We start from the raw sequence: 72,089 nt of genomic DNA on the forward strand, positions 1-72,089 counted from the left end.
CAGCGTGAGTTATTGATGGTGCATCAATGCTTCTCCTATAGATGCTGCCTGGCCTGCTGTGTTCCACCAGCATTTTTTGTGTGTTGTTGTTTGAATTTCCAGCATCTGCAGATTTCCTCCTGTTTGCTCTTTAAATATAAGTAATGACTTAGTCTCTACAGCTGTCTGTGGCAATGAATTCCATAGATCCACCAACCACTGGCTGAAGAAATTCCTCCTCATCTCTGTTTTAAAAGGACATACTTCTATACTGAGGCTTTGACCTCTGGTTCAAGACTCCCTCACTATAGGAAGCATCTTCTCCACATCCATTCTATCCAATATTTGATAAGTGAGTTTTGTGTTTGTCTTTGTTTTGTTATGATGGATGTTATAAATAATTTATATTAATTTAAACATCTGCAAATTATATTTGTCATGTTTGCAATTTATGGTACTGGTGTTGATGAAAGCTAATTTCCATGGTATTTATACCCTGTCACAGGCTTGTTGTTTCCATACCAATTCATGATGCAACCAGTCAGGATATTCTCCACTGAGCAGTTATAAAAGTTTGAAGAAGTTTTAGATGACATGCTGAACCTACGTAATCTTCTAAGAAAGTAGAGATACTGTTGTGCCTTTTTTTTGTGATGGCACTTACATACTGGTCCCAGGACAGATCGTCTTATATGATACGCCAAGGAGCTTAAAGGTCCTAACGTTCTCCATCTCCAATCCCCTACAGAGGACTGGTGCATAGACTCCAGCTTTTTCCTCCTATAGCTGATAATCAGCTCTTTGGTTTTGCTGATTTGAGTGAGAGGCTGTTGTTGTGGCATAAGTCAGCCATATTTTCAGTCTTCCTTCAGTATGCCAGTTGTTTTACAGGTGTAATTTCATGGCAGATCATAACAGAACTGGACGAGGAAATTCATATTAATTTTCCCCTAGGTGGGTGCTGCAAAGATTAGTGACCTCAGTACTTGATTTCAATTCATTCAGAAGCGTGCTCCATTCAGGTTATCCCAATAGTGAATTAGTTCCTTCATCCCTAGCTGTGGGCTTGCACTAAATCACTTCACTTGCATTCTAACACATGGTATCTTAGCAACATATCACAGCCAGTGTAACCTGAAATGTAAATTTAGTGAGCTGAATGAAAAGCAGTTACTTGCAATCTGATAACTCCCAACCTTAAGGCTGATGTCATAAATAAATTTATTTTATTGGCCTCTGCAGGTAACCACAATTACAATTGATCTCTTAAATAAAACTCTTGGCTTCCGATTTCAAATTTCAGATTTTACAGAACCTAGAACAATATAGCACAATACAAGCTCTTTGGCCCACGATGTTATGCCAAACTTTTAACCAACTCAAAGATCAAAACAACCCTTCTCTCTTACATAGTCCTCCATTTCTCTGTCATCCATGTGCATACATAAGAGTTACTTAGATACTTAAAGTATCTAGTTACTTAGAGCCCCTAATGTATCTGCCTCTGACACCAACCCTGGCAGCGCATTCCATACACCAAACACTTTCTGTGTAGAAAACCTACTACCTCTGACATCCTCCCCCCGCCCTATCCAAACTTTCTTCCAATCACCTTAAAATTATGCTCTCTCATATTGGATAAAAGTCCCTGGCTATCCACTTGACCTATACCTCCTTTCATCTCCTGCATCTCTGTCAAATATCCTCTCATCCTCCTTTGTTCCAGAGAGGAAAAACTCTATCTCTTTCCTATCCGGAGATTCAGATTCATTTATTTTTGACATAAAATGAAATGCATCATTTGTGTTAACAGTCAACACACCCAAACCAAGAATGTTGCGGGGCAGCCCACAAGCACTGCCATTCATTCTGGTGCAAACATAGCAAACGCACACTGTCTCCTGTAGACTCCGTGTTTTTGAGAGAGTTGGGACAGAGAAATACAATATGATGCAAAGATATAACATTTCTAAAAGTTATAATAAATAAGTAAATAAATAAATATTACTAAAAACAACAGGAATAATGAGGTAGTGTTCATGGATCATTCAGAAATGGTCGTTCGGAAATGATCCGGCAGAGGTGAAGAAGCAGTTCCTAAATCAAGAGGGCAAGTGTCAGTCCTGAGTGATAGTTGCCACCTTCTTGAGGCAACTCCTCGTGATGTTATTCTTGATGGTGTGGGGGTTTGTGCCTGTAATGGAGCTGGCTGAGTCTACAACCCTCCACAGACTCTTGTGATTTATGGATCTGTGCCATTTGTGGAAACACTATTGAAATATAATAAAAGGTTTATGATATAAGCCACACATAGGTGAATGGGGGCCTGCTCAGTTAGACAACTTGATCAGCATGGAACAGTTGGGCAGAAGGGCCTGCTTCTTGCCCGTTGGTGCCGGAGGAAGGTGTCTGCATGTGACAGTCTCTCTCTCCCTCTCGCTGCTCCCAGACAAGGATCCCTGTGTTCAAATGTTCTCTCTCTCTCCCTCAATGTTGTCAGAGGATGGTGCCATAGTCCTGGGTCTTGGGCAAGGTTTAATCAAAGTAATTTGTGGATTAGACTTTGTTGTTCATGTTTGGTGTGTTTTTGGTTTCTGGTCACTGCTTTTTTGTTGCTATTTTGGTCAACTTAGAACTGGGGCAGCCTGCAGATAATGAACACCGAGCTGAACTGAATATGCCTGGACTCTTTCATTTTTGTGCTTTATACTCTTATGCTTTTTACTTGTTTCTTCTTTTGCCGTTTGCATGATTATTTTTATGAGTGGCGGGGGAGTTTTGATCTTTTTCTTTGAATAGTTTTCCTTTGTTTTGTGGCTGTCTGAGGGCCAGATAAAACACAGGCTATATTGCATATAGACTTTGATAAAAAATGTACTTTGAATCTTGAATCTATGTTTTTTTGTTTATTATCTACCTCATTAAGAGTGAGAAGTGGGAGGGAGGTCCAGGGTATTGTCATCTGTTTGAGTGTGCAAAGTAGTGTACTGGGGGGGGGGTAGGTGCTTTGTTCAGAATTATACATGAGTGTATGTGTAGGGGGGTTAAGGAGAAGGAGCTGAGAGTCAGGCGGTGGTACTTAGGGTCAGGGGGCGTTTAGGTTAATGTGGGCCTTGTTTATGGTTAAGGGGTATTGCTTAGGGTTAGTGGCGTTGCATCGGTTTAGGGGTATGCTTAGGGTTTGTGTTTAGGGTTATGAGTCTGTTTATGATTAAGGGATATTTAGAGTTAGAGGCTATTTAGTGTAAATAGTCTGCTTAGGGTTAGTGGCTGGTTAGTATTAGTAGTCTGTTTGAGGTTGGTGGCTTTTTAATATTAGTAGTCTGTTTAGGGTTTGGGGTGTTTAGTGGTAGTATTCTGTTTAGGGTTAGTGGCTGTTTAGTGATAGTAGTCTGTTTAGGGTTAGTGGCTGGTTAGTATTAGTAGTCTGTTTGAGGTTGGTGGCTTTTTAATATCAGTAGTCTGTTTAGGGTTTGGGGTGTTTAGTATTAGTATTCTGTTTAGGGTTAGTGGCTGGTTTATGTTAGAAGTCTGTTTAAGACGAAGGGATGTTTGGTTTTAGGTGTGCATTTAGGTTTTGGCGTATGCTTAGCTTTAGGAGTATGTTTTGGGTTTCCAGTTAGGGGATGTTGCTTTGGCTGTAAAAACACACAGAGAGACGTTGTTGGGACTGGACGGTTTAAGTTATAAGGAGTAGTCTGATAGGCAGTGGCTCTTTTCCCCAGAGTGCAAAAGGCTATGGGATTACTTCACATAGATATATAAAATTAAGTGAGTATAGATAAATTGAATGTTTACAATATTTTCCCCAGGTGAAGATAGTCTAAAACTAGGTTTAATGTGAGAGGAATAGAGAACCTGAGGGGCATCTTCTTTACATAAGGTGATGAGTTTCTGCAATGAACTACCAGAGGAAGAGGTGGTGGTAGGGTCAGTTACAACATTTCAAAGACATTTGGACTGGTACATGGATAGGAAAGGTTTAGAGAGGTATGGGAAAACACAGGCAATTGGGCAGCACAGTAGTGTAGTAATATGTATAATGCTTTACAGTGCCAGTAACCCAGGTTCAGTTCCCACCACCGTCTGTGAGGAGTCTGTACATTCTCCTGTGAATGTATGTTTTTCCTGCAGGTGCTCTAGTTTCCTCCCATGTTCCAAAAGACATACTGGTTAAGTTTACGAAGTTGGCACCGGAAGCATATTGTCACTTATGAGCTGCCTTCGGCTCATCCTCGGACTGTGTTGAATGTTGACACAAACTCACGTCATTGTATGTTTCAATGGTTTGATGTACATGTGACAAATAAAGCTAATCTTTAAAATGGGACTAGCTGAGGTAGACAACCTGGTCAGCATGGATAAGTCGGGCTGAAGGGTCTGTTTTCACTGCTGTATAACTCTTTGACTCTACAAGTTTACATTAAAGGTGATTGATGGTAAACAATTTATTTGAATGTTAAACGCTGATACTTACCTAAGTTAATGCAGTCTATTGGAACATATCCACTTTACAAAAAAGGAAACGAGATGTCATGGCATCTCAGAACACTACAGCACAGAAACGGGCCCTCAGGTGCATTCATTTCATACTGAACTATTATTCTGTGTAGTCCCATTGACCTGCACCTGGACAACAGCTCTCCATATCGCTCCCATCCATGTACTTACCCAAACTTTTCTTAAATGTTAGAATCAAACCCACATCTACTACTTCTGCCGGCAGCTCTTTCCACACTTTCATCACCCTCTGAGTAAAGAAAATCCCCCTCAGGCTCCTTGTAAGTTTTCTCTGTACTCATCCAATCCTATTGGTACCTTTCCTATGGCAGATGTCCAAAACTGCACCCAGTACTCAAATTTACTCTCACCAATATCTTATACAACTTCAACAGAACATCCCAACTTGTTTACTCAATACTTAATTTATGAACACCAATAAGCCATAAGCTTTCTTTATCACATTGATAGAGCCAGTAACCCAGCTTCAATTCCAGCCATTGTTTGAGAGGAGCTTATGTGTTCTCCCATGACTGTATCGGTTTTCTCCAGGTGCTCTGTTTCCTCCCACTTGTGACATCACTTTCAGGGTATTATGGTACTGACAATCTTAAAGCTCCTTAAGACAGAAAAAAACCCCAGGGACTGTCCAAGGGTATCCTAGCATTGCGGCAGCTCAGGAAAGGAATTGTAGGCGCCCTGGGAAGGATAGTCACCATGGTGAGATGCCAGAGGAGTGGACGAGTCTCAAATGTTGCTCATGTCATTTTAAAAAGGCAGCCAGGACAAGCCAGGGAACGACAGGTCATGATCTAACATCGGTAGTGGGACAGGTGCAGAGCAGATGATGAAAGACAAGATCCATCAGCATGAGTGGAGAAAAGTTAATGGGAGATGCATCAGGGACTTATAAGAAACTCTTAGATAGATACATGGATGATAGAAAAATGCACGGCTATATGAGAGTGAAGGGCTAAATTGATTTTAGAGTAGGGTAGAAAGTCGACAACATTGTGGGCCTAACAGCCTGTACTGTGCTGTTAAATTGTATGTTTTATATCATAGGAAGATTTTTTACACCGAGTTGCGGGTGCCTGGAACACACTGCCTGGTGGTGGTAAAGACTAATTCATTAGGGACATTTAATACATTCTTGGGCAATATGGAGGGTTGTTGAGGGAAGGGTTAGATTGATAGTGGAGTATGTTTATATGGAGGGTTGTTGACTGTGTAGGAGGGAAGGGTTAGATTGATGGTGGAGTAGGTTTATATAGGTCGGCACAACATCACGGGCTGAATGGCTCACACTGTGCTGTACTGTTCTATGTTCTAGTTCTAAAAATTGGGCTATGCAAATTGTTAGAGATTGTGTAGAATTTTGAGATGCAAAGGGATCTGGGTTGCTTGTGCATAATATGCAAAATGCTGGTTTTTAAATACCAGCTACGAGAAAGGCAGACATTCATGTTGTCCTTTATTGCAGGTGGAATAAAATGGCAATAAATACAAGAGATTCTGCAGGTGCTGGATATCCAGAGCAACACACACAAAATGGTGAAGGAGCTCAGCAGGTCAGGGAGCATCCATGGAAATGAATAGATGGTCAATGTTTTGGTCTGAGACCCTTCATCAGGAGTGGAAAGGAAGAGGGAAGATGCCAGAATAAGAAGGTGAGAGGAGGGGAAGGAGGACAAGCTAGAAGGTGATAGATGAAGCCAAATTTGTGGGAGGGGGGCGTGGAAATGAAGTAAGAAGCAGGGAAGTGATGGGTGGAACAGGCAAAGGGCTGGAGAAGAAAGATCCAGATAGGAGAGGAAGTTGGATCATGGAAGGAAGGGAAGGAGAAGAGATACCGGTGGGAGTTGGCAGGTGAGGAGCATATCTCATCTGTCTCAAATAATAATGCCTTGGTCAGACTGCACTTGGAGTACTATGAGCAGTTGTGGGCTCCTTATCTGAGAAAAGATGATCCAGAAGAGGCTCACAAGAATATCTTGATAATGAAAGGATTAACATATGGGAATGGCTCTGGGTCTGTGCTCACTAGAGTTTAGAAGAATAAAGAGGGATCTCATTGAAACCTATCAAATATTGAAAGGCCAATATAGTGTGGATGTTTCCAATAGTGGGGAGTCTGGGACCAGATGGCACAGAATACAAGGATGTACCTTTAGAACAGAGGAGGAATTCACTTAGCCAGAGGTGGTGAATCTATGGAATTCATTGTAACAGATGATTGTGGAGGCTAAGTCATTGGGTATATTTAAAGCAGAGGATGATAGTTTCCTGATTAGTAAGGGTATCAAGTTTTATGGGGAGAAGACAGGAGAATGGGGATGAGAGGAATAATACATCAGCCATGATTGACTGGCAGAGCAGACTCGATGAGCTGAATGACCTAATTCTACTCTTATGTCTTATGGTCTGTAAGTAGGAAGGTGAGTTACAAAAATGCATTGATGAGATCAGCTCTGGAATGCCGTGTAAATTATGGAGTCATACAGCAGGAAATCAGGTGACTTGGCCCATCAGGTTCATGCTGACCAAAATGCTCCATGTATGCTGGTTCTATTTGCCAGTATTTGACCCATAACCTTCTAAACTTTTCCAACCCACGTGGTGTACCTGTCCATCTGTATTTTCAAAGCTGTTAATGCACCTACCTCAACCACTTCCTCTGTCAGCTCATTCCACATACAAACCACCCTTTGTATGAAAAAGTTTATCCTCAAGGTCCTATTACATCTTTCCCCTCTTAAACATCTGCCCTTCAGTTCTTGACTCCCCAACCCTATGAGAAAAACTGAGTCCATTCACCCTATCTACCCTCTTATGACTTTATATATGTCTATAAGATCACTTCTCAGTTGCTTATGCCCCAAAGACTAATGTCCAACCTCTCCCTATAGTTCAGTCCCTCAAGTCCCAGTAACATCCTTGTAAACAACACACACAAAATGCTGGTGGAACGCAGCAGGCCAGGCAGCATCTATAGGGAGAAGCACTCTCGGCCCGATACGTCGACAATGCTTCTCCCTATAGATGCTGTCTGACCTGCTGCGTTCCACCAGTATTTTGTGTGTGTTGCTATTATTTCCAGCATCTGCAGATTTCCTCGTGTTTGCTTTTAAAACATCTTTGTAAATACTTTTTGCCCTCTATCCAGATTAATAATGTATTTCCTATAGCAGGGTGACCAATACTGAATACAATATTTCAACAGTAGACTCACCCTCATCCTGCACCATAAACTCTCAACTTCTATATCTAGTGCCCTGACTGATGAAGACCAGCATGACAAATGTTTTATGCATCACCCTGTTGATCTGTAACTGCACTTTCAGGGAGCTAAAAACTCCCAGTTCCTCAGTTCTACAACACTCCCTAAAGCCCAACAATTCACTGTGAAAGTCCTTGCAGGATATGACTTTCTGAATGCAATAGCTCACACTTACCAAATTAAACTCCATTTATCATTCCTTGGTACACTTTCTCCGCTGATCAAGAACCCCCTGTAATTTTTGGTAAGTTTCTTCATTGCCCACTACACCACCATATTTTGTATATTCTTATCCAAATCATTGGTATGCCATTGAAATGAGTACTGCTCTCAATTTTTAAGGAAGCTATTAATGTAGTGGAAGCATCAATATTCAAGTTCCTGGGTGTCAACATCTCTGAAGATCTATCCTAAGCCCAACATATTGATGCAATTATGCAGATGTCACGGCAATGGCAATATTCCATTAGGGGTTTGAAGAGACTTGGTATGTTATCAAAGACTCTAGCAAATCTCTACAAATTTACTGTGGAGATCATTCTAACTGGTTGCATCATTGTCTGGTATGGAGGGGCCATTGCACAGGATTGGAAAATGCTGCAGAGGGTTATAAACTCAGCCTACTCCATCATGAGCACTAACCTCCTCACTATTGAGAATGCCCTCAAGAGGTGATGACTCAAAAATGCATTAATGACCCTCACCACCCAGCATGCAGTGAAGAGGTACAGGAGTCTGAAGACACACGCTCAACATTTTAAGAACAGCTCCTCCCTCTCTGTAATCATATTTCTGAACAGACAATGAATTAATCAAAGTTCAAAGTACAGTTATTATCAAAGTATGCATACTATATATGACCTTGAGATTTGTTTCCTTACAGGCAGACACAAAAGAAAGAAATCCAAAGGAACCCATTAAAATAAGACCGTGAACACAAACTCACAATTTTTGTTCTCTTTTTGAATTACCTATTTCTTAAAATATATATATTTTTATTGTAATTTATAGTACACTGTATGCATTGCTCTGCACTGCTGCCACAAAGTAACAAATTTCACGACATATGTCAGTGATAATAACCCTGATTTTGATTTAGTTTGGAGAAGGTTTATTCAAATCATATTTGGAATGGGTTGTCAATGTGCGATGGCTGGGCTTTACCCACTGGAGTTGAGGAGAGTGAGAGGAAATATTGAAATAGTAAGATTCAAAGGACCCTTGACAGGGTGGATGCAGAGAGGAATTTACCTTCAAAATCTAGAACTAAGGGACAACCATTTAATAATAATGAAGAGTTGATCGTGATGAGGTGAAAATGTAATTTTTATTTTAGAGTTGTGAATCTTTGGAACTCTACCACAACAGAAGCCAGACTTCAGCCAAATTGATCCGTTCAACAGCTGAGCACAACAAAAGCCATGTGCTCAGGCAACCAACTGGCTGAAATCCTATTCTCAGTGGCCACTTTATTAGGTACGCCGTGTACGTTTGTGGTCTTCTGCTGCTATAGCCCATCCACTTTCTGCCAAAAGGTCTCAGCCCGAAACGTTGACTGTACTTTTTCCAAAGATGCTGCCTGCCCTGCTGAGCTCTACCAGCATTTTGTGTGTGTCACTTTAAGGTACGTCATGTTGTGAGTTCAGAGATGCTCTTCTGTACTCCACTGCTGCTATGCATGGCTATTTGAGTTGCTGTTGTCTCCTGTCAACTTGAACCAGTCTGACCATTCTCATTAAAAAGGTGTTTTCACCCACAGAAATGCTACTCACGGGACTTCTTTTTTGCACCATTCTCTGTAAACTCTAGAGACTGTTGTGTGTGAAAATCCTAGGAGATCAGCAGTTTCTGAAATACTCAAGCCTCCCTGTCTGACAACAATAATCATTCCACAGCCAAAGTCACTTAGATCAAACTTTTCCCCATTCTAATGTTTGGTCTAAACAACAACTGAACCTCTTGACCATGTCTGTATGCTTTTATGCACTGAGTTGCTGTCTCATGATTGACTGATTAGAAATTTAAATTATCGAGCAGGCGTACCTAATAAAGTAGCCACTGAGTGTATATGACCTCTTTCTTTCCAGTGCTGATGAAAGGACTCATCCCGAAATACTTGTAGTTATTTCTTTCCATAGGTGCTGCCTGACTGAGTTCCTCCAAATTTTTTTGACTATCATTCCAGAACTAATGGGATCTCCAGCCAAGATGTTCCAGCACATTAACACTGGGGGTAACTCAATAATGTGAGAAAATTTACCACTACTTCCTGCCTAGCAAAATCAGGAGAAATATGGTCCATCTAATTGTATCCAATCCTTCATAGAACCATAGAGCACTACAGCACAGAAACAAGCCCTTCCGCCCATATAGTCCATACTGAACTGTCATTGTGCACCTCAGTTCCTCTTTAGATCATTCTCACTCTCACCTTATACCTGTGCCTCTGGATTTAGACTCACCTAACCTGGGGAAAATATTGTGACAACCCAACTTATCTATGCCCCTCATGATTTTACATAAACCTCCACAAGTATACCCCTCAGACTCTATCACTCCAGGGAAAACAGTCGTAGCCAATCCAACACCCTCAAAGTCTTGGAGGAACTCAGCAAGTCAGGCAGCATCTATGGAGAGGAATAAACAGTCAATGTTTCAGGCCAAGCCTCTTCACTAGGACTGAAAAGGAAGGGGGAAGAGCTTCTCCCTATACCTCAAGTTCTGCATTGCTGGCAACATCTCTGTGGGCTACTATCTCCTTTCTGGAATTTAACTAGCTTTGAACACTTTCAACTAACGGGTCCATTCTCGCTGTCATTTCCTTTAATACCTCTGGGTACAAACCATTGTGTCCTGGTGAATTATCTGGCTTAAGAGTCATAGAATCACAGAGCACTATAGCTTAAAAACAGGTCCTTTGGCCCAGCTAGTCCATGCTGAACTATTATTCTGTCTAGTCCCATCAACCTTCACCTGAACCATGGGCCTCCATACCCCTCCCTCCCATTCAAACTTCTCTTAAATGTTGAAATAGAACCCACAAACACCGCTTCCTCTGACAGCTCATTCCACACTCTCACCACCCTCTGAGAGAAGATCCCCCTCATGGTTTCCACTAGGCTTATACTCACTGGAATTTAGAAGATTGAGGGGGTATCTTATTGAAACGTATAGAATTCTAAAGGGATTGGACAGGCTAGATGCAGGAAGATTGTTTCCGATGTTGGGGAAGTCCAGAACAAGGGGTCACAGTTTAAGGATAAAGGGGAAGCCTTTTAGGACCGAGATGAGGAAAAACTTCTTCACACAGAGAGTGGTGAATCTGTGTAATTCTCTGCCACAGGAAACAGTTGAGGCCAGTTCATTTGCTATATTTAAGAGGAAGTTAGATATTGCCCTTGTGGCTAAAGGGATCAGGGGGTATGGAGAGAAAGCAGGTACAGGGTTCTGAGTTGGATGATCAGCCATGATCATACTGAATGGCGGTGCAGGCTCGAAGGGCTGAATGGCCTACTCCTGCACCTATTTTCTATGTTTCTATGTTTCCTTAAACATTTCACCCTTAATCCATGTCCTCAAATTCTAGTCCCACCAACCTCAGTGGAAAATGCCAGCTTGCATTAACACTATCTATACCCTCCATAATTTTGTATACCTCTATAGAATCTTCCCTCATTCTCCTACTCTCCAGGGAATAAAGTACTAACCTATTCAACCTTTCCCTGCAACCCAGGTCTTCAAGTCCTGACAACATCCTTGAAAATTTTAGCCATAGTAGTTTCTCTAATACTATATCCCTTGTGATTGGCATTTTTACAAGTTCCTCCCTGTGAAATGAATCAAGCCCATCTTTTACCTTTAGATATTTGCCATGTTCCTGATAGAGAAAACTGTTGCAAAATATTTAAATCGAAATGAGAGGCATTACCATTTGCATTAACTGACACCAAGATGTGCAGTTTTCAATAAAAATCTTAAAAGTTTAATAAATCAACTTGTTTTTACAAACCCCACTGTACAAAATTTGCAACAGACAGTAGCTGTAATTTTTAAAAAATCTACATCTATACCTTGTATATACTACAGGAAACAAGGCAGCAACACTTTTACAATGACATCAAAGTTCAAAGTAAGTTAATTATCAAAGTACATATATGTCACCATATATTACTTTGAGATTCCAAAGCTATCCAAAGCTTCGTTGTTCCCTGTGAAAATTCCAGGTTAATCGTTTCCCAGGAATGATGATGCTCAGTTTCTAAAGAATACCTTAAAGTTAACTTGAGGGTTGAGTTGATGGTAAGGAAGGCAAATGCAATGTTAGCATTATTTCAAGAGGACTAGAGTGTTAAATATAAAAGAATATAACACTAAGCTTTATAAGGCATTGGTCAGATCGTACTAGAGTATTGTGAGCAGTTTTAGGCCCCTTATCTAAGAAGTGATATGCTGACATTGGTCAGAGTCCTGACAAGGCTCACTAGAATAATCCTGGAAATGAAATAGTTAATGTCTGAGGAGCGTTTGATGATTCTGGACTTGTACTCGCTAGAGCTTAAAAAAAAAAGATGGGGTAATCTCATTGAAACCTATTGAATATCTTAAAGGCTGAGATAGAGTAGCTGTGGAGAGTATGTTTCCTATGGTGGGGGAGTCTAGGACCAGTAGGGCACAGCCTCAGAATAGAAAGGCATCCCTTTAAAACAGAAATGCAGAGGAATTTCTTTAGCCAGAGGGTGGTGAATCTATGGAAGTCATTGCCACAGGTAGCCGTGGACAAGTCATTGGGTATATTTAAAGGGCTGTCCAGTTTCTCTGGTAATTGCTGATTGTAACTTGTTAACATGCATTAAATAGGTTCTCAAACTTTCTGTGTAGAATGATAGCTGCATGTACAACGTGTAATAAAGCAGTGTAACCAACACTCTACTTTCAAATGTTGGCTCATTCACATGAGGCACATTTTGGAAGGAAAGCAAATATAATCTGACTGAATACTGAGAACTATCGACCACAGCAGAATTTCTAACTAAGTTAGTGTTACAAAGAGTGGTTAAATACAGTTTCTAAGTTCAAATTACACTGGCAGCACAAGTTGGAACTGTTCTCAGTGTCTGTCTGAGGTAGGAGATGCAGATGGTAATTGTGGCGATGGGCGAGGAGAAAGGAGGGCCTGTGTATGTAGGAGTCAGCCTCACCTCCTCTTATCCCCAACCCCTACACCCCTAGTTCCTCAGTGCATTCCTACCATTCCTCACCACATTAAATATCATCCCCAGAAGATGCCATCTCTCACAATAAATCAGCCTGGAGAGGATCCACACTTGTATTCCTTAGCTGGTCCTTAGGTGGTATTTTCTCCAATGAATGCTGTTCTAATGGTTGTTGAGACCTTGACAGAAGTGATCTGGTGACCTTAAACCTTCTGCAGTCTGTTTAGACCCAGGTTCTGCTTCCAATTACAATGAATGTGAGACAGTGAATGCCCAAATATTAAAAATTAACTTTGTTTGTCAGATTTACATTGAAACATACTGTCAAATGTGTCATTTGCGTCAAATCAAATCAGCGAGGATTGCGCTGGCAGCCCACAAGTGTTGCTATGCTTCAGGCACCAGCATAACATGTCCACAACTCACTAACCCTACGTGTACATCTCTGGAATGTGGGAGGAAACCAGAGCACCTGGAGGAAATCTATACAATCACAGGGAGAACATACAGACTCCTCAGAGGCAATGGTGGAAATTGAACCCCAAATGGTGGATCGTTGATGTTCTAATTATGTTATGATAACTGTTACCATGCTGCCCAACCCTCCTCCCCATGCTCCATACTGTCCCTGCCTGAAATCAACATCAATGGCCTGATAAGAAGGCTCCAATGCACCAATCAAGAGCTGCAGAGGGTTGCAGACTCAGCCAGCTCAATCACATGGACAATGCTCCCCACCATCAAGAATAATTTCAATAGGTGGTGCTTCAAGGCATTCAACTCTCAGAACCCTCACTGTCTGAGATATGCCTTCTTCTCAGGGAGGAGCTACAAGAGCCTGTAGACCCCCACTCAATGTTTTAGGAACAGCTTCTTTCAATCCACCATCAGCTTTTGAATTAGTCCATGAACCATGTACGCTACCTCATTATTATCTCTTTTGCATTATTCATTTAATTATTTTCTATTGTAACTAATAACAATTAGTTTTATATCTTGCACTATAGTGCTGACCAAAACAACAAATTTCATGACTTGATAGAGGTGTACATGATGATGAGACATAGATCAAATGCATGGGCAGAGACCTTTCCCAGGGCAGAAATGGCTAATACGAGGGGGCATAACTTTAAGGTGAATTGGAAAAAAAGTATAGTAGGGGATATCAAATGTAAGCTTTAATTTACTCAGAGAATCATGGGTGTGTGGAATGCCCTGGCACAGATGTTGACAAAGGCAGATACATAAAGGACATTTAAGAAACTGTTAGATAGGAGAATCGGTTGATGTTGTGTACTTAGATTCTCAGCAGGCCTTTGACAGGGTGCCACATGAGGCTGCTTAACAAGCTACGAGCCCATGGTATTACAGGGGAGATTCTAGCATGGACAAAGCAGTGGCTGACTAGCAAGAGGCAAAGAGTGGGAAGAAAGGTAGCCTTTTCTGGCTGGCTGGCAGTGATTATTGGTGTTCCACAGGGGTCTGTGCTTGGACTGATTCTTTTTACAATATATGTCAATGATTTGGATGATGGAATTGATGGCTTTGTTGGAAAGTTTACAAACGATATGAAGATAGGTGTAAGGGCAGGTAATTTTGAGGAAGTAGACAGGCCTTAGAAGGACAGGCAGATTAGGAAAATAGTCAAAGACCTATAGAGGGGTATCCTTTTAGAGTGATGTGGAGGAATTTCTTTAGCCAGAGAGTGGTGGATCTGTGGAATTCTTTGTTACATGCTGCTGTGGAGGTCAAAACTTTATGTATATTTAAGGCAGAAGTTGATAGATTCTTGAATGGCCAGGGCATGAAGGGATACAGGGAGAAGGCAGAACTCAGGGGCTGAGAGGACAATTGGATCGGCCACAATGAAATGGCAGAGCTGACTCGAAGCACCAAGAGATCTAATTCTGCTCCCATATCTTATGGTTTTATGGATGATAGTAAATTGGAGGGCTATGTGGGAGGAAAGGGTTAGACTGATCTTAGAGTAGGTTAAAAGTTCATCATAATGTTGTGCTGTAGTGTTCTATGTTCTATGTGAATCAACCTGATTGTGATTCTGATCCACACTGCCTGGGGATATTCCCATCAGATAGGATCATAAACTGAAACACAAGCTACAAATACTGCCCAACTTCTTCAAAGAGTGCAAACAGGTGACTGCTGCCTGAATCAACTGTTCAACTATCCTTTGACATTTACTCCCAGCACTGTATAAATGCTCCTTTACAGAAGGTGATGATTTAAACATTAAACATTAGTTTTATTTGTCACATGTACATCGAAACATATAGTGAAATGCATCGTATTGCCTCAAATCAACAAGGATTGCCCACAAGTGTCAACATGCGACCGGCACCAACATAGCATACCCAAAGCTCACTAACCCTAATCATACAGCTTTGGAATATGGGAGGAAACCAGAGCACCCGGAGGAAAGCCAAGCTGCCACGGGCAAAACATCCAGTGGTGGGGATGAACCCCTAACCTACAGTTATCACTGCAATGTTTTGACCTAAATGCCAGTTAACCTGGTGTTTGGCGTAACATAGGGGATTCAGAAGGAGGAGCATTCCTGTATTGATAGATTCCTGCCACCAGAATGTGAAGTGACACTTAAGCCGCCTTCCAGCACATCCTGAGGCTGTGCTGGTTGTCAACACAAATGACACATTTCGCTGTACGTTTATAGAACACATCTGTGTTATTTATCACATGTATAAATCCTGCATTTATTTAAAGAAACAGCGCGGAACAGGCCCTTCCAGCCCAACAAGCCACATTGCCCAGCAACCCACCTATTTAACCCCAGCTTAATCACAGGACAGTTTACATCACCAATTAACCTACTAGCCCAAACGCCTTTGGAGTGTGGAAGGAAACTGGAGGACCCAAAGGAAACCCAAGCACTTCATGAGGAGAACATACAAAGCACCAGAATTGAACTCTGAACTCCGCAGCACCCAGTACTATGATAGCATTGCTCCAGCTGCTATGCAGACATGAATCTGAATCTGCTAAATGGAGGGTCACTCATCTAATGCAGTAAATGGTAAGTCCCAAATCAATGGGACAAAATTAAACTTTCTCAAAGGAATTATTTTACAAATTAAAAAATATGGTACCAGTCAAGCAAAAGGTTTTGGGTTTGCACTATGTCTTACTGCATTGTTAATGCATATGAACACCAATAACTGGTGCAGCCTTAGCACTGTTCTGGGATTGTTATGCTTATCCAGTTTGTTAGCATCAGCATGACGTGACTGTGGTATGAGTAATTTCAGAACAAAAGTTTGATTTCCTTATTTCTTATGCCGGAATGTCCCCACAAACCTCTGCATGAGCTTCTCAAACTTGTTCTCATTATGGGAAGGTCTTTGGTGCATGCGGTTTCCGTGAACCATGAATGGTCTAGAACTATGCTGAAAGCTATTACCAACTGAGGTATTTTGGTTGCCACTTGGAGGATGTTTTAGCACTGGATTCAAAACTGTTTCTTCCCGCGTCGAATTGTTATTCTGTGTTGTGTACAGCTTTTCAAATCGACTGTACACTCTCCGCTCATTGGGATTGCACTGTGCTTTTGTAGTGACCTTGGCTTGGGATTCCTCAGGTCTGGTGTCCTTCCTGTGAGAAGAATAGTACACAGAGGGACCCGAATTTTCACTTATGTGCAACTCTTCTGTGGAAAATCGTGGAGTGGATGCATCTCCCAAGTGCTTGCCTGGGAAAGAATCTTTCCCAGGCAAGTGGACCTCTGAATTTGGCTGTACATTCCTGTTGGATCGGGAAACTTGTGGACTGTTTGTGGAATTTGAAGTTACACCTGTCATCTGAACCCTTCGCTCATTCCAGGAAAATTCTGTATGCTTCTGATGAGCATCTTCTGAGATCAATATATCACCACGGCCACTCATGTGGTAAGATGCATCAGATCCTCTGCTTCTCAGCCCGCTATCTTTTCTCTCAGAGGTGATGTTGAGGAGAGATTTGATTTTCTCTGAGCTTTTCCGGATAAACGTTGATTGCTGATCGAGGGTTTGGTTGCCTAAAGTTTCATTCCCTTGCATGTGACTTAGAGCTGGGATTGATAGTGTCCGGCTAACAGAGGAATTAATGCTCAGCTTGGGCATTGAACTTTGTTCATTCAATTGTGTTCGGAATCTCTCTCTGAAACTATGTTGACGGTGGAGGTTAGAAATCTGACTCAATTCAGTGTCCCTTTTGAAAGACCTTTGAGCCATAGGTCGCTGTTCCAATCCTACCTCAGATGGAACGTTCAACGATGAGCTCTTCTCCTCTGTGTAAATCAAAGAATGTACACTTCTGTTTGTTGAAAGCCTTCGAGGAGTTGTTGACCCTGAATCTGGACCGATGGTTGAACTTGTTGATCCTGAGTTATGGCTGCCTGTTTCCTCCTCTCCTACTAAAGGAGTTCTGTAGACTAGTGAAGAACGCAGCCTGGAATGTAACAGGTTCGGATTTCCCTGCACGGTGTGACCAATGGAGTTCTCCCCCCTGTCGATAGTGCTGGGTGTAATGGGTTCATATGGATCAACGATCGAGCTTGTTTGAGATGCCGTGGGATCCCTCAGGTAACTTTCAATCCTCCAGTTCCGCAGCCCCGCCTTCTTCATACTCTCCAGAGTGGGCAGCTTGTGGTTGGTGGGCAAGTTCAGCGTCTTAGGGCCGTGGTAAGTGTTCCGCGTGACTATGCTTCTTTCAAATTTTGGCGTCATTCTGCCTAGATTCCACTGGTCAACCATCTTCTCATGGGAATAGGGCTTAGCATCACCTCGGATCGAAGAGGTAACACTCTCACTTTCCTCCAGTAAATTATGACTGCTTCGTTGAAATAAGGGTCTGGTGTTTTTTGATCGATTCAGCAAAAGATATGGTGATGTTTCTTGCTGCTCGCCAGCATAGCTATGCCTCTTCCAGTAATCTTTCTCACAGGCCTGGAAACGACTAACTCTATTTGTTGTGTCCATATTGTTTGTAATGAGAGGCTTGCCATACAATGTCCGACTGTTTGATTTGTTGCTCATATTATCCCACTCGTTCTGTTGTACGTTGCGCCCACTGTAAAACTTTTTGTACAAGGTGTCAAGGGTGTGCCTCGTGGGGTTCATTCTATCGAAATTCTGCTGTTGGCTGGTAGATGAAGCAACCGACATCACTGAATGGTGATAAAAGTCACGGTTAATACCATTCTGCAAGATTAATGGCTTCCTTCCGTCTGGCAGTAGTCTTGAACTTTCTACTGAAAACACGTCAGGGATGTCTGAACGGGCGTAGATTGTCCGAAACTCCTCATCGTATGATTCCACGAGTTGCCCGGAGATCACTTGCACCATACTGAGATTTATCTTTTCATAGGACCACATGAAGCTAAAAAGGAATAATTTGCTCAATTAGTTGTATGCATTATTCGAAGAATTTGTCCAAGAATTATTGAAAGAATTTGTTAGAGAATTATTCAAAGATTTCATCAAAGAATTAGTCAAAGAATTATTCAAAGACAATTCAGAATTTTGTAGACATGCTGCAGTAACACTCCATATTCAAGACTTTGATAATACCAGGTTAGTAATTACACCGGATTATTGGATGTTCATTTATTAGTACTCCAGCAAAGTTCTGTCAAATTCTTTGCTACTTGAGTGATGCCCCTTGAGTGACTAGCCCCCATTAGCTCATCACTGGTCCACTTAGTAGATGCCGTGGCCAAGAAAGCTCACCAACATAGCAGCAGAATTAGGTCATTGGACCCATTATGTTTGCTCTGCTATTCCATCATAGCTGATTTATTATTCATCCCAACACCATTCATTGCCACAGTCTATTCCTACACTGTGCTTTCTGGTCCCCCATTATTGGAAACATCCTCTCAACATCCACTCTTGTCAAAACATTTCAATATTCAATAGATTTCGATGTGATCCCCCCCCCACCTTATTCTTCCAAATGAGGGGAGATCTTGTAGTTTAAATGTCTCTGCTTTCACAGGAGGTCAAATTTGTCATGTCCCAGTCAAACCTTACCAATTTTTATCAATGCACTATAGAAAGCATGCTATCTGAATGCATCACACCTGGTATGGCAACTGCTCTGCCTGTGAGCACAAGAAACTGCAGAGAGTTGTGGCCACAGCTCAGCAGAACACAGAAACCAATTTCCCCACCATAGACTCTGTCTAACCTTCTGAGAAAAGCAGCTAACATAACCAAAGATCTCACCCACCCCAGATATTCTCTCTTCTCCCATCAGGCAGAAGATACAAAAGCTGGACATCATGTACCACCAGGTTCAAGGACAGCTTCTACCCAGCAGTTATCAGACTATTGAATATTTGACAGGTATTATAAGATAGACTCTTGATCTCACTATCTTCCTTATTATGATCATGTACTCTATCGTTTACTTGCACTGCCCTCTCTCTGTAGCTGTTGCTCTTTATTCTGCATTCTGCTATTTGGTGCTATCTACTGATGATACCTACTGAGATTAAAAACTTACCTGTATGTTCCATATACCACTGTTTTACAATCCACCAGAAGGAATTTTTCCATCATCTTTCCATGGAACTTACATCCTGACTTGCAAAGATAATCTAAGCCCTTGACTGTTCGAATCCTGATTTTCTGTGGAAAGATGATTTGGTTAAAATTAAAAATGGGCAGTAAAGGATAAAAGGCATCTAGAAATTAAAATGAAACTGTGTGTTAATTATATAAGCTATCTTATGTATTTATATTCATTGTGTTTTTATTATTGTGTTCTTTATCTTATTGTGTTTGGTGCTCCAGAGTAACAATTATTTTTTTCTGCTTTACACTTATGTACTTGAAATGACATTAAACATTTTTGAAACTTGTTTATCTCTTTCATTAACACAAACACTTTTCAGAGAATATATTTCTTACGGCAGCTGACAGAATTCCTCTCTCTCTCTTTTAATCTTTTTATTAGTATTAAAAATATTATGAACAAAATACAATTAAAATATTAATAATGGATTACAAACATATAAACTCCCATTACACATGAAGGAATACATAAACAATGAATACAGTATAAGTAAGCTTTCCCAAAACATAAACCATATAGTATATATATGAACAAGGTAAGTCTAGATATTCCATAATATATAATATAAAAAAAGAGAAAAAAAAATAAATCTATATATGAAAGTTAACTAATCTACTAATCTAATATCTAAGAAAAAAAACAAAAAAGGAAGAAAAAACTAAAAAAAAACTAAAAAAAGAGAAGAAAAAAAAAAGGGCTGTTCATAGTATCTCACAAGCATACATAAACATCAATGTCGTCAACTCCGATCCTCTCAACATACATACGATTAAGGCTGAAAAAACCAATAAGCCTGGCACAGGGCCATTACATCATATGAAACAGAATTCCATCTTTACCCAGAACGTACTGCTGCAATTCTACACTGCCATCATAGAGAGCAACTTCACATCCCAGTCCTGCCAAAGTTTTTCGGCCCAAAATGTCAACTGTACACTTTTCCTAGATGCTGCCTGGCCTGCTGAGTTCCTTCAGAATATTGTGCGTGTTGCTCAGATTTCCAGCATCTGCAGATTTTCTCTTGTTTGTGATCAGCCATTACTTCTGGTTTGGTGCAGTATCCTCTCACAATATACAAAAGCTACAGCGAACTGCCTGGACAGGAGAAAAGGTTATTGGCTGCAGTCTTCTATTGCTGCAGGACCCTTATATGTCCAGGATAGAGAAGCAGGAAGTTAAAATCATTATGGACACTATCCACCCTGCAAACTGCCTTTTCAAAAGCTCCCTTCTGGAAAGCTTTGTCAGGATATTAAAACAACACCTTCACGCCATCTTAGAAGTTTCCTCCCTCAGGCAGTTATCTGATCATTCATTTTAGTTAGCCCCACCCTCCTCTATCTATCACCTCAGTCACTGTACTGCAGACACTTTAAATCACTTCTTATGCTGTTCACATTGTAAATACATGCTGGTATTTATGCATTTATGCACATTTCATTCCTTATTCATTGTAATTTTTAATGTTGGTGTATTTTTTGCATGTCACACTCTGACCAACATACCACAGCAAATTCCTAATGCATGTCAATGAATATGATATATTAAATTGAGCTTTAATCTTTAATAACATCGATAAAAGTAATCTTTAGATTCCTGTGTGCACAATGATTGTGTTTATCATACTTTACTAGAGTGTTTCTAATATTCCTTGAATGTAATTGTAAGAAATATTTTTTTAAACACTAGCCTTGACTTACCATGGCTGGAACTGCTTATATTCAGAAGCTATCTAGCTATTCAAAGACTAGCTTAATGTGTCATATATACATCTGTAAATATGTGTCATTTGAGTCAATGGCCAACACAGTCTGATGCCTGCAAGGTCACCATAATTCCAGCATATTCACAATTTACTAACCTTAATCTCAAAGTTCAAAGCAAATTCATTAATGAAGTGCATACTCAATAAATCCAACAACCATAATAGAATCAATGAAAGACTGCACCAATAGGGTCGACAACCAGTGTGCAAAAGACAACAAACTGTGCAAATACAAAAAGTGAGAAAAATAGTAATAACAATAATAATAATAATAATAATAATTAATAAGCAATAAATATTGAGAACATCAGATGAAGAGTCCTTGAAAGTGATGTGGCAAGTCAAGTTGAGTGGTTATCCCCTTTGGTTCTGACGGTTGAGGGGTAATAACTGTTCCTGAACCTGGTGGTGTGAGTCCTGAGGCTCTTGTACCTTCTTCCTGATGGCATTAGTGAGAAGAGAGCATGACCTTAGCCTAAGACAGTGGTGTCATCAGCAAACATAAATATCCCATTGAAGCTGTGCTCAGCCACACAGTCAAAAGTGTAAAACAAGTAGATCGGGGGCTACGCCTTGTAGTGCACCTGTGCTGATGGAGATTGTGGAGGAGATGCAGCTGCCAATCGAAACTGACTAGGGTCTGCAAGTGAAGAAATCAAGGATCCAATTGCATAAGGAGGTGTTGAGGCCAATGTCTTGAAGCTTATTTATTAGTTTTGAGGGCATGATAGTATTGAATACCGAGCCATATTCTTTTATTGCCGCTGCTTCACATACTTATACAACTGCTTATTTTATTATAACAGTGCTAATAACATTATATTGAATTAAATAAACATGCACCTCATACTTTTTGTTAATGTATTAATCTTCAGGCCATGCCACTCAGGGACTTGTGCTAATATTATTTTGTGAATAGAAACGTAGAAAACCTACAGCACAATACAGTCCCTTCGGCCCGCAATGCTGTGCCGAACATGTACTTACCTTAGAAATTACATAGGGTTACCCACAGCCCTTTTTTTTTCCTAAGCTCCATGTACCTATCCAGGAGTCTCTTAAAAGACCCTATTGTATCTGCCTCCACCATCATCGCCGGCAGCCCATTCCACACACTCACCACACTCTCTGTGTAAAAAACTAACCCCTGGCATTGCAGGGGTAGGTGCCGGATCATTGCTAAACGGTATGTGCATGGACTATGTTTTGAACCTTAGCCTCCAAGGAACGGCTTTTTTAAGTTGTATACATATCTATGTCTAAATGGCAATAAACTTATTTATTTACTTAGAGATACAGCACGGAACAGGCCCTTCCAGCCCAACGAGACGCACCACCCAACTGACCACCTATTTAACACTAGCCTAATCACAGGACAATTTACAATGACCAATTAACCTACTAACTGGTACTTCTTTGGGAGGAAACCGGTGCACCCAGAGGGAGCCCGCGCACTCATGGGGAGAACAAGCATCTTACAGATGGCACTGGAATTGAACTCTGAACTCCAGAATGCCCTGAGCTCTAATAAAGTCACAGTTGAACTTGAATATTAAACAAGGGTAAAGGGGCATAATGTCAAATGGTAAATTGGTTTATTATTGTCACGTGCTGAAGCATAGCAAAAAGCTTTATTCAGTATGCCATTCATACAGTTAGTTTCATTACTACAGTGAACTAAGTGTACAAGGCAAAAGCATGAGAACTAAAGCATTCAGGGCTTAAAACAGTGGGCAGTGTGGCAGTATCACACAATAAGGAGCATGAGCTTGGACCTCCTCAAAAAACCTGAAAGCATGTATGTACCAAACAAGACAAGAATAGACTCCAAAGAACCGTCAGGGCTGCGGAAAGGATTATTGGTGTGAAGCTGCCCTCGATCCAGGACTTATATGCATCTAGAGTCAGGAAGCGAGCAAGCAGCATTATTGTAGACCCATCACACCCTGGACATCACCTGTTCCAACACAAAACTACAACTGCAGATGCTGTGGATCAAAGAATACGTACACGACGCTGGAAGAACTCAGCAGATGCTGCCTGACCTGCTGAGTTCTTCCAGCGTCGTGTACGTATTACCTGTTCCAAATCCTTCCTTCTGGTAGGCGCTTTAGATCACTGTATGCCAGGACAAATAGGTACAAGAACAGTTTCTTTCCGTATGCTATCAGTCTTATGAACACTTGAATTTTAGTCTATTATAAATCAAGTTCACCTGTACATTAAATGAGGTGGACCTCATTGTATATAGTTTATGATTATTTGCACTATTGTTTTTGTTTGCTTTTAATTCTGTACAGAGAGAGCTCAGGGAAACCAGCATCAAATTCCCTGTATGTGTCCTCATACTTGGCGACAATAAAGGATTCTGATTCTGATTCTGTACCACCAGGCTCAAGGAGAGCTTCTACCCCCTTGTACAATAAGATAGAATCTTGACTTCACAATCTACCTCATTATGACCTTGCACCTTATTATCTACTTATATTTCCCTTTCTCTATAGCTGTTACACTTTATTTGGTGTTGTTATTGTTTTCCCTTTTACTACCTCAATGCAGGGTGTAATCATCTTAAAACCTTATGTAAGTTTTCACACAGTGAGTAGCAAGAGTTTGGATGTCTCTCTCCTTTCAAGAATGATTATGGCAAGTGTGGCTGAGATTTTTGTTCAATAAGGATCCATGGAAAGTGCCAGTGAACTTATTTCCACCTGATGAGCAGTAAAAGACTAGGGCAACACACACACACACACAATACTGGAGGAACTCAGCAAGTCAGGCAGTATCTATGGAGGGGAATAAACAGTTGATGTTTCAGGTCGAGATCATTCATCAGGACTGGAAAGGAAGGGGGAAGATGCCAGAATAAGAAGGTGGGGGTGGAGGGAGGGGGGAACAGGAAGGAGTATAAACTACAAAGTAGAAGGAAACAGGTAAAGCCAGGTAGGTGTGAGAAGGGTGATGTAGTAAGAAGCTGGTAGGTGATAGGTGGAAAAGATAAAAGGCTGAAGAAGGAATCTGATAGGGGAGGACCGTGGATCGTGGAAGAAAGGGAAGGAGAAGCAGGCTCAGGGGTAAGTGAAAAGCAGGTGAGGAGAAGATGTAAGAGGGGGACCAGAGCAGGGAATTGAAGAAGAGGGAAGGGAGAGGGGAAAAGATTAGGGGACAGATATTATCACTAATCATCTCAAGAGTGAAATTACAGCACATTGCTACACTCTGCGATCTGGATTCTTTGCAGTTGCTCATCAATTTCAGTTTAAGAGGTTTCAGAGAGGTGGGAAAGAGTGAAAATAATGTAGCCAGAATGCAGATCAGCCATGATCTCACAATCTACCTTGTTATGACCTTGCAACTCATTACCTACCTGAATTTCACTTTGTTCTGCATTGTTACTGTTTTACCTTAAACTACCTCAAGGCACTGTGTAATTAATTGATCTGTATGAACTGTTTAGAAGGCAAGCTTTTCCCTGTATCTCAGTACATGTGGCAATAATAAACCAACTCCAATTCCAATCTCAGTAAATGATGGATCAATGTCAAAGGACCATCTGTCCTATTCTTGCTTCTGTATCTTCGTACAGAGCAAAGGAAGAGAAATAGAACTCAAGGCAGGTCAGTTCAATGGAAGCAATTGAATGGCCGTATGCCAGAGCGTATTTGAGGAAGTGAACCGCAAACACACATTCCTGTGTTCCTATACTTTGATGCACCAATTATCCTCAATCAAAAATGAGAATAAAGTAGAAAGCACTTTGCAAAGTAATGTGAATCACCTTGATGTAATTCTTGGGAAATGCTCCTTTGAAATAATGAGGACGGGATAAACATAAGGTTTGACTGAATGTTTTGCTAATTGGTTGTTGAGTAAATGTGGTTCTGTTTGGTATTTATTCGAGTAATGATGTGCTTGAACACAACTAATACAGGACATGGTTATTTGAAGCAGTTTTTACCTTCATCATTACATGGAAACATAGAAAACCTACAGCACAAGATAGGCCCTTCAGCCCACAAAGTTGTGCTGAACAAGTCCCCACCTTAGAAATTACTAGGCTTACCCATAGCCCTATCTCTTCATGTCCATTCTCGCCATATCCTATCTAGGCCTTTCAATATTCAATAGGTTTCAATAAGATCCCACCCTCATTTTTCTAAACACCAGCAAGTACAGGTCCAGAGCCATCTGCTGCTCATCATTCATTAACCCTTTCATTTCCAGGATCATTCTCATGAACCTCCTCATCATCCTCTCCATTGCTAGCACATCCTTTCTGGCTAATGACAGAGGGGCTCCTGCACTCAAGGACTGGCCTTCACACAAAATTTCAGTAGATAAGCAAAAGTTGTCAAAAATAAAATTCTGTAGGATATTCTAAAAATTCTCAAAACATTCTAAAAAATTTGAAAAGATAAAAGACTTTAAAAGAAATTATAAAAGACATGGTACTGTAGCATAGCAGTTAGCACACCACTGTTACAGCACCAATGACTTGGGTTCAATCCCACCTCTGTCTGCAAGGAATTTGTACATCTCCCTATTACCACGTGGGTTTCCAAAGAGTAATCTGGTTTCCCCCACATTCCAAAGATGTACATGTAAGAAGGTTAATTGGTCACATGAGTGTAGCTGGGTGGCAAGGCTTGTCAGGCTGGAAGGGCCTGTTATCATGTTGCATTTCTAAATAAAATAAATAAAAAAATTCCATTCCCAGTTTTCATCTTTTTATCTGCTCTGGGTTTGTATGCATGGTTTATGATATTATTTATTCTCCAAATCACTCAAAGCCTTTCAAGGAAACTTAAGCTATAATTTCATTAGTAATTATGATGATATAATTTATACGATATTGGGAAATTTGAATAGGCTAGGGCTTTATTCCCTGGAATGTAGAAGAATGGAGGGAGATTTGATAGCAGTATTCAAAATTATGAGGGGTATAGACAGGGTAAATGCAAGCAGACTTTTTCCACTGAGATTAGGTGAGACTAGAACTAGAGGTCATGGGTTAAAGGTGAAGGGTAAAATATTAATTTACTCACTAAGAAGGTGGTGTGAATGTGCCAGTGGTAATGGTGTGTGCAGGTATGATTTCAACACTTAGGGAAGTTTGGATAAGTACATGGACAGGAGGTGAATGGAAAGTTCAAAGTTCAATTATCAAAGGAGATCTATTATCAAAGTACATATATTTGTCTCCCTATATTGCCCTGAGATTATTTTTCTTCAGGGCAATTCACAGTAATTACAAAGAAACACAATGGAATCATTGAAAAACCACACTCAAGATGGACAAAAAAACAATGTACAAAAAGCAACAAACTGTGCATATACTAAAGAAAAATAATAATAAATATCAAGAACATGAGATGAAGAGTCTTTGAAATTAAGTCCACAGACTATGGGAACAGTTCAGTGTTGGGGTGTGAAGTTATCCCCTTTGGTTCAAGAGCCTGATGGTTGAGGGGTAATAACTGTTCCTGGACCTGGCGGTGTGAGTCCTGAGGCTCCTGTACCTCCAGCAGCAGTGAGTAGATAACATAACCAGGCTGGTGGGTGTCCTTGATGTTGGATGCTGCTTTCCAGACACAACGCTCATTGTAGATGTGCTCAACAGTGGGGATAAGGCAGAATAATAGTTCTACACAGATTAGATGGGCCAAAGGACCTGTTCTGTGCTGTAGTGATCTATGACTCTAATTCTCAATAATGGAAAAATTCTTCCTTAACCTTAAACTAGGTTATCTGAATATGGACAATACACCAGCAAAAAGGATGAAAGGAAGCAAAGAAAACATAGAAGACTCGTGAGACCTACAATGCCAAACATGCAAAAATAATCATTAGACCAAGGACAAATAATTCATCTACTGAGCTGAGTATAAGGGAGCCCAGACTGAAAGGTAGAAGTCTTGAAGAATAAGTTGTTATCACAGTCTGGGAATGTCTCATAGATGACTCCTTTGCTACCCAAGGCACCTACCAAAAGCTCAAATATCTGTTCTATCAAACCTTGCAAGACAGGAGCAGCCAGCAAGCACAACCTCCATGATCCCCTTCAACTCAGACACCATTGAGAGTCTGGGTGTGTATTGTGTGATGAGTCAAAACTACAGGCCCAGTGAAGGGTAGAGTCACCCTGTGGTTAGCTAATGCTGTTACAGAACTTTACAGTATAGGGCCTTCAGCTACAAAGTTATGTCAGCCTTCCAACCTACAAGATCAATCTAAGCCTTTCCACCTACATAGCCCTGTATTTTTCTCTCATCCATGTGCCAATGTGAGAGTCTCTTAAATGTCCCTAATGTATTTGCCTCGACCACCATCCCTGGCAGTGCTACACACCCACCCCTCGATGTGTAAAAAACTCTGATATCTCCCCAAAACCTTCCACTAATCACTTTAAAATTATGCCTCTCACATTAGACATTTCTGCCCTAGGAAAAGACCATAAGACATAGGAGCCAGAATTAGGCCATTCAGCCCATCGAGTCTCTCCGTCATTCCATCGTAGCTGATCCTGGATTCTACTCAACTCCATATACCTGCCTCTTTTCCATATCATTTGATGCCCTGACTGATCAGGAAACTATCAATTTTTGCTTTAAATACCCTCATGGACTTTGCCTCCACCGCAGTCTGTGGCACAGCATTCCACAGATTCACTACCCTCTAGCTAAAAAAAATCCTCCTTACCTCTGTTCTAAAAGGTCGCCCCACAATTTTGAGGTTATGCCCTCTAGTTCTAGATATCCCCACCAGCTCTCCACACCCACCCTATCTAGTCCTTTCAACATTTGGTGGGTTTCAATGAGATCCCATGCATTGTCCTAAATTCCAGTGAGTACAGGCCCAAAGCTGCCAAACGCTCCTCTTATGTTAACCCCTTCATTCCTGGAACCATCCTCATGAACCTCCTCTGGAATCTCTCCAATGACAACACATCCTTTCTGGGATATGGGGCACCAAGACTGTTGACAATACTTCATGTGCAATCTGACGAGTGTCTTATAAAGCCTCAGCATTATCTCCTTGCTTTTATATTCTATTCCCCTTGAAATAAATGCCAACATTGCATTTGCCTTCTTTACCACAGACTGAACCTGTAAATTAACCTTCTGGGAGTCTTGTACGAGGACTCCTCTGCACCTCTGATGTTTGAACATTCTCCCCATTTAGATAATAGTCTGCACTATTGTTCCTTTTACCAAAATGCATTATCATACGTTTCCCAATACTGTATTCCATCTGCTACTTTTTTGCCCATTCTTCCAATTTATCTAAGTCCTGCTGAAATCACATTGCTTCCTCAGCACTACCTACTCCTCCACCTACCTTCGTATCATCCACAAACTTTATCACAAAGCCAAAAAGGCACTTGTTTGCAGGTATGCCTCTTATTAACTTATACATCTTTATCAAGTCACCACTCAAGAGTAAGCCCTAGCTCTTATAAGACAAAATCTCTAATCCAGACAGCACCCTGGTAAATCTCTTCTGCACCCTCTCTAAAGCTTACAAATCTTTCCTATAATGAGGTGACCAGAACCGAACACAATATTCCAAATGTGTTAACCAGAGTTTTATAGAACTGCAAATTACCTCACAGCTCTTGTACTCAGTCCTCCAGCTATTAAAGGCCAACACACCATACATCTTCCTAACCACCAATCAACTTGTGTGGCAACTTTGAGGGATCTATGGACGAGGACACCAAGATCCCTCTGTTCCTCCACACTGTTATGAATTTGTTCTGTATCCTCCATGGAGAAAGTGGACCAAGAATGTGTTTAAGAATCAGCTGAGCATTGCCGGAATCTCCCTTTCTTCAGAGCCTTTTAACCTTCTGTTTTGTGCATGCTTTGCTGTCCCACCAACAAAGTGTGACCGAACTAACAACCATGCAGATCCTCCAAAACAAGTGACTCTTACCATGAACCTCTGGAGGTGAACACCCTGGTTCTCACACATGGTGGTAAAGTGTTTGAAGTTGGAGTCATCAAGAACAATGTAGATGGGAACCCCCCTGGCGGCAGCATCCAGCACTTCCCTGAAGATGTCTACGTCAGTGAACACATCCATAACGATAGCAATGACCTGTTCAGAGTGTAAAACATTTCAAAGGAATCCAGTTAGTCTTTGGCATTGGAACTCTCAATGAGTACATCAATTTTTCAAAGATATCCTCTTTATATTTCACTGTTTTTGCTCTTAAACTCACTATATTTGTTTTCTTTTTGCACCACTCATGTATGTATAAAGATCAGGCAATAAATTGGATTAGTCATTGGATTAGTTGGAGAAGCCAGAGGGTGTTGCCTCACTGACTGGAGACCCATGACTATTGCTGTGCCACAGGGATCGGTGCTGTTTGTCATTTATATCAATGATCTGGATGATAATGTAGTTAACTTGATCAACAAATTTGTGGATAACACAAAGATTGGGAGTGTAGTGGATAGTGAAGAAGATTATCAAAGCTTGCAGTGGGATCTGGACCAGCTGCAAAAATGACTGATAAATATCAGATGGAATTTAATGCTGACAAATGTGAAGTGTTACAATTTGAGAAGACAAACAAAGGTACAATCTATACAGCGAGCAGCAGGTCACTAAGTAGAGATATGTAAAATTATAAGCAGTACAGATAGGGTGAATGCAAGCAGGGTTCTACCACTGAGTTTGTGTGGGACTACAACTAGAGGTCATGGGTTAAGTGTAAAAGGTGAAATATTTTAATGAAACACGAAGGGGACCTTCTTCACTTAGAGGGTAGTGGAAGTGTGGAACTAACTGCCAGTGACAGTGGTGAATGCAGGTTCAATTACAACACTTAAGAGAAATTTTGATAGGTACATGAATGGGAGGGGTATGTATGGCTATAGTCCAGGTGTGGGTTAATGGAACTAGGCAGATTAATGGTTCAGCATGGTCCAGATGGTCTGAAGGGCCTGTTTCTATGCTATAGTATTCTATGACTCTATGAAATTATGAGAGGCATAGTTGGATTCCTTTTTCCCAGGGTTGACATATCTAATACTAGAAGACATGCATTTAAGGTGAAAGAGGTGAACTTCAGAGATGATGTGCAGGATTGGTTTTTTATTTTTACAGAGAATGTGAGGTGCCTGGATCACATTACCTAGGATGGAAGTGCAGAGAATGGAGGGATATGATCTTGTGTAGGCAGAAGTAATTAGTTTAGTTAAGCATTTAATTACTACTTTGATTAGTACAGTACACCATCATGGGCTCAAGGGCCTGTTCCTGTTCTGTGTTCTATGTTCTAAGTTTCTTATCAGCTAAAGATAGTATCTACTTTGAAAAGTCCTATGGACAATAAAGTTCAATTATTTAACTAGTAAATATACTTATTGGCTACTTTATTAGATATTATACATACAGAAACAGGATCTTTGGTTCATGTTCAATATTACGTCTTTTTTATACCAAGTCATTATTAAAAGCATATTTATTAATTTATTTATGTGTTACTGGTATATTTATTAATATATTACTAAAATATTTGCTAATATATTAATATGTTAACATTATATCTTAAAAGTTTCACTTTAAATGTATAATGTGGGGCATGACAGTGGTGTAATGGATAGAACCACTGTTTCTTAGCGCCAGAAATATGGGTTCAATCCTGGCCTTGGGTACTGTCTGTTATGAGTTTGCATGTTCTCCCTGTGAATGCATGGGTTCCCTCCTACTGGTGGTCACAGTCACAGAAGGCTCAAAACATGCTTTCTATTTCCTAAGATACAAGAAATACTTCAGAAGCTGGAAATCTTCGGCAACATGCACAAAATGCAAGAGGAACTCAGCAGGTCAAGCAGCATTTATGGAGAGAGATAAAGAGTCAACATTTTGTGCCAAGACCCTTCATCAGGGCAGGAAAGGAAGGGGGAAGAAGCAGAATAAGAAGGAGGGGGAGAAGGAGTACAAACTGGCAGCTGATGGGTGAGACCAGATGATGGTGAAGGGAGCTGGCAGAGGGGAGGGGATGAAGTGAGAAGTTGGCAGGTGGTATGTGGAAAGGGTAAAGGATGCAGAAGAAGGAAACAAATAGGAGAGGAGAGTGGATGACGGGAGAAAGGGACGATGGAAGGGTGCCAGAGTGACATGATTCAGCAGGTGAGGAGATAGTGGTGAACATGTTGCCATATTTACTATTGTATTTATTATTTCAATGTACTCAGCATTGATGGATTCCAGTTGCCCTGATACCATTTCTCCATGACTGCAATTTCCTGGTGAAAACTTTCACCATGCTCGTCACTGTTAGTGCCAAGATCTGAAGGGAAGAAGTCTAAATAGGAATGCAGAAAAATAATCTTTAGTGACATGTTGCACTTCATGGTTTTGCATGCTTGAAGCACGTTGTCAACCAGCTGCACATACGGTAGTTTGGTGCTTTGAAATTGCCAAGAAAAATTTCAACAACATCCTTGAATGCCTTCCACGTGATTTTCTCCAGTCCTATTAAACATTCTTTGAATTGCCTGTCATTGATGACCTGTTTGATTTATGGACCAACGAAAATGCCTTCCTTAACTTTGGCATCAGTTATTCTGACTTGAATTCTGAATTGAAATATCAAATATGGGCAAATTTTAAAAATGGTGCATGATAGGGAAATTTCATGGAGATTTTCATGATTAGCAACCCAAAATCCATAAAATACAGCCAAAAGCATCCAGGAAACAAAATTTTCATTGTCAAGTGAGATTAGGGATTTGTATCTTTGAATTCCATGTTCCCCAGGAAGCTGAGACCAAATCCAACATTTCTGGCATGAGGGTAGAGGAGGAAGGGACATATGAAGTCATATACTGTAGTTAGATTGCACTACAGAACAGAAATGGGACATTTGGCCTATTTAGATTGTACCAACCTGTTCATAGATTAATAGAGCACTATAGCACAGAAACAGAAACACCTACCAACCTACCTGTACACAGACCATGGCCTTTCATACACATCTCAGCCATGTACCTATTCAAACTTCTGTATGTTACAATTGAACTCATATCTACCACTTCCGCTCCATACTCGCAGCACCCTCTGAGTAAAGTTCTCCCCTATGTTCCCCTTAAGTATTTTACCTTTCATCTTTCACCTATAACCTCTAGTTCTGGTTTCACCCAAGCTCAGTGGGAAAAGCCTGCTTGCATTCATCCTAGCTATACCCCTCATAATTTTGTACACCTGTATAAGATCTCCACTCATTCTCCTGGTTCCAGGGTATAACTTATCTCCTAACTTATTCAACCTATCCCCGTTAACTCAGATCCTCAAGTCCTGGCAACATCCTTGTAAATTTTCTCTGCACTCTTGAGCTTATTGACATCTTTCCTGTGGGTGGGTGACCAGAACTACACACAGTACTCCAAATCTGGCCTTACCACCATCAACATCACATCCCATCTGCTGCACTTAATGCTCTGACTTCTCGAGGCCCGTGTTGAGGGATTTTATTATGAAGACTTTTCTATCTAATTCCCATCCCACCCACTTTGTGCCAAGAAGCTGCGGATTAAGTCAAAGGTATGGCTGTGAGAGTAACTAAAAAGGCCCTCAGGAAAAGCTGGGAATACTATTGTGAGTGATGATTCATTCAAGTGCAAATCAAGTAGATTTCTTATGAATAATAAGACCTTAAACAGTAATATAGGAGTCATTGTACGTAATTTGAAATTGCCCCCAGAGGAAATAGGATTACGGTAAAGGGTGAGAGGTAGAGAGAGTCTAAGAAAGTATCTTTTGATCCAGTAGGTGATTGAAATTTGGAATGGACTGCCTGAGTGGGCTGTGAGGCAGACATTTTAGCAACATTCAAGTAAACAGCCTTAATTTTCAATCACCAACTCAAATAAGACTTGATAAGATTATAAGAGGCATTGACTGGGTAGAAAGCCAGAGCCCTTTTCCGAGGGAGGTAAAGGCCAATAACAGAGGATATCATTTTATCATGGGTAGAGGAATGTTTAGAGGAGATGTCAGAGCTAGGGTTTTTACATAGAGAGAGGTGAGTGTATGGAAGGCCCTGCCAAGGGTGGTGAGAGAGGCAGATACATTAAGAACATTTAAGAGGCTGTTGGATAGGTACAAGGCTGAAAGCTATTTGGAGGGATATGTGGAAAACATGGGTTAGATTGATCTTTGAGTAGGTTAAACTGCTGGCACAGCATCATGGGTGAAAGAAAGAAATATGGATGAAAGAAAGAAAGAGGGTTATGAGCTGTGTAGGAGGAAAGAGTTAGATTGATCGAGAAATAGGTTTATATAGGTTGGTACAACATCCTGGGCTGAAGGTCCATATTGTCCTGTACGTTCTATATTCTAAGACAATATTGCTGGTAAATGAGATTAGTTTAGATTATTCCAGCTAATTTAGATGAATTTAGCTTAACATGGACAAGGGAGGCTGGAATGGTCTGTTTCTGTGTTTTATGGCACTGTAACTATAATGTGAAAGGCCCTATTCAGTTCTGCCAATTGGTTTCCCAGGATCACCCACAAGTTAGTATCATCGGCCCATGTGCACAGGTCATGTGGCTTCCCAGACAGGAAGAGGGATTGGGACCAACAAAGTCAATTAAAGAATTAAAAAATGTTCAGCTCTTGAGTCAGGTGGAGCAGAAATGGGGATCTGGGAGACATTGATCTCAGCTTTAGAGAAGTCCAAAGATTCACCTTAGCCCACCTCAATGAAGGAGCTTCTCCTGCAATTGTTTGTTCCTCTCCATAGATGCTGACTGACTTGCTGACTTCCTCTGGCATTTTGTGTGTGTTACTCAGGATTTCCAGCAACTGCACAATCGCTTGTATTTATAATTAACTTCTCTTCTCCATCCAAAATACAGAGATAGTGACTCCTCATTGTACAGGCGAGAAATTCCATGTGTGTGTCAATGAATTACCCATTTATCCTTCTAAACTCTCAAGAAAACAGTCACAATCAACCCAATCTCTCCCCATGATTGTTATGCCATCTCAGGAATCAGTGCAGTGAACCTTCACTGTGATACTTCTGTAGCAAGTCGACCCTTTCTTAGATAAGGACAGACAATTGTACTCAAAGTTCAAAGTAAATTTATTATTGAAGTACATATATGTGATCATGTACAACCCTGAGACTCATTTTCTTATGGGCATTCACAGTAAATATAAAAAACACAGTAAAATCAATGTAAGACCTATAGGATGAACAAACAACCAATGTGCAAATGACAACAAAGTGTACAAGTACAAAAGAAAATAAAGGCAATACATATTGAGAATATGAGATGAAGAGTCCTTGAAAGTGAGCCCATAAGTTGTGGGACAGTTCAGTGATAAAGGGAGTGATGTTGAGTGAAGTTAATACTTCTGGTTCAAGAGCCTGATAGTTGAAGGGTAACAACTGTTCCTAAACCTGGTTTTGTGGGTCTTGAAGCACCTGTACCTTCCTCCTGAAGGCAGAAACAAGAAGAGAGCATGCCCTGGATGGTGGAGGTCCTTGATAGTGCTCCATGTCCTTTACTGTGATAGTGCTCCATGTAGATCTACTCAATGGTAGGGAGGGCTTTACCCAGGAGGTCTAGTCCTGTGGTAATTAAAACCCCATAATTCGTCCCTCCTGATTAGTTAGTCCGCATCCAATCAGGTTTCTGCTCTCCCATCTTGTTTACAATCGAATTCCAGTTCTTACTTAGATGAGACCTTCATCTTTCTTGAAATTATTTTCCTCTAGCTTTATTTCAATGGCTTCCTTCACCAGGCAGTCCCAGAAGCCATTGGTATAGCACAGTAATTTTATGCTGTCTAAGTCAATCCTATGGTCATTGTACATGCAATATTCTGCTACTGCCAGTTTCTCTGAGTAACCCAAATGGACACCTCCTGTGCTCCTTGATGTGGATTCCACCGTGCGTCCAGTCAGCCCAATATATGCTGCTCTGCATTCACAGGGAATCCTGTAAACACCAGCTGTTCTGAGTCCCTGATCATCTGCGACTTGCATAAGCTGTGATTTGAGTTTCCTTATGGGTTTGTGGATGGTATTAATCTGGTATTTTTTCAGGATCCTGGCGACCCTTCCAGAAACCATGGAAACAGGGAAGATAAGCAGTAGCGACAGGTTCCTCCATGTGTTAGGTTTCCTGGTTTTACTGTCGGCACTTTTAAAGGCATGATTAATTTCCTTCATCTTGTAAGAAACTAAGACAATTATGCATGATGTTACTACAGAGTGGGTACAAGGTGATTTGAGAAGCGTTGAGTTGGCTGTTTCATGTTTGGCGATGATAGCATTCAATATCTCCAGTGCCTGATTAATGTCAGTTTTTGGCATCATGTAAACTGCTGTCAGGTTCACAGAGGAGAATTCTCTTGGTAAGCAGAACAGTCAGCACTTAATCAATAGATTTTCCAGGTTAGGGGAACACGAGTGCAATAAGACCGCTGCATCCAAGCACCACATATCATGAAATACACACCCCCAACTTTTGCTTTCTCTAAATCAGCAGTCAGGTCCATCTGGTGTATCAGGAAGCCCGCAGGTCTTACAGATGTATCCGGCATGTGTGGAATGAGCCATGTCTCCGTGAAACACAAAGAGCTGCAATTTCTCATTTCTCTCCAATACATCAATCTTGCCCTTAGGTCCTCAGTCTGGTTCTCCAGTGACTGTAAATTTGCTAACAAGCTGCTAGGCAGAGGGGTCTCATTCATCAGCATTTCAGCCTGGCTCAGAGTCCTCTCTTCCAGCCATAACAATGTACAGTACCTTCATCTGCTTAAAGGTGCCACACCTATATGCTTGAGAGTTAAGTTCTACTGAGTCATTCAGAAGATTGTGAAATCGCTAGTTTATTAAGATGGTTCAAATGTACATTACTTAAAGAGAAATTACATGCGTAGATTGCAGTGAGAGTAATTCAGAAGACTCAGCTCTCCAGAAATGATCTTTTCAAAGTTCTGTATGATTGCAATTCAGTATAGATATTAACAAATTCTCTACATAGACTTAGAAAGAATAATGTAGCACTTCAGCCCACATTATCTTTGCTAAATGCAATACCAGATTAAACTAAATCTCTTCTACTGTACATAGAACATCAGACAGTACAGCACAGTAACAGGCCCTTTGACCCACAAAGTTGTGTTGAACCAATTACTAATCAAGTAGCCAACTAAACTACTCCGCATGCTTACACAATATTTTTTCAGACTGACTGAGTGTTCTGACGCTTTGCTGTCAGATACAGAGTTTGGTGAGGTTTACAGTATAGTGCATGGCTTGGATGCCTAGAAGCCTGGACACAGGACATTTCTCACCAATCGTGCTGATTAAAGTGTCAAGCAAGATTGAAGTCAACGAGGATGAGAGTAGAAGGCAAGTGGTTGTTCAGCGCCGTCTGCCTGTGTTTGACCAGTCTCTCTCTACCTTTCACTCTTTCACTCATTGCTGCCAGGGGAAGGTGCCTTCATGTGACTAATCTCTCTCTCTCTCTTTTGAGACGTAAAGTGCTTTTGTTTAACCAGTCGCGCTCTCTCTATCTCCCCCTCAATGCTTCAATGCTGCCGGAGGAAGGTGCCAGAGTCTTGGACAAGGTTTAATAGAAGCAATTTGTGGATTGGACTTTGTTGCTCATGTTATGATCTATTTCTGTTTTCTGAGTACTCCCTTTTTTACTACTATTTTGATCAGGGTGGATTCACTCTGCAGCCTGCAATCAATGAATGAAATTAGGCAGTACCAAATTGAACTAAACTGAACATTCCTAAACTGTTTCAATGACTCTGTAGTTTGATGTTATATATTCTGTGTTTTTCACTTGTTTTTTGCTGTTTGTGTGATTTGGTCTTTTTCTGCATGTTGGGTGTTTGACATTTTTCTTTGAGCTGGTTCCATGGTGTTTCTTTGTTTGTGGCTGTCCGTGGGAAGGTAAATCTCAGGGTTGTATACTGCACACATACGCTGATGATAAACATATTTTGAATCTTTATTCATTGGACATTTATGTGCCTATCTAAATGTCTCTTAAAAGTGTCTAATATATCTGCCTCTAACACCACACCAGACAGCACATTCCAGCCACCAACCACTCTCTGTGTAAAAAAAGCTTGTCTCTCACATTTCCTTTGAAATTACCCAGTCACACATTAAATGCATCCAATTTCAATCCTGTGAAGAAGATACTCTGTACCTTTGGCTTTAATAATCTTATAAACCGCTATCAAACAACCCAAGTTTTTCCAATCTCTCATTGTAGCATATGCCCTCTAATCCAGGTAGCATCCAGATTAACATCTACTATACCCTTTCCAAAGCCTCATGATCCACATTCATGTGCCTAATTAAAAGCCACTTAAACATTACTGTTGTATATGCTTCCACCACTACCCCCGGCAATCCATTCCAGATACCCACCACTCTCTATGTACAAATACCCGATACACCTTTAAACTTTCCACCCTCTCAGCTTAAATATACATCCTCTAGTATCTGACATTTTCACTCTGAGTAAAAGATCCTGAAAGTGTACGCATCATAATTATATAAACCTATCAGGTTTTCCTTCAGCCTCCACTGCTCCAGAGAAAACAAACCAAGTCTGTCCAACTTCTTCTGATATGTTATGCCCTTCACTCCAGGCAGCATAATGGTGAACCTCTTCTGTACATTTTCTAAAAGCCTCTACATCCTTTCTGTAACGGCGCGACCAGAACTGCAATGTTCCAGATGCAGCCTAACCAAATTTTATACGGCTGCAAAATGACTTCTGACTGTTTCAGTCTGTGCCACAACCAATAAAGCAAATGGGCCACGCACTTTCTTCACCATCCAATCTACTTGAGTGGTCACTTTCAGGGAGCTATGGACTCAAACTGTTTGCTACCGGGGAAGTGAAGCCAAGGTGGCTGGAGTAAGCTGAAAATCATATCCATACTCAAGTTGTAAACTCAGCCAGTTCTATCACCAGCATAAACCTCCCACCATCCACCATCAAGGATATCTTCAGAAGGCAGTGCCTGAAGAACTGTCATCCGTCATAAAGAACCCACATCATCGGGGACATCTCTCTTCTCATAATTACCAATGAAATGAGATTGGAGGTGTGGCTTGTAAAGGTGCCCTGCCCTATAAAAAAATGCACACAAAACCAGGTTATTCACAGAGCCTGCTCTTCTCAAGAAAGCTCTGTTTATGTGCACTATTCCTCAACCAAACAACTTTCAGAGGACCCTATAAGACGAAGTGTAGAGCTGCATGAAGCTGGAAACAGCTTCAAAAGCATTTCTAAAGACGTGAGTTTTCTCAGTCCACATTAAGAAACATTGTTTATAAATGGAGGAAATTCAGTAGGAGTGGACATCTGTAAAGATCACTCCAAGAGCACAACGTGCAATGCTGAAGGAGGTGAAAAAGAACCCAAGGGTAACAGCAAAAGACCTGCAGAAATCTCTAGAACTTGCTAAAGTTTCTGTTCATGGTGTTCACTATAAGAAAAACGCTGAACAAGAAAGGTGTTCATGGAAGGACAACATAGAGGAAACCACTGCTCTCCAGAAGAACAACGCTTTAAGTCTCAAGTTTGAAAAAAAAACACCTGGATGTTCTACAATACTTCTGGGACAATGTTCTGTGGACAGATGAGATAATAGTTGAACTTTTTGGCAGAAGTGCACATTGCTATGTTTGGAGGAAAAAGGGCACTGCACACCAACACCAAAACCTCATCCCAACTGTGACGCATGGCAGAAGGAGTATCATTTTTGGGGCTGCTTTGCTGCCTCAAGGCCTGGACAGTTTGCAATCGTTGAGGGAACAATGGATTCAAAATTGTATGAAGACATTTTATAGGAGAATATCAGAGTAACAATCTGTCACCTGAAGTTGAATAATGCAACAAGACAATGATCCTAAAGATAAGAGTAAATCAATAACAGAATGGTTTAAAAAGAAGAAAATTTGTGTTTTGGAATGGTTGAGCCAAATGGATTCAAAATTGTATGAAGACATTTTATAGGAGAATATCAGAGTAACAATCTGTCACCTGAAGTTGAATAATGCAACAAGACAATGATCCTAAAGATAAGAGTAAATCAATAACAGAATGGTTTAAAAAGAAGAAAATTTGTGTTTTGGAATGGTTGAGCCAAATGGATTCAAAATTGTATGAAGACATTTTATAGGAGAATATCAGAGTAACAATCTGTCACCTGAAGTTGAATAATGCAACAAGACAATGATCCTAAAGATAAGAGTAAATCAATAACAGAATGGTTTAAAAAGAAGAAAATTTGTGTTTTGGAATGGTTGAGCCAAATGGATTCAAAATTGTATGAAGACATTTTATAGGAGAATATCAGAGTAACAATCTGTCACCTGAAGTTGAATAATGCAACAAGACAATGATCCTAAAGATAAGAGTAAATCAATAACAGAATGGTTTAAAAAGAAGAAAATTTGTGTTTTGGAATGGTTGAGCCAAAGTTCTGACCTTAATCCTACAGAAATGTTTTGAAAGGACCTGATGCAAGCAGCTCATGCAATGAAGCCCACCAACATCCCAGAGTTGAAGCAGCTTTGAAAGGAGGAATGGCCTAAAGTTCCTCCAAGCTCATGTGTGGGACTGATCACCAGTCAGCCAAAAAGTTTTGTTGAAGTTATTGCAGTACAAGGGGCACACACCAGTTACTGAAAGCAAAGATTCACATACTTTTTCCAACAAATACATTTAATATTGAATCATTTTTCTCAATAAATAACTGAACATTTTGAACCAAATGAATGTTTTGGGGTTATTTATTTAATTGGATTTTCTTTACCTAGTTTTAGGACTTGCATGAAGAGATCATATTTTAGGTCATATTTATGCAGAAATAGAGACAATTCTACAGGGTTCACAAACTCTCTAGCATGACTGTATGCCATCTTCTCATTATTACCATCTGGGAGTAGGTATCGGAACCAGAATTAAAATCAGGTTGATTGGCATTGACATATGTTATGAAATTTGTTGTGAGCCTAAAGACCCACACCCGAAGTTTTAGTTTCTTCTCTTCCACCGTCAGATCCCTGAATGGTCCATGAACACTACCTTCCTATTCCTCTTCTGCACGATTTATTTATAGCATCATAACTTTTATGTTCTGCTGCCACAAAACAACAATTTTCCTGTAACGTGACAGTGACAATAAACCTGATTCTGCAGCTGAACCTGAGATAGTCCATCATATGTAGGTGAGCAGTGGAATCTGGAGGGAGTTTATGTTAATGTGGAGAGAACAAGTAGAGGAGCATTGTTAATGGGCACTTGAAGGTCCACACACTACTGAGCCCGTACACATCAGGTGAATCTGCGGTAGAGAAGATCAAAAACTTAAAATTCCTCAGTGTTATCATTTCAGAGGTTTCTGTCTGGGGTCCCACGTGTGACTGTCATTATGAAGAAAGTACAACAGTGCCTCTACTTTCTTAGAAGTTTGCAAAGATTTGGCATGTCATATAAAACTAGGACAAACTTCTATAGATGTGCCGTGGAGAGTATATTGACTGGTTGCATCACACCTGGTATGTAAATACCAATGTTCTTGAACTAAAAATCCTTCAAAAAGTAGTGGATACGGCCCAGTCTATCATGGGCAAAGCCCTCCCCACCATTCAGCACATCTACATGGAACACTGTTGCAGGAAAGCAGCATCCATCATCAAGGACCACAGGCCTTGCTTTCTTCTAACTCCTGCCACCAGGAATGAGTTACAGGAGCCTCAGGAGCCACAGTACCAGGTTCAGGAACAGTTAATACTCCTCAACCATCAGACTCTTGAACCACAGGGGATAACTTCCATCAACTTCACTCACCCTAACACTGCATTGTTCCCACAACCCATGGACTCCCTTTCAAGGACTCTTCAACTCATGTTCTTGATATTTATTGTTAGTTTGTTTATTTATTATTGTTTGTTTATTTATTATTATTTTCTCATTTTGAATCTGCACAGTTTGTTGTATTTCACACACTGGAGTTTATCCATCTTGTTGAGTGTGGACTTTCATTGATTCAAGTGTGTTTCTTTGTATTTACTGTGAATGCCCACAAGAAAATGAATCACAGGGTTGTATATGGTGAAATATATGTACTTTGATAATGAATTTACTTTGTACTTTGAAGGCCACAGCACGCGCGTATACACACACACACACACACACACACACACACACACACACACACACACACACACACACACACACACACACACACACACACACACACACACACACACACACACACACACACACACACACACACACACACACACAAGGCAATTGTATGCCATGAAGTCTGCAAAGGACTTTTAGGCCCCTTATCTAAGAAAGGATGTGTTTGCATTGAAGAGAGTCCAGATGAAGTTCACGAGAATGATCCCAGAAACTAAAGTGTTGATGGATGAGGAGTCTTTGATAGTGCTGGACCTGTACTCACAGGAATTAAGAAGAATGAGGGTGGGATCTCATTGAAAACTATTAGATATTGAAGGGCCTAAATAGAGTGGACATGGAGAGGTTGTTTTCTATAGTGAGGGAGTCTAGGACCAGAGGACACTGCCTCAAAATAGAAGGATGTCCCTTTAGAACAGAGATGAGGAGGAATTTCTTTAACCAGAAGGGAGTAAATCTGTGGAACTCATTACCACAGACAGCTGTGGAGGCCATCATTGGGTATATTTAAAGTGGAGGTTAATAGGTTCTTGATTAGTCAGCATGTCAAAGGTTATGTGAAGACAGCAGGAGAATGGGGTTGAGAGGAATAATAAATAGGTCATAATTGAACAGCGGAGCAGACTCAATACGCCAAATGGCCTAATTCTGCTCTAACTCCTTATAGCCTAATAAGTCACAAAAGTTGTGCTATATCATAAAATATTTAGCCCCGTCCAGCTTATTCAGGTATCACATTTATTGGTAAATAATTCTGGTACCTGGTGTGCACTCCTGATGAGTTTCCTCACTATCTCCTTTATTGTTGGAGAGTCCTCTCTTGGCGGATGAAAATACAAATCAATATTGGTTTTGGTCTCCAATCCCTTTATAACGTAAGGCCACCCCAGGTCTAGGTCTGGAGCTTCTGTATCAGACTGGACCGGCCAGTAGGTGCCAGAGGAAGAGCCATCTGTGGTGTCTTCAAAAGTATTGATACTTATCGGAGGCAGTTTTCTAACATTTTCCTTGATAAAATAAAGTTCCTCCTCCGCCAGGAACTGGCCTTGCCCTTCCTTGGCGAGAAATTCTTCATAGCCAGGGATACCTTCGTCCACTAACTTATCAATAGCCAACCGATACCATTCCTTATAATGGGGTTCAATATACTCAGTGGATTTGAATTGATCACCCAGGGAAGAGATGTGGGAAGATAAATTCATGTTGATGGATGTTAACATAGAATATCCAGGGTTGCCTATTACAGGAAGAGAAAAACAATTTTATTATTCTGTGTAACAACAGGGAAGGCAAACCAGCAACAAGTAATGAAGCATCTTACAATGACAACCCTTTACAAAATCTGGCACCATGGTAACATAGCGATTAGCGTGATGCTGTTACAGCTTGAGGCACCAGAGTTCAGAGTTGAATTACCCCACCATCGTGAAGGAGTTTGTACATTCTCCATGTGGCTTTCCTCAAGGTGCTCCAGTTTCCTCCCACAATCCAAAGATGTACAGGTTCATGGAATAATTGGTTACTATAAATTGTCCTGTGATTAGGCTAGGGTTAAATACATGGGTTGCTGGGCAACGTGACTCGTTGGGCTGCAAGGGCCTGTTCTGCACTGCATCTCTAAATAAATAAACAAATTCCTTATAAAGAAATGTTTTACCTGTAAACAATGAAGTGAAATGACTGCTGTAAGAAATATTTCATGCCCAAATTTAAAAGAAAATAAAATGGCTGATTTCAGATAATTAAGGATTGAAGAAGTACTTGTCAAAGCATGTTTGAATCATCAGTGCCTGTTTGAATTATACCAGCAGTTTCAATGAGAAGTGTTGATTGTTAAATGTATGGTAGCCAATGAATGTATAGGTTCCCAGCATTGCAGCACAGTGCAGGCCCTTCGGCATAATGATGCTGTGCCAAACACAATGCCAACTTAAACTAAAACTCTTCGACCTGCACATGATCCATATTCATTGTCTAACTAAAAGCCAACTCTGCCATAGATGGTTCCAAACCCGGCTGCTTTCACTACCACCCCTGGCAGTTCATTCTAGGTACCACCACTCGCAAAAAATCTTGCCCATACATCTCCTTTAAACTTTCTACTCTGTTGTCTTAAACACATTTCCTTTAGTATTTAACATTCCCACTTCAGGTAAAAGATTCTGTATGTCAACCCTATTTATGCCTCTTATAATCATATAAACTTCTATTGGTCTCCCCTCACCCTCTGCCTCTCCAGAGAAAACAATCCAAGTTTGTCCAACCTCTCTTGATAGCTCCTGCACTCTAATCCAGGCAGCATCCTAGTGATCTCCTTCCATACACTTTCCAAAGCCTCCACATTCTTCCTATAACGGCACAACCAGAACTGAACACAATATTTCAGGTGCTGCCTAACCAGTCTTATACTGCTGCAACATGACATCCTGATTCTTATAGTCAGCGCCTCAGCCGATAAAGGCAAGCATGCAACAGCCTTTCTTTACCATCCTATCTACTTGTGTGGCCACATTCAGTGGACATCTTCATGAAGGCAGTACCTCAAGAAGGCGGTATCTATCATGAAGGAGCCCTGCCTTGCCCAGTTCGGTATCATGCACAAATTTCAAAGTTCAAAGTAAATTTATTATAAAAGTGCATATATTCATCATATTCTACCCTGAGATTCATTTTCTTGTGGACATTCACAGTAGAGCAGAGAAATACAACTGAATCAATGAAAACTACACACAAAGACTGACAAACAATTAATGTTGTAAAGACAAACTAACTGAACAAATTATAAATAAACAGACAAACAGATAGATAAACAGTTAAACAGATAAATTAAATTATACTGGGAATGAGTAATAAAGTCTTTGAAAGTGAGTCCATAGGCTATAGAATCAGTTCAGAGTTGAGTTGAGTGAAGCTATCCATGTCAGTTCAGGAGCCTGATGGTTTAAGGGTAATAACTTTTTCTAAACCTGGTGGTGCGGAACCTAAGACTCCTGCACCTCCTTCACGATGGTAGCAGTGAGAGGACAGCATGACCTAAAGATAGAAGTGATACTGAAGAAATTGTAAGAACATAGAATATAGAAAACAGAACATTACAGCACAGTACAGGCCCTTTGGCCCACGATGTTGTGCCAATCTTTTAACCTACTCTGAAATCAACCCAACCTTTCTCCTACCTTACCCTCTATTTTTCTAATAGAACATAAAACAATATATGTTAACAATTACAGTAAATGGCCTGGACAGATATGTAGATAGGTGGCACAGTAGCTTGACATCTCCAGTGACCAGGTTTCAAGTTTGAGCTCCGGTGATGTCCATGTGGAGTTTGCACGTTCTCCCTGTGACTACATCGATTTTCCCTGGACGCCCCAATTTTCTCTCACTTCTCAAAGACATTTTGGCAGCAGTTAATTAACTACTATATGTTAATGTCAAGGGCCTCTCCCACCTATCCCATGATCTCTTTGATCTCCTACAGTCAGGCAGAAAGTATCATAATACAAAATGTCAGGCGTGGTAACAGCTTCTTCCCCTTGGCTGTGAGACTTCTGAATACTCTTGCTACCACTCATTACACGTTACTTATAACAGTGTTGGGAGTATTATACTGCTGTATATTATACTATATGCCATATAAAGTATGCACTTTATGTCAACTTGTACATTTACAGAATATTTTAGCCACCTGTTAATATTACTGTGTTAATATTATTTTAAATTTTGTACATGATGTGTTTTGCACAGTACATATATCACATACATGGTCCCAGAGGAACATTGTTTAGTTTAGCTGTATACGTGTGGACGGCTGAGTAACAATTAACCAGAACTTGAATTTGCAAAACTAGGTGACAAGAGAATTGGTGGGAAGTTGATAGACAGGTGAAAGGCGATATGGAGGATGCAGCAAGAAAAGGTTTAAAATTCTGCGCTGATGAAACAGAATGCTGCCACCACAGAGTCTCAAGTTGAACCAAACCTCTGAGAGCTGGACTCTTTGTTTGTACAGTGTGCACAGACAATGCAGTAACCCAGGCTGAACACAGCCCTTGAAAGTCTAACTCTCCTTTGTACAGACTTTCTTATCAAGCCTGGGAACCAAGGTCACCAAGACAAGACACAGATATTTCCTATAGTGGGGGAGTTTAGGACCAGAAGTCACAGCTTCAGAACAGATGTATGGACGTCCACTTGGAACAGAGCTGAGGAAGAGTTTCTTTAGCCATATGGTAGTGAATATGTGGAATTTATTGCTGCAGATGGCTGTGGAGACCAAGCCATTGCGTGTATTTAAAGTGGAGGTTCACACACAAAATGCTGCCTGGCCTGCTGATTTCCTCTAGCATTTTGTGTGTTGCTCAAATTTCTAGCATTGCAGACTTTCTCTTATTTTTAAAGTGGAGGTTGATAGGTTCGGGATTAGCCAGGGTGCCAAAGATTACAGGGAGAAGGCAGGAGAATGGGGTCGAGAGGAATAATAAATCAACCATGATGGAATGGTGAAGGAGACTCGATGGGCCATATGGCCTAATTCTGTTCCTATGTCTTATGCTCTATGATGCAAATGAAGATTCTAGAGCAAAAGTGACCTTTTGTCTTTATGCGTAGTTTTTCATAGATTCTATTGTATTCTCCTGCGAATGCTTGCAAAAAAAAATGAATCTCAGTGTAGCATACCATGACATATACAAGGGGTGATTGATAAGTTTGTGGCCTAAGGTGGAAAGAGTCAGTTTTAGAAAACCTAGCACATTTATTGTTCAACACAGTTCCCTCCTACATTTACACACTTAATCCAGTGATCGTGGAGCATATGGATCTTGGACCTCCAGGAAGTGTCCACAGCAGGGGTGATTGACAAGTTCATAGCCTGTGGTAGAAGGAGGTGAGTTATACAGCTCCCCTTACATGCACATGCAGGTCAACTCTTTGAGTGATTATGCAGAAAGTTTGAAGTTAATAACTCATATCAGTTAATAACACATAGGGGTGATTGATAAGTTCATGGCCTAAGGCAGAAGCAGATGAGTTATCAACTTCAAACTTCCTGCAGGAATAAATAAAATGTGATTGAGGAATGAGTGGCGATTGTCAAAGTCTAGTTAATCAGCGATGACACACATTACAGGGAGATTGCCAGGGAATTGGAGATCCTCTATAAAAAACATAGGATTGATAGGCTGAAATCCCTAATTTTCTCAAAAGAAATAAGCTCAAATTAAATATGGGCTCTCATTGAGTTAGGAAGTTATCCAATACAGAAACAGGCCCTTCATCCCATTATCTCCATCAACTATCAATGCCCTAGCAATACTAATCCTATTTACCACCAGTAGTTGTGTGCCCTTTTATGCCTGTCTACAATAAGTTTCTCTGCATGATCGCACTAAACTGAATGAGCTCCTATTCTGAGTCACAAACTTCTATATATGATGCAGCAAAAATCAACAGTTTGATGTTTCGAGCCTGGACCCTTATCAGGACTTGATGAAGAATCTCAGCCAGAAGTGTTGATTGTTTATTCGTAGATGCTGCCTGACCTACTGAGTTCTTCCAGCATTTTGTGTGCGTTGCTTACGATTTCCAACATCTGCAGAACTGCCTGAGTTTAGAACTAAGACTCAAGTTTCAGGGTGCATTTACTATCAAAGTATGTTTGCAGCATACAACTCTGAGATGATTTTCTCCAGACAGCTACAAAACAAAGAAAACCATGGAAGACGTTCAAAGAAAAAAAATCAGCCCCTCCCTGTGTGCAACAAAAAACAAATCATGCAGTTGACAACAAGAACATCAGACCCCAAAACCTAACTAAATGGTTCCTTAAGGTTATTATAGCTGGGGTGGTAATGGGAATAAGCTCCTTCAACTTATTAAATGTTCCCAATGGCATGCCCCTCAAATAGCTTTTCTAACAACCAAGTCCAGCTCTTGGCCTTCACCTGTGGCTTAGCTACTAAGCCCAGTGGAATTGTTTCTACTGACAGAAGAAGAAGAAGAAGAGGCAAAGACTGGTTACTGGCACCTTAAAACAGTCACTTCAGGCAGATGTGGCTCGTCAGCCATGGTTAGCATGTCATTTAGGAGAAGGGAAACTAAACTCAAACATCTGCTGCCTTGTGGCTATAAGCACTCTTAGGAAAGGCTTCTGGAGTAAACTCTGGGAAAAAAAATCCAGACTTGGCGTCCCTAAAGCTGTGCTAAATTGAGTTCAACATTAAGTGGCAACTCCTGCAACACCTCTGGTGCCAAACTGTATCGGTCTCTGCCATTCCTTTGGGTTAGTCAATTGTGTTGAGAGGGAAAGCTTGCTACATAGGCAACAGCAGGCTCTCCATATCGAATTGCCCAGGCTTGCAAACCTAGACAGCTAGCATACAACATTCATGGTTGACTCTGAGTAACAGAGGCCTCAGAACTAAATCAATACTTCATACTAGCTCAATGCACATTAATGATCTGATACGTACGAACAGTATGCAATGCAAGTTTTTAAGCATGCCTCGGTACATGTATCAATAATAAACCTATTTCAATTCCAGCATCAAATGATTTTTCAGTGTTTCTAGTTGCCTTATTAGGGACTGGTTACATGGAACTAAGTCCATCATAATTAAAACTGTCACCAAACAAGTCACTTGCAAAGGTATGTCCATTTCTGTCACGTAATTGTACTGAAAACTAACTCATGCCTTTTTATCGAATGGACTAGATTACTACAATACATCTTTTAATGGCCTTCCAAAGCAATCTATTGACAAACTTCAACTCATGCAGAACGCCCTTGTTAGACTTTAACCAAAACCAGACTGAGGGAACATATCACTCCCATCCTAGCTACTCTGCATTGGCTTCCTGCATCTTTTAGAATTGATTTTAAAATTCTCTTAACAACACACAAAATGCTGGTGGAACACAGCAGGCCAGGCAGCATCTATAGGGAGAAGCACCGTCAACGTTTCGGGCCAAGACCCTTCCTGTCGACGTTTCGGGCCGAGACCCTTCCAAGTAAAATTCTCTTACTTGTTTTTAAAACTCTTAATGGTCTGGACCGGAGTCCATAACAGAATCGTTCTCCTTCTATAATCCTGCTCAAACACTCAGATCTTCTTCCACCGGTCACTTAAATTTAAGCTATCTCCCTCAAAAGTTAATTGGCAGATTAGCTTTTTTGAACTATGCTCCTAAATTGTGGAATTCAATACCAAAAAACTAAGAGGGATCCAGACTCTGTTGACAGTTTTAAATGCCAGCTCAAAACCTATTTATTTAACCTTGTTTTAACATCTTTTTTATTTTATTTTCATGTTTGCACTTTGAACTACATCATCTACATGAAAAATGCTCCATAAATAAGCTACTATTATTATTGTAACACAATGCTAAAGCGACAAAATTAAAGGTCTAACATATCTGGGTATAACAAGAATTCCGCTGTATTATAAAAAATTGGCTTTATTTATCACATGCATATCAAATATCGAAACATACACTTTTAAAGCACCAGCTCAAAACCTATTTCTTTAACCTTGCTTTTAACTGACATCTTTTTGTCTTTTATTTTCATGTTTATTTTTATTTATTTTACTTTCATTTTTGAACTTTATCCCATTGTAAAACACTTTGAACTACATCATCTGTGTGAATAGTGCTCTAGAAATAAGTTATTATTATAACTTCTGACGACAATATTGTGGCAATGTTCACGCAGAGGGTCGAACGACCCCAGTTCACACAGTTGTGAAGCCACTTTGAACACACTGCCTCAGTGATGTACCTGTGCTATAGTGACTCGCGGTCTCATTTCTGTCCCTTGCATCTTCTGGGGGACGAGGTAAATGAGATTGTTTTGAAATGTTTTTTTTTTCCAAAGGAGTCTTCCTTTAATCATGGTGGAAAAAAAATGCCGCCAGGGACCCTGGACCCAGAAAGTTTGAAACTTTAACTTACTTTGTGAAGTTTGGAGAATGCGGACCTGCCGAGAGAGTTTGATGACCTTTTCCCCTGTTCTCCTTCCTCAATCGACCTCGCTCTGCAGCAACATTCTCCGCGACAGGTTAACAAAGTGAAAGATTAGGTTAATTTGTCGATTGGGGCACTCCTCTGGAACACAAGGGCGGGGAAACCAGTTCTAACATGAAACTGTACGTTAACGCGCTGCATATCAACCGGCGCATGAAGCTGGCCAGAAGTTATGCAAAACCTGTTTAATTTCTGTGAACCGCCCTTTCGCTTCAATTGGGCAGAGCACAGTGCAGGTATTTTCCAATCTGATGCATATGAGAGGGAATGACCTCTGTTGATGAGGTGAAAGAAGTGCGTAATTGTGTAGACAAAGGAAATTTTCATGGCATGTTTTATTACTCACGCAAATAATGAATAATGTATAGGCGCTGAACTATCTAATCCCTCTCTCCCACACACACTTTTCCACAGGTGTAGTACATGCACACACAAGCTTCTGGAGATCCAGAACAACACACACACAATGCTGCAGGAATTCAACAGGACAGGCAGCATCTGCGGAGGGAAATGAAGAGCCGACGTTTCGGCCCTTCATCTGGACTGGAATGGAAGGGGAAGAAGCCGGAATAAGAAGGTGGGGGAGGGGAAGAGGTACCAACTGGAGGGTGGGAGGTGAGGGAGAAGGCTTATAATACAGGTACTCAACCCAGCCCCACTCACAAGAACCCAGCATCGGGTAAGCAACACTTAAACAGAGAAAAAAAAACACCAACAGAGGCAAACTCATTGCTGCCCCTCTCCATTAGGATAGACTTTCTCATGGCAAAATCACAGCACAGGTATGTTGTTGTAGTATTGGGCGGCAGATCGATGGATTTGGTAAACCCATTGCCTCACTGCTTTGGAGACCAGTGCCTTGTACTTACCTAGACTGCTTTCTGTGCAGAGCTTGTGCATTCTCCTCATGACTGGAAGGGTTTCCTCTGAGTGCTTCAGTCTCCACCTACATTCAAATAAAAATAGTGTGGCCTCTGTGAATTATGCCTGTTGTGTGAGTAAGGGGTTGAATCCATTAGGTCATAAATTACAGGATCAGAATTAAGCTATTCAGCCCATGGTGTCTACTCCACAGTTCAATCATGATTGATTTATTCCTCCTCAACCCCATTCTCCTGCCCTTTCCCAATAATCTCTGACACCCTTACATTTCAAGTATCTATCAACCTCTGCTTTAAATATACTCAAAAGACTTAGCCTCAGCAGCTGTCTGTGGCAATAGATTACACAGCTTTACCACCCTCTAGATGAAGAAACTTCTCGTTTCTGTTCTCAAGGGACGTCCCAGTATTCTGGTCCTAGACTCCCCCACTATTGTAAACATCCTCTCTACATCTACCCTATGTAGGCCTTTCAATATTCAATAGGTATCAATGAGATTCCCCCCACAGTGAGTACAGGCCCAGAGTAATAAGAACTCCTCATTCCCATGTTCATTCTGGTAAATCCGGGTGGCAGTTGACGAAGATGTTGGATGATTATAAAATGGGATAAGCTTAAATGAGTGGCTGATTGTTGGTGAGGACGATGCCTAGAAGCAGATAGCTCCATGTTGAGTATCTGCATGACTTTAAAATACTGCAGTCATCCTCCTTTAATTTGATTTATTCTCTACAAGTTCAATTAATTTAATTTACATTGTTTATTACCATGCATTAACATTTATAATATGCATGCATATTTCATTTCAAAATGAATCTAATTCCATCAATTGTACATTCCTTTCCTCATTTTCTGTCATCAATATATCTATGTCACCAAGATGCATATTGTATCATGTGTTACGAACCCCGTAACTGGGTGTCTTACCAACAAAGATAGGAGTATCCGTTGAAGTCTGATGATACTATTTTTAACAGTATTTATTAGTAAAAATACACAAAGATAATATCAATGCAAATATACAGATAATATACGTCATCAATACTAAACATAAAAGTGCGGGTATAATAATAATCAATAAGAAATTAGCTCTATCGTTGTCTAGGGGGATAATGAATTGTCCGATGGAAATATAAAGTTCAGTTCAGTTCATGCAGGCTGCAGTAGTTGTTGTTTGTGGTGTTGCAATTGTTGGAGAGAGAGAGGGAGAGAGAGAGAGAGTAACAGCTATTGACTTGCCGACTTTCCTTTTATGATCTTGATCCGTCGATGCGTTGTTGTTGTGGCCATTCACGTATGACCCCTCCGTCCTTTAGCTAGACCGGTCCATGGAGGACTCGTCACCCAGGCAAGGGTGGACACACACACAAGCCCCCACCGGTCTCGTAGCGTCTCTCCTGGTGCGTCTGAGGGGTGTTCCCCAGACCCTACTTTTATCCCCACTCACGGGGTCTCAGGTGTCAATCAGGTTGGGATGATGCAATCCCTCAACCAGACCACTCTGGTTGCCCCCTGAGGGGTTTCAATGAATAGAACAGTACTCAATACACAATTCCTTCTTCAAGAGACAATAGGAAAAAAGAGACAATAGCAGTAATCTCTCTTTTTGTCAATAGGAGACATTCCAACCTGTGGCTTCTCTCTCATCAATTTTTCATGAGCGTTGTCAATAACAACTGCCCTTGCTGTTATCTCTTTCATTTCCTTGGTATCAGACCCGAAATAATAGCGATTTTGCGATTCTCAAAAAGGGGCGGGCGACTTTGCACCCTTCTGCCCATCAGAGTTGCTCCTCATTCGTAACACGTCACAAATCAGCAGTTCACTCTGCACAGTCCCGTAAGACAGACTCACATCAGATCAATGCTGTGAAGCGGCCTACTATTAACTATATACTTTCCTCTTACATTTGACTTCCCAAGGTGTAACAGCTCACACTGCACGGGATTAAACTCCATCCATCACGTATCCGCCTATAACTGAAACTGATCTATGCCATGCTGTATATCTTCTAACAACCTTCTTCACTGCCCACAGCTGCATCATTTTTGTTTAGCCTCCAAACATACTTAATAATAATAATAACTTATTTCTAGAGCACGTTTCATACAGACGATGTAGTTCAAAGTGCTTTACAATGGGAGAAAGTACAAACATGAAAATAAAACTTAAAATAAAATTAAAATAATGTTAAAAATAAAAGTCAAAGACGTTAGTTAAAAGCAAGGTTAAATAAATAGGTTTTGAGCAGGAGTTTAAAGCAGTCAATAGACTCAGTTGCATCCCTTATAGTTTTAGTTATTGAGTTTCATGGTTCAGGAGCATAGTTCAAATGAGCTGACCTACCAATTATCTTTTGAGAGAGATTGTTTAAATTTAAGAGACTGGCAGAAGAAGACCCGAGAGCTTAAGCGGGATTATAAAGCAAAACCAATTTTGTGTTGTACGGACCCAGATCATTAAGAGCTTTAAAAACAAGTAAGAGAACTTTAAAATAAATTCTGAAAGGTGCAGGAAGCCATTGTGCAGAGAAGCTAGGATGGGAGCTAAGTTTTCACCAATGTCATTTATATCCTTTATGTTATTTGTATTGTGGGGCCATGGTAGCATAGCAGTTATCATGATGCTATTACAGCTTGGGGCATCAAAGTTCTGAGTTCAATTCCAGTTCCATCTATAAGGAGTTTGTATGTTATCCCCGTGAATCACGGGCTGTTCCTCTGGGTGCTCCAGATTCCTCCCACAGTCCAAATATGTACCAGTTAGTAGATTACTAGGTCATTGTAAGTTGTGCTGCGATTAGATTTGTGTTAAATAGGTGGATTGCTGAGTGGTGTGGCCTGTTGAGCAGGAAGGGTCATTTCCATAGCGTATCTCCAAGTAAATAAATCACAAACAACAGAGGTCTGGGCACTGATCCCTGTGGAGCACCACTAGTCACCGACCCCAGCCAGAATTAAACCCTTCCACTACTAACCTCTGTCTTCTGTGGGCAAGACATTTCTGAGTCCAAACTATCACTATTTATTTAATCACTGTGGATCACACGCATCTTTCTAATAAACCTACCATAGGGACCTTGTAAAATACCTTGCGAAAGTTTACATCATTTTCATTGCTTACAAATACTGTTTTATTGAAGATGGTTTTGGTAAAAGTTTACCTGACCTGGGTAGCCTGCTCTATACAGATCCAATGTTGTCATTTAAACAACTCTGTGGGCGGCACCGTGGAAGTCCATAGTGGGGGTATTCCCTACTGCCACCGGCGTGGGATGGCGAGTCTGTCGGGACCCTGGGGACTTGTGGAAACTGTGGTGATTTATTTTGAACTTACAGTCCTTTAACATCTTGGACTATTTTTACTGTGCCCATAGTCTTTTTTTTTAATCAATTATGCTATTGTTTGCACTGTTGTAACTATATGTTGTAATTATGTGGTTTTGTGCAGGTCTTGTAGCTTTAGTTTTTAGTCTTGTTTTTTGTCTGGTGGATTTGGAGCTCCTTTCCAGGGAACGCACTAGACGGTAGCGCGATATTAATATGCAGTAGCCTCTCCGGACTCTGGATTAGGGATTGCCAAACATTACATGGATTTTCTGGTGTAGTCTGTTTTGTCATATGCTTTTGTGATATCATTCTGGGAGAACGTTGTCTCATTTTTTAACTGCATTGCATATGTGGTTTCTAAATGGCAATAAACTGAATCTGAATCTGAATCTGTTTTGAGCAAAAAAAACTTCTGTAGTTTGCATCTCACAGTTTGTCAAGCTTCAGATAGTGTACGCAATTTCACACATGATAATAGAGATTAGAGGTGAACTTGCTGAAGGCTGGCTTGCTGATGGAAGCCTAAGTACTGTTGCTCATTATCCACCAAGTATTGACAAGGTTTTAACCAGGACTTGTTGACATAGGGTACTCTCCCACGTGAGCAATTGAGGAATCAATTTTTAAGTGCATTACCACATTGCCCATTTTGACTCTGAATTATGGAAAGCATTGATTGAGTTAGTATGAACTCTGCACATTTTTTCAATAGATCTGTCATTCTGGTATAAGATGGTAACAGGTATAGCCATGATAAGAGTGGATAGCCATTGTCCTTTCCCCAAGGGTGGAAATGGCTAATACAAAGGGAAATAATTTCAAGGTGATTGGAAATAATGGGGGGGGGGGCGGTAGGTGTCAGAAGTAGGTTCTTCACATAGAGAATGTAGATGCACAGAATGTGCTGCCAGGCGGGTGGTAGAGGCAGATACATTAGGGGCATTTAAGAACCTCTTAGATAGATGATAGAAAAATAGAGAGCTATATAAGAGGGAAGGGTTAAATGGAAGTTAGAATAGATTAGAAGGTTAGCATGGCACCATGGGCCAAAGGACCTTTTCTGTGCTGTAATGTTCTATGATTTGTAAGGACAGAAAGTTTAAATTTGGCCCAAAGCAATACATAAAATTGTTTTAGTGTCATTAGCTCTGTACAGAGCAAGCTACCCAGGCCTGGTAACCTCTTAGCTATGCCATCTTAAAGCAAAAAGTATTGTGAACAATGTTAATGATGAGCTCAACTTCAGCAAGACAAGGTCCCTCATGCTGGGTTTAACAGGAAGATAAGATGGATGTGATCCATGGCAATTGGGTAAGTTGGATTCAGAATTGACCTGCGCAGAGAAAACAGAGATTAGTAGCTGAAGGTTGTTTTTCTGGCTGGGGATTTGTGACTAGTGGCGCTCCCCAGGGATTGGTGCTCAGACCACTGTTGCTTGCAATATATATATATAAATGACTTGTGCAGAAATGTAAATGCATTGGTAAATATGTTTGCAGACAACACAAAAATCGGTGGAGCAACGGCAGTGGAATAGTTATCAAAGGGTACAGCACAATATAGATCAGTTACAGTTATAGTGCATAGTATAGAATCCTGTTCAGGCAGGACAGTGGTTACAAATGGAGATGAAAGAGACAGCACATGCTAGAACCTTGAATAACAAGCTGATGGAGGAACTGTGGGGGGAAATGAATTGTCCACAATTGAGTTTGAATCCCTGCATCTGGATTGGAAGCAGTTAGGGAAAATGCCCAGTGTAAAGGAGGAAAGGGGAGGTGAGAAAGAGGCTGGAGGAATCCTTTAGGTTCTTGCTTATCTCTCTCAAGCAGCTGTTTCCAACCTTTACTGTCCCCTCCTTCAAGCTCACTCTATCTGGTTCATACCTCTTTCCTCTGTCTGCCTCTATCTATCATCCATCCACCTCTGTCTCCTAACTCCACCCATATTTCATACCTCTCCTACTTCACATACCTGTGTGTCATCCCACCACAGTCCACTAACCATCTCCAATCCTTTCTCACCAATATCCTTCTTCACTTTAAGCTTACCATCTCGCTTCTCCACTCTCATTGGATCATTTCCACTGATCTTCTCGCCTCTCTTCTCTGAGTCTTGATGCAGGGTTTCACCCTGAAGTGGCGACAATTCCTTCCCCTCTACAGGTTGACCTGTAGAAATCCTCCAATTGCTTGCCAGACCACAAGACCATAAGAGCTAGGAGCAGAATCAGAGTATTTGGCCCATCGAGTTCTTTACACCATTCCATCATGCCTGATTTATTATCCCTCTCAACCCCATTCTCCTAACTTCTGTAACCTTTGACACCCTTGCTAAACAAGAACTTATCAACCTCTGCTTTAAACATTCCCAAAGAATTCCACAGATTCACTGTTCTTTACCCTCTGGCTAAAGAACATTATTCCTCTTTATCTCCATTCTACATTCACTCTGTCTAGGCCTTTCCATATTCAAAGTTCAAAGTAAATTTATTTATTATCAAAGTACATACATGTCACCATATACTATGGTGACATATATACACGTTGATAATAAATTTACTGAGATTCATTTTCTTGATTTCCCACTGAGAACTGGCTCATGGACCTGCGGTCTCCTCCTCATGAAGTCAATAATCAGCTCCTCGGTCTTGCTAACATTGAGTAAGAGGTTGTTGATGTGGCATCACTCAGCCAGATTTTCAATCGCTCTCCTATATGTTGATTCACCACTGTATTTGATTTGGCCAACAAAAGGGTGTCATCAGCAAATTTAAATATGGCATTGAAGCTGAGCCTAGCCACACAGTCATAGGTATAAAGCGAGTAGAGCAGGAGGCTAAGCACATAACCATGTGGTGCACCTGTGCTGATAGAGGTTGAGGAGGGATGTTGCTGCCAATCCAAACTGACTGGGGTCAGCAGGTAAGGAAATCGAAGATCCAGAGGCCAATGTTTTGAAGCTTATTGATTAGTTTTGAGGGGATGATAGTACTGAATGCCAAGCTGTGGTCAATGTAGTCAATGGTAGTCAATGAGGAGCATCTTAATATATGCATCTTTGGTCTTCAGATGTTTCAGGGTTGAGTGGAGTGCTAATAAAATGGCATTGGCTGTGGTCCTGTTGCGCTCGTAGGCAAATTGAAGTGGTCCAGGTCATTTCTCAGGAAGGAGCTGATATGTTTCATCACCAGCCTCTCAAAGCACTTCATTACAGTGAATGTAAGTGCTATTGGACAATGATCTCTGAGGCAGGCTGCCATGTTCTTCTTAGGCACCAGAAAAATTGAGGCTTGTTTGAAGTAGGTGGTTCCTCAGACTGCCAAAGCGAGAGGTAAAAGATATCAGTAAACACTCCAGTCAGTAGATCAGCACGGATCTTTAGTACTCAGCCAGGTACTCCATGTCAGCCGATGCTTTCTGCTGGTTCACCCTCATTGAGAATGCTGTCATGTTGGTCTCAGAGACTGAAATCACAGGGACTGTGGGAGTTCATAAAATTGCCTCCATGTTTCGATGGTTAAAGCGAGCGTAAAAGGCTTTGATTTCATCTGGCAGGAAGACTTGTTGTGACCTGTGTTGCTTGGTTTCACCTTGTAGGAGGTGATGACATTCAAGCGCTGCCACAGCTGTCGATGATCCTTCACTGATGCAAGTTTAGTCTGGAATTGTGTCTTCGCACTAGAGATGGCTTTCAGGGTATCATATCTTGTATTTTACCTGGTCACCAGACCTGAATGTCTCTGATCAGGCCCTCATCAGATTGCCGATTTCATGGTTCATCCATGAAATTCTTTTAAACTCCAGTGAGTACAGGCTCTCAGCCATCAAATGCTCCCCACATATTAACCCTTTCATTCCCAGGATGCTTCCTGTGAACCTTCTTTGAACCCTTGTTGCTCCATCAGTTTCAGATCACTCCAGTTGATATAATCTTTTGAACATCCCAGATCCTTTTCTGCCCTCCTGCCAGTATCTCCCACTTTGTGCACTGGTCGTACGGAGTAAGGGAGAAGGGATTTGGGAGGTCTTTGCCTGGATTTGTTCTTCCCTTTAGTTCAAATCAACCTGGTGTCATTAGGTGTGAGAAAGGGCAAGATGCTAGGATTGTGGATGGCATAATGCTTTACAGTCCCAGCAATCTGGGTTTGATTCCCACCACTGTCTGTAAAGAGCCTGTACATTCTCCCCATGACCACATGGGTTTCTTCCAGGTGCTCCAGTTTCCTCCCAGATTCCGAAGATGTACGGTTAGGGTTAGTAAGTTGTGGGCACACTGTGGTGGCACCAGAAGTGCAGACGACACTTGTGGGCTGCCCTGAGCACATCTCCAGACTGTGAAGGTTGTTGATGTCAATGACACACTTCCCTGTATGTTTCAATGTACACATGACAAATAAAATTAATCTTCTAATGTAATCTGTAAACTTCCTGGAATCCCAGCCACATAGCTGCTGAAGTACTGAAACCAGCTCAGCAATGAGGTCATATATGACACACAGAAGTGTCAGAGGCAGAGTCCATTACCTCAGAGTATACCGGTAAATGGTGCCAAAAAGCTTATCATGGAGTTCAGAATCCATGGAAGTTACCTCTATAATGTTGCACAAATGTTGTTTGCTTCATCTACTGAGGCTTGGTGAATGGAATTGAGAGCTGAGAAATCATCGTAAACCTTTCCATTTCTGACCTTATGTTGGGTCAGAATCAAAATAAAACTCAGAATCAGGTTTATTATCACCAACATACATAATGAAATTTAAAAACGCGAACTCGAGGAAATCTGCAGATGCTGGAAATTCAAGCAACACACGCAAAATGCTGGTGGAACACAGCAGGCCAGGCAGCATCTATAGAAAGAAGTACTGTCGACATTTTGGGCCGAGATCCTACGTTCATCCTGCCGAAGGGTCTCGGCCCGAAACATCGACTGTACTTCTTCATATAGATGCTGCCTGGCCTGCTGCGTTCCACCAGCATTTTGTATGTGTTGGTTGTATCATGAAATTTGTTGCCTTGTGGCAGCAGTACAGTGCAGGATATAAAAAATTTACTGTAAGTTTAAATAAGTAAGTATAAATGGATAGATAAATAATTAGATCCATAGGTCAACCTATAGATAGATAGATAGATAGATAGATAGGTAGACAAACAAAAGAGTAATAGTGAAAGTTCATGGACGGTTCAGAAATCTGATGATGTCAAGGAAGAGGCTTTTCCTAAAATGTTGAGTGTGGGTCTTCTAGTTCCCAGTGGTAGTAATGAGAAGAGGGCATGCCCCAATGTTGAGAGAACTTGGTGATAGATGCTGCCTTTTAGAGGCACCACCTCTTGATGATGTCATTGACTTCAATGCTGCTGTTTCATTTATTTGGACTACTACTAGTTTTATTATGATAGTACCAGTGATATTATATTGTCTTATATCAAGATGCACCTCCCACTTTATGTCAACCTGTCAATCTTCAGGCCATGCCACTCAGGGACTTGTGCTAATGTTATTTTGTGACTGTATGTGCTGGATCATAACTACCTGTGCTGTGTCTGACTATATGTGCTGTGATTTACTCTTTGGGCCAGAGGAATGCTGTTTTGTTTAATTGTATACTCTACATGTATATGGTTGAATTACAATAAACTTGAACTTGACTTGAACTTAAGAGTCCATAATCCAACAACCAGTGAAATGCAACCTCGATGCAAGGACAGTTACTCTCACATCACCTTTGTAAATCAGCCCTTTGATTCCTGCTTAGACCAGGGATGGAGTTGAGTGTTCCTGCACAAACCCAGCATCCATTTAGGAACCTGCCAATACAGTTCCTAGGGTGTGATAATAATATCATTTGCCTCTCCAAGAGACCATAAGACATAGAAGCAGAATTAGGCCATTTGGCCCATCGAGTCTGTTCTACCATTCCATCATGGCTGATTTAAAGCGCCATGGCAGCGTAGTGGTTAGCGCAATACAGTTACAGCTTGAGGCTTCAGATTTCAATTCCATTGTCCTCTGTAAGAAAGCTTATATATGTGTGTGTGTGTGTGTGTGTGTGTGTGTGTGTGTGTGTGTGTGTGTGTGTGTGTGTGTGTGTGTGTGTGTGTGTGTGTGTGTGTGTGTGTGTGTGTGTGTGTGTGTGTGTGAGGGGGTGGGGGGGTTCTTCCAGGTGCTCTGATTTCCTTCCACAGTCCAAAGATGGGACATTATAAATTGATCCATGATTAGGCTAGGGTTAAATCAGTGGGTTGCTGGGTGGTGCAGCTTGAAGGGCTGGAAGGGCTTGTTCTGTGCTGTATCTCTAAATAAATAATAAGTTTTCCTTCTCAACTCCATTCTCCAAAAAAATGTCCATTGTAGTACCAAGTGATTAAAGTGCATCAATCTGGCTCATGTTGGATCAGTTTGAGAATGGCAACCAATGATCGGTGTGACAGAACTAATACCTTATTTGCATAATTCAGTGAGGGGCAGCGCAGTGGCAGGGCTAGTAGATCCAGTCTCTCAGAACACTCAGTGACCCGGGTTTGACCCTGACCTCAGGAGCTGTCCATGTTGTGTTTGCATGTTCTCCCTGTAACTGCTCAGGTTTCCTTCAGATGTTCCAGTTTCCTTCCACATCCTAAAGCTGTGCAAGTTGGTAGTTTGATTGGTTGCTGGTGATTGCTGAATCTGGGGTGAGATAAAGGGAACATAGGAAGACTCAAACATCAGGATTAAGAAAAGATTGGTGTCAGTGAATGATTGATGGTCAGTATGGATCAATGGGCCAAGGGGTCTGTTTCCATGTTATATCATTGTATGTTTCTACACTCAGTGACCACTTACTTAGGTACACCTGTATACCTGCTCGTTAATGCAAATATATAATTAGCCAGTCACCTGGAAGCAACTCAATGCATAAAAGCATGAAGACATGGTCAAGAGGTTCAGTTGTTGTTCAGACCAAACATCAGAATGAGGAAGAAATGTGATCTAATTTACTTTGATTGTGGATTAATTGTTGGTGCCAGACATGGTGGTTTGAGTATCTCAGAACCTGTTGATCTCCTGGGATTTTCATGACCAAAGGTCTCTAGTGTTTACAGAGAATGGTAGGACAAACAAAAAAAATACTGTGAGCAGCAGTTCTGTGGGTGAAAACACCTTGTTAATGAGAGAGATCAAAGGAGAAGGGTCAGACTGGTTCAAGATGGTAGGAAAGTGACAGTAACTCAAATTACAACAGTGGCATACAGTATTGCATCTCTGAATGCACAACACTTTGAACCTTGAAGTGGATGGGTTGCAGCAGCAGAAGACCACGAACAGTGGCCACCTTATTATGTTTGTGGTCTTCTGCTGCAGACGACCATGCATTTTAAGGTACTTAATGATGTGGCCACTGGGTGTATGCTAATGATCTTCTACTGCTGTAGACCACAGAGTGTATGTCTCTTTGCACAGAAGGATGAACAAGAGTATACCAAGGTGCAGTAAAGAAATAAAAAAGGGAGAAGGGAAAATTAAAGAGCCAAAACAGAAAAGGGGAGAATAAAAGATTAGTATCTGAAACTTGTAAGGTTACTTAGAACTATTTGCTGCTTGAAATAATGAGACTTGATAGTTTAAACTGCTCACTTCCTGGACTGGGGAGATTAAATTACCTGTATTAACAACTGAATGATTAAAAGTTGCTGTAAATAGTTGGACTTAACTTGCCAAGCTAGCAATAATGGATAATGAATATATAAACCCTGCAAGTTCCAAAGAATAGAAAGGAACTGGAGCCAGCACAGGAGTTGAAATTTACAGAGGAACATTTAACAGTGACATTTTATAACATCTTTTAAAAAATCCTACAAATGTCAGAAATCTGATTTCACAGATATCAACCCATATCAACAAGGAAAGGAAAAAAAATTATCATTTTAGGAGAAGAAATCAGAGTGTATATAGACAAGCAGAATTATTACAAATTCCAGCAAAAGTCAGGTGGATTGAAGAAGCTATTTGTAGTAGCCTACCAGTGAAGTTAATTAGTATTTACTTATTTGTGCTAGGGGAAGCATTTGGCACTAAATACCAAGGGATTCTCCTAATTGTCTAAAACATCTTCTGAGAGATGCTGAACATTTTTGTTTCCTTTTGGTTTCCATGAATCATATCATACTTCATGTTTTATATTTCCTTATGACCAGAGTTTAGTAGAGCTGCAAAATTGCCTCATGGCTCTTAAACTCAGTCCCCTGACTAATGAAGGCCATACGCCTTCATAACAACCCTATTAATTTGCACAGCAACTTTGAAAGAGCTATGGGCTTGGTCCCCGTGATCTCTTGGTTCCTCCACAATGCTAAGAAATCTGCTGTTAACCCTGTACTCTGCCTTCAAATTTGACCTTCCAAATCACTGAACACTTTTCTGGGTTGAACTTCATCTGCCACTTCTCAGCCTAGATCTGCATCTTCAATATGTCCTGCTCTAACTTATGACAGACCTCTATACTATCTACAACTTCAGTGACCTTTGTGTCATCTACAAAATTATTAAACCACCCTTCCACTTCCTCATTCAAGTCATTTAGGCCTCTAATCAGAGTCTTAAATTTCATAGAACTCTTTAATACGTCTGTATTAATTAATTATAGGTTGCATGCTTCGGTTCTGTTAAACGCTCATTTCTTTGTTTTGGTGACTAGGATGCTGTTTGTGGAATGTATAGCTTAAGTAAAATTAAATCTTATACACTCTCAAGCATTTTGTCTCTTCAAAAGTGTTTTTGTTATACTCTAAGATGTAATATAATCATAAAACCATTAGATATAGGAACAAAATTTGGCCATTCGACCCATTGTGTATGCTCTGCCTTTTGATCATGGCTGATTTAAAGTCATAGAATCACAGAGCACTACAGGACAGAAACAGGCCCTTCAAGCCCACATAGTCCATACTGAACTATTATTCAGCCTAGTCACATCAACCTGCACCTGAGCCATATTACTCCATACCCCTCCAATTCATGTACTTATTCAACTTCTCTTAAATGTTGAAATTGAACCCTATATTCACCACTTCCACTGACAGATCATTCCCTTAATATTTTACTTATTTTCCCTTTCTGTCTTCTTCACATAACCTTTAACGCCCTTACCGATCCAGAACCTTTAACACCCTTACCAATCCAGAACCTTTCAACCTCTTCTTTAAATATAACCCGTGACTTGGCTTACACAGCCATCTGTGACAATAAATTTCACACATTCACCACCCACTCACTGAAGAAATTCCTCTTCATCTCTGTACTAAATGGACATCCTTGTATTATGAGGCTGTGCCCTCTGGTCCTAGACTTTCCCACTATTGGAAACGTCCTCTTCACATCCACTCTCTCTCGGCCTTTCGATATTTAGTAGGGTTCAGTGACACTCCCCCCTCATTCTTCTAAACTCTAGTGAGTACAGATCCAGAGCCATCAAATGCTCCTCATATGTTAACCCTTTCCTTCCTAGGATCACTCTCATGAACCTCGTCCGGACCCTCTTCAATGCTTCAATACTGTCCAGCGAGGACACACCTCCTTGCATTCAATTGTCAGCCTACATCCCCAGAACGAGGATGTACAAGTTCAGGCTAATGGCATCCTTACTTGTTTGGCAATAATGTGGCACCACAATTCACATCACAAGTCATGTCTGATTGCAAAGACATTTGGCAGATCTGTAGAAAGAGAAACTGGTAGTGTTTCAGATTGTTAACTTTTCATGGGAATGGAGACAAGATGGGATAAATTTGGCTTGAATGAAGTTACAAGCAGCAATTAAAATCTTCTCAGAAAGAAGAATAGTATTACTCCATAAACCCGCTCAGTCTTCCCCTCCATCAACTTCCCAATCCAATTGAAGTCATACTGATCTCTGCTACAATTTCCCAACACGTACTGTACCAGGTTCACTCCAGTAGGTATTGGCCTTAGTTTCTTACAAGGTTATGGAGGTTTGGCATGTCACTGAACACTGTAATAAACCTCTGCAGATGTACTGCTGAAAGTATGCTGACTGGATGCATCATGAATGCATCATCTTGCTTGCAAATACTGTGTATAATTTATTTTTAGTTCATTTTTTGTGTGTTTGTTATACTGTATATCTAATTCTACATGCTTGTCATGTTGCTGGAGGTAAGTTTTTCATTGCAGTCATGCATGAATGCATTTGTGTATATGACAATAAATTCAACTTTCATTTTTAATATACTGACTCCCAGTTTCATAAGCCCCAATATGAAAATTCTGTGCTGTTGTTCAAATCTGACATGGTCACTGATTTTTGTCTTTGTGTAATCTTTCAAGCCCTCTAAACTTCCAATATATCTGCGTTCCCCTGACCTGGACTCTTGCATATTACCCAAGTTCCCAGCCATTTAGCCTCACATTTCTCTGCTTAACCTTGGTAATTAGTGGCAGCCAGATCTTCTTCAGTAACAGGATGTGAAATTTTATTCTGGCAATATGCTTGAAACTTTAAGACAACAAAGTTCTGAAAATGTGTTTTCAAAAGTTTTCACAACCACAAAACTGGCTTTCCTCCAAAACAAACACAGTAGTCTGACATAAAAAGTCAGGTGAATACCTTCACAACTAAGTTACTATTAAATAACTCTTAAGTATCTATCCAAATCTAAATGTTTCCCATAGTTGCCTAGTTTAATAGGAACAGGCTTCTTACTCTGATACATTTCCGTGAATCCAAGTTCCTGTGAATTTTTGGCAAAATACAATCTTTCCAGGTGCCCCAGCATGTCCGGAGAAAATTCTGGCACTGGCTTTTAATGGAATCAGTCAAATGTCAATATTAGTTTAAAAAATACCTGCAGATTCATTACACCATTTGAAAAATTTGCAACTGTGATTCAGTCTCGTGAATTACTCAAAAAAAAAGTACCTGCAAACAATTTGACATTCTAAAATTCATTATATTTCTTCATTTTATTTATCTTCTGTCTGCTGTAGCTCCCTTAGTGGATCCTGTCACCAACAAAGTCTCTGTGTCCCTGAGCTACAGAACTATTGTTTGTTTGCAAAATTCATGACATTCCTGAACATAGACTTCACACTGATTCAGATTCAGAGTATGATTATGATTTATTTATTTATCACACATACATTGAAACATACAGCGAAATGTGTCATTAGTGTTGACAACCAAGGATGTGCTGAGGGCAGCCCACGAGTGTCGCCGTACATTCCGGCACCATGCTCAACAGGACAAAACAGAACACAGCAACAGCAACCCTCCCACCCACCTACTTACACCAACTCCAACTCCAAGACAGGCCTCAAGTCTCCAGACTCCGGACTTCAGCCAGCAGGCTTCAACTTCCAGACGTCTGATCGACCTATGACATTATGGAACAGTTGTCTATGCGAGGTTTCTCTTAACGTGGGGTAGCCATAGTACACCAATAAACACAGGGGGTTCATCAGTTCCTCTATTTCCTCAGGAGGCAAAAGGGCATTCAGCATGTCCCCTTTGACCTTTGCTAATTGTTCTCGATGCACCGTATCCAGATGCATCACAGCTCAATATGGTGACTGCCCTCCACGTGGACTGCAAGAAACAGCAGAGAGTTGTGGACATGAGATTCTGCAGATGCCAGAAATCCAGAGTAGCACACACAAAATGCTGGAGTAACTCAGCAGGTCAGGCAGCATCTATGGAAATGAATAAAGAGTCAAAGTTTTGGGCCAAGATCCTTCCAATGGACTAGAATGAAAGGGGAAAGAAGCTAGAATAAAAAGATGAGGGGAAGGGAAGGAAAGTTGTGGACACAGCCTCCCATCCATGGAATCTGTCTCTACTTCTCCATGCCTTAGTAAAACAGCCAGTATAATCAAAGATCCCCACCCACCTGGATATTTTCTCTTCTTACCACTTCCATCAGAGAGAAGATACAAAAACCCGAAAGCATCAGGCCCAAGGACAGCTTCCATCCCACTGTTAAAAGACTATTAAGTGGTTCCCTAGTACAGTACAAAGGACTCTTGACTTTACAATCTGCAGTACCTTGTTATGACCATGCAACTTATTGTTACCCAGCCACATTCCTGCTCCCTAGGTCTAGCCTCAATTTTCACCATCAGCCATACCCCCTTTGGTTAATTGGGGAAAGAATATCTGAAGACCTGGTTTAAAACACATTTGCATATCAAACCTTCAGTTGGCATTCTGATGCTCTGAAGAGATTACATTATTTCCGTCTCTACAAATTCTTTCAAATCCTTTAGAAGTAAAAGTAAACCAACAAGTTTTTGCTCCTGGGCAAGTGTACTGAAATCCATCGTCCGCAGTTCTTCATCACTTCCACCTGTCACCTTCCATCTATCACTCTTCTCTCATCCACCTGTCTATCACCCCTCCTCACCTGGATCCACATTACCTCCCAGATCTTGCCCGTCCTTTTATAGTGGTCCTCTCCCCTCTTTCAGTCCAGATGAGTTTCAAGTATCAGGTTTATTGCAAAAGCATACATACCCTGGGTGGCACAGTAACGTAGGGGGGTGGACCAATCACATAGCAGTGATTGGAACATATAAGATTATGATTGAAACATATAAGATTATTAAGGGATTGGACACACTGGAGGCAGGAAGCATGTTTCTGCTGATGGGTGAGTCCAGAACTAGAGGCCACAGTTTAAGAATAAGGGTAGGCCATTTAGAACAGAAATGCGGAAAAACTTTTTCACCCAGAGAGTGGTGGATATGTGGAATGCTCTGCCCCAGAAGGCAGTGGAGACCAAGTCTCTGGATGCATTCAAGAGAGAGTTAGATAGAGCTCTTATAGATAGCGGGGTCAAGGGATATGGGGAGAGGGCAGGAACGGGGTACTGATTGTGTATGATCAGCCATGATCTCAGTGAATGGCGGTGCTGGCTAGAAGGGCCGAATGGCCTACTCCTGCACATATTGTCTATTGTCAGTTAGTGCAATATTTTACAGCACCAGTGAATGGGTTTCAATTTGATGCCACTGCTTGTATGTTCTTCCCTTGACCGCATGGGTTTCCTCCGATTACCTCCCACATTCCCGGTTAGGGTTAGTAACTTGTGGGCAACACTTGTTCAATTTCCTCATTTGCAGACCCCAGTCAGTTTGGATTGGCAACATCTTCTCCACAATCTCCATAAGCAGAGGCGCACTGCAAGGTTGTGTGCTTAGCCTCCCTGCTTTACACGCTTTACACTTATGACTGTGTGGCTAGACACAGCTGCAGTGCCATTTTTACATTTGCTAATGACAACGTTGTCATTTGTGAATCAAAAATGGTGATAAACCAGCATATGGAGGGTGGGGGTGGGAAGATTGAAAATATGGCTGAGTTTTTCCACAACAACCTCTGACTCAATGTCAGCAAGACTAAAGAACTGATTAATGACTTCAAGAGGAGGAAACCAGAGGTCCATGAGCTGATCTTCATCAGGGTATCAGAGCTGGAGAGGGTCAGCAACTTTAAATTCCACAGTGTTATCATTTCAGAGGATCTGCCCTTGGTCCAGCACATAAATGCAATTACAAAGAAAGTAGGCCAGCTCCTCTATTTCCTTAGGAGTTTGCAAAGATTTGGAGTGACATCTTATACTTCGGCAAACTTCTATAGATATAGTGGAGAGTATATTGACTGGTGGCATCGCAGCCTGACATGGAAACACTAATGCCCTTGAACAGAAAATCTTACAAAAATGAGTGAATACAGCCCAGTCCATCACAGGTAAAGCCCTCCCCACCACTGAGCACATCTGCTTGGAGCCTTGTTGCAGGAAAGCAGCACCCATCATCAGGGATCCCCACCACCCAGGTCATGCTCTCTTCTTGCTGCTACCATCAAAAAAAAGGTACAGGAGCCTCAGGACTCACACCGTCAGCTTCAGGATCAATTAAGCTCTAGAACCATAATTCTCTTGAATCAAAGGGGATAACTTCACTCAACTTCGCTTACCCCATCACTGAAATGTTCCCCTTAACCAATGGATTCCAATCAAGGACTCTTCATCTCATGTTCTCGATATTTATCACTCATTTATTTATTATTATTTATTTCTTTTTCTATTTGCACAGTTTGTTATATTTTGCACACTGGTTGAATGCGCAAGTTGTTGCGGTCTTTCATTGATTCTATTATGGTTATTATTCTGTTATATACTTATTGAGTATGCCCACAAGAAAATGAATCTCAGGGTGGTAAATGGTGACATATATGTACTTTGATAATGAATTTCCTTTGAACTTTGAACTGGTGACAAATAAAATTAATCTTTATCTCTCTAGTTTAAAGCAGAGAAACAAGCCTTTTGGCCCTTCTAGTCTGTACCAGGCTAGTCTTCTCCAAAGTCCCATCTACCTGTACCCAAACGATAGCCCTCCATGACCCTCTCAGCCACATACCTAAACTAACTTCTCTGAAATGTTACAGTTGAAACTGCATCCATGACTTCTACTGGCAGCTCGTTCCACACTCGCACCAACCTCAGGTTCCCCGTAGACATTTTTACCTTTCACCTTTAACCCATGACCTCTAGTTCTAGTCTCACCCAGCTTCACTGGAAAATCCTGAGTTGCGGACAGAGGAAAACTACCCAAGACTGCACCGGGTGCACCAATTGCAACAAATAGTTCCACATGCGACGTGCTGCCTCACCTCGTTCTCGGTCAGCCCAGTAATCTCCTCTCAAAATGGACTGACTGGAGGGGCGTACAAACAACATGACTTGCCCGGCACAGTCAACTGCATTTCAGTGCAACACACGAGACCGCAAATTCTGGAACCCAGGGCAAAGTACGAACTGGGTGAACTCTGTGGGTCAGGCAGCATCTGTAGGGGGTAAGTGGATAGTCAGTATTTTGGGTTGAGACCCTTCATCTTCAATTTGCACTAATGTTGTTATATTTAGTTTGTTTTGTAAGTTAAAGATTAGCTTTATTTGTCCCATACAGTGAAATGTATCATTTACGTCAAATCGGCTATAATATGGGGCACCTGGGAGAAACCATGTCAAAACATACAAACTCCTGGCAGGAAACAAGCCCCTTGAATGGTCACTGGTGCTGGAAAGCATCTGTGCTACCATGCCACCCACGGAGGTATGGAGAGTTATGATCTGGTGCAGGTAGATGGGACTAGGCAGGAGAACAGGCTGGCACGGGCTAGATGGGCTAAAGGGCCTGGTTCTGTGCTATGGTTCTCAGGTCAATGACCCCTGACAGCTGGAAGAAGGGAAGGAGCATCCAGGATGCATTGGAAACACACAGAAGCCTGGTGTAAGTGAGACAGTTCCCAGACTCCACACCTCCTTCCCCTGCCAGGTACATTCTGCCCCAGTGTTGGGGGCAGTCTGCTACCCCATTCTGACCACCTCAACCACTGCAGAACTCAAAACACCAGACTGGAAGCAGATCATGCTCAATCCCGATCAGCTGCCACAGGGTTAGTCTGTTCCCTGGTCCCTCCATGCATTTCAATAAACAGAAATAGTTTTTTCTTTATTGTCACATGAACTGAGATATAGTGAAAAACTTTGCCAGCCACACCAATAATCTTAAGACATCTATTACATCGGGGTAGTTCAAGGGAAAACCATAACAGAATGCAGAATAAAGGAACAATTACAATCAAGGAACAATCTTGAACAATGCACACAAAATGCTGGAGGAACTCAACAGGCCAGGTAGCATTAATGGAGAGGAATAAACAGTCGACATTTCATGCTGAGACTCTTCATCTGGACTGGAGAGGAAGGAGGCAGAAGCCAGAATAAAAAGGGGATGGAGGGGGGGTGGGAACAGAAGTGAAGTTGGGGCAGATGAAAGGTATGACCAGGTGAGGGGGTAGGTAGGTGACTGGGAGGGGTATAAAGTAAGAAGCTGGGAGATGATCGGTGGAGGAGGTAAAGGGCTGAAGAAGGACTCTGATAGGAGAGGAAAGTGGACCAAGGGACAACATGACAGAGGAGGGAAACCAGAGGGAGGCGTCTGGCATATCAGGAGAAGAGAAGTGAAGTGAAATCTCCACACTTAGATGGTTGATGTACCTGCAGCTTCATGTTAATCAAATGAAAACTCATTTAAGGTTTAAACCCAATTTTTTTCAACCCAGCGCTTATCAACTGTGTGTCTGGCACCTTTAGGGGAGATAACATTCCAGGACTGGCACTTGAATCAGATCTGATAGTGCGGTGTTCCCAAATATCCCAGTACTTGCTGCTTCAGCTTTTGTGTTTATCTGTGGTTTAGTTGCTCCTTTAGCTGGCTCATCACGTGCATTATTCTGTTAATTGCATCTGGCAGAGACGATACTTGCCAGTACTGTTGGTACTGTCTTACAGAGCACTACAGCATAGGAACAGGCCCTTTGGCCCATCTAGACTTACCTGTTATCAGGAACACTCTCGTAGCAAACACTGCAGGTCTGGGCCAGAGTCTCATCAAACACCGGAGCTTCCTGGTTTGAATTCTATTACATGCTAAGCTAACTTACTCCAGTTCAGGCAATGCCATATTGTTGTTTTCACATGTTTATCATTATGTGCCATGTCATATATCATGGGTGATCATGGCCTTTCCATGACCATGATTGTTCTTCGCAAATTTTTCAACAGAACTGGTTTGCCATTGCCCTGTCCTAGGCTGTGTCTTTACAAGACAAACAGCCCCAGCAATTATCTGCTGGGCGTCAGTGGTCGCATAACCAGGACCTGTGATAATGCACCGCCACCTGCTCCCGTGGCTTCACGTGACCCTGATCGGTGGGAGGGGACTAAGCAGGTGCTACACCTTGCCCAAGGGTGACCTGCAGTCTAGTGGAGGGAAGGAGTGCCTTCCACCTCCTTTGGTAGAGACAGATCTCCACCCAATCACCCTATTAATAGCTTATACCTGCTTATTAATATATATATTATTATTCTATTATATTATTGTATTTTTATTGTTACATTTATTATTACAACACAGTACAGGCCCTTCAGTCGCAATGTTATGCCGACCTTTTAATCTATTCCATGATCAATCTAACCCTTCCTTCTTGATGCCAATTTGTACTAAATGCCCTCCCTTGTATGTATCATCCATATCCCCCCCATTTGCTTCATTTACAAGTGACATCTAAAAGCCTCTTAAACTCCACTAAACTGCCTGCTTCCACTACTACCCCTGGTGACCTATTGCAGGCATCTGCCCCTCACATAAGCATAGTACAGTACAACACAGTACAGGCCCTTCAGCCCAGGTTATTATGCTGACCTTTAATCCTAATCCAAGGTGACACTTTGTCAGCCTGTGTTGTCGAGACAGTCCATTCAATCTCTTACAGAGCACAGAATGAACGCTAACGTGCGCAAGAATCCTCAAGATTACAGAAAAGTCTTTTTTAAAACCTCAAAAAAAATATATAGTTTAGCACCTATTTGATTTGAAAGCCAGGTGCATAACAGCAAACACTGAATTTTTACTGCTGGAGTTTTTCAAACAATAATAATGGCTCAGCGTGCTATTAAAATCTTTGCTATTCCAAATGCAGCAGTGGTAACCCTTTCAAGGTTAACACCCACCCCCATTGTCAATGTCATTACCAAGGCAGATGCTTCATTTAGAATAAATGTTGCATAGTAATTAATGTCATGGCTTTTCACCCACTGTACAGGAACGTCACACCCTTGGATTAGTGCGCTGTAACTTTCCAAGTCAGGTAGGAGATTGACACTGATTACTTGGAGGAGCAGCATCTCAAATTCCATCTGAGTAGCTTCCAACCTGACGGCATGAACAACAATTTCTCAAACTTCCGGTAATTTCTCCCTCCTCCTCATTTTCTCTTTTTCCATTACCCATTCTGGTTACCTTCTCTTCTTCTCACCTGCCTATCACCTCCCTCCTCCTCCTTCCCTTTCTCCCACGGTGGACTCTCCTTGCATATTCCTTCTTCTGCAGCCCTTTATTTCTTCCTCCTTTCATCTTACAGCTTCTCACTTCCCCCCACCTCTCCCACTCACCCACCTTTCCCCTCACACTCAACAATTCAGGAACAACTTCTTCCCCTCTGCCTTCAGATCTCTGAACAATCCAGGAACCCTTAAAACTACCTTGTTATTCCTTTTATGTACTATATATATATTTTTACAATCTATAGTAATTTTAATGTCTTTGCACTGTGCTGCTGCTGCTGCAAAACAACAAATATGATGTCACATACAGTAAGTCAGTGACAATGAGCCTGATTCTAAAACTGTAGATCTGGTATAACATGTTCCAAGTTGTGGTTTTATGAGGAAAGTTAAA

The 72,089-nt window shown here is 41.1% G+C and overlaps 1 protein-coding gene across 1 annotated transcript; it reads right to left on the bottom strand.

Moving 5' to 3' along the window:
• Positions 1-11,651: 11,651 nt before the first annotated feature.
• On the bottom strand, positions 11,652-49,652 carry fam83b (family with sequence similarity 83 member B). Its single transcript, XM_073056707.1, has 5 exons — positions 49,507-49,652; positions 42,315-42,790; positions 29,264-29,428; positions 19,492-19,616; positions 11,652-18,363 (listed from the first exon to the last, which is right to left on the bottom strand). Exons 2-5 carry the CDS (start codon positions 42,771-42,773, stop codon positions 16,275-16,277), a joined length of 2,838 nt encoding a protein of 945 aa, XP_072912808.1. The 5' UTR covers positions 42,774-42,790; positions 49,507-49,652; the 3' UTR covers positions 11,652-16,274.
• Positions 49,653-72,089: the final 22,437 nt, after the last annotated feature.

This window comes from Hemitrygon akajei, chromosome 9 (genome assembly GCF_048418815.1).
Source record: "Hemitrygon akajei chromosome 9, sHemAka1.3, whole genome shotgun sequence".
Classification (NCBI taxonomy): domain Eukaryota; kingdom Metazoa; phylum Chordata; class Chondrichthyes; order Myliobatiformes; family Dasyatidae; genus Hemitrygon; species Hemitrygon akajei.

What these genes read in the sequence shown, in the direction of transcription:
- fam83b (XM_073056707.1), bottom strand. Translation starts at nt 42,773, where the DNA reads ATGTTAACATCCATCAACATGAATTTATCTTCCCACATCTCTTCCCTG. An exon ending in TCATCAGGAGTGCACACCAG is followed by an intron (nt 29,429 to 42,314) that starts GTACCAGAATTA and finishes CACTCTGAACAG; the next exon opens with GTCATTGCTATCGTTATGGA. An exon ending in TTCACCTCCAGAGGTTCATG is followed by an intron (nt 19,617 to 29,263) that starts GTAAGAGTCACT and finishes ATCTTTCCACAG; the next exon opens with AAAATCAGGATTCGAACAGT.